Source organism: Zosterops lateralis, assembly GCF_965231275.1.
Source record: "Zosterops lateralis genome assembly, chromosome: W".
Classification (NCBI taxonomy): Eukaryota; Metazoa; Chordata; class Aves; order Passeriformes; family Zosteropidae; genus Zosterops; species Zosterops lateralis.
Genome location: NC_139801.1, coordinates 9,692,117 through 9,764,205, shown reverse-complemented (window position 1 = coordinate 9,764,205; position 72,089 = coordinate 9,692,117). Strand labels below are relative to the sequence as shown.

Sequence of the window (72,089 nt, the reverse complement as noted above, 5' to 3'; positions counted from 1 at the left end):
TTATTGCTGAGCATGATGTCATATGGTCTGGGATATCCCTTTGGTCAACTGGGGTCAGCTGTCCCAGATGTGTCCCCTCCTAATTTCTTGTGCACCCTCAGCCTACTCTCTGGTGGGATGAGGTGAGAAGCAGAAAAGGTCCTGACTGTGTAAGCAGTAGCAAAAACATTCATCTTACCAGCACTGTCTCCAGCACATATCCAAAATGTTATAAATGTATATTATAAAATTGGCTTTTCGCAAATATTAAAATGAATACTATATGTATGATTGTACTGTATTATGTTTTATTAATAGAGATAAGAAAAGTGATGAATGTATTTTCTAATTGTGACATAGTGTTAATAGTAAAAGACTAGGTTTTTTCACTTTGTAATATCTAAACGGACTGTCCTGGTTTAGGATAAATTAGGGGAGAACCTCTAAAAGGAGTCCCCTAAAAAAAAAACCTCCACCACCCCTCCCCCCCAGCCTGGGGTTTGGGAAGGAAATTCCTTGAAGGAAAAGTGGAAAAAAACGGTTTATTGACAAATGAATAAACAGTCCCCAACACAAGGGAAAAGGAAAAACAATGCTCAAGTTACTGTGAGGGGGAGGGTGCAGAGCTTCTTTCGCAGGCCCCGGAGATTCTCAGACTTATCAGGTCAGGTCTGGAGCTGGTCCAAATCTTCGGGGGGGGGGAGGGAAGGGGAAAAGAAAAGGAAAAAAGCAGGCAGAAGCGGTGGCAGGCAGCAGAGAGAGAAACAGCGGCCAAGCGGCAGCAGCAAAGTGGCAGCCCCCGCCAAAGGGGGAGGGGGGGGGCCACTGTTAGGCATAACAATGTAGTCCACGATATGGGATAGGAGGCACCGTCAACCCAGAACACTGACCAAACCAGAAGATACAGAGAGAGAAAATCCTTCTACATTTCTGAAATTTATAATATCAAGACAGCGGTGAAACAAAGGCTACGAGTTCATTGATCTTCTGGTATCAGAAAAGCTACCGGACGTCAACTAGGACTTTTATCTAGTAAAATGCAAATTTAGCAAAATGGGGCAAGTTTCAAAGGAAGGGGGGCCAAAACCCAAAAGGACATCTGGACTCAAAAGAATGTTTGAAAAGATGCATATGTAAAACGTCAATCCTTAAAAGCAAGGATTTTGAAGAAGTGACTGTGCTGCTGGCTGGCCTTATGCCAAGCACCCTCGGCTGAGATACTTTTGCTTTTCTGTCTCCTAAATTGTCTATTTTTATTTTTTTATGAAACTTATAAATTTTTCTAAGAGAGTGGAACTCGTTTTTCACACAAAACATAGCCTCACATTAGCTACTATAAAGAAAATTTACTATCCCAGCCAAAACCAGCACATGTAGCTAAGAATGCTTTGAAAGGAGTGCTTTGAATTTTGAGTGCTCATAAGAGTGATTTGAATTTTGTTGTGGAAAAAACACTAATAGTAGAATGAATTGAATTTAAAACTCCAGACTTGTTAAGAGAGAGGACATTTCAGCAGAGATTGAGTTTATATATGTTCTGAAGTCATTCTGGTGTGAGTACCTTATGTGGCAGGACATCCTCCTCTATCACAGAAAAGCGTATCTACTCTGTCCACCAGCTGGTGCATAGCTCTGGAGATTCTCCAGCCTCACATGAATTGGCAAGATAACCCAGGCTGGACAGATGTCCAGCAGTGAGGTATTTCTGGCGCCAGGGAGGTGAGATCCTCAGTTGACAATAAACATCTCGCCTTGAGAGCAAGATGTAGACAGATAAGCTAGTAATCCTTGACTGAGAGACATTACTTTTATAACTATAAAAACTACACAATTTTTCACGGAGATATGTAGTGATGCACCCCACACACCCCCAGCAGGTGTTTCCAAATAGGGAAAGAGTTTCAGTTTACCTCTAGACATTTTAGGAAGTTTAACTAGAAAGTTCTGCATCCTTCTCATTGTAATTGGCTCAGTGCCAACACAAGAGCATGGATTGGGCTCTATGTGTGTAACTCAAAACCTCTTGGTGATCCTATTCGCAGCAAGCCAAATTGCCCCTCCTAGAACATTCAGTGTTTAGGAAGGAACACTAAGGAAGTAAAGGGCTTTTTGGAGTGTTTTAGCAGGGTGTCAGAAAGTTTTCTCAGACACCTGTGCGCGGCTTATCATTTGTTTTCTGTAACGTTTGTTATTTTGTTATTTTCCTTATTAAACCTTTTGCTTTACAAAACACCTCTGAAGAGTGGTCTCGCTAATTAATTTTTAGCCACTTCTCTGCAAAGGCTGGACCTTCAGAGATTGATACATTAGCACGTAGTTTATAAGACTTTGACCACGTGCCAACCAGTATCGGAGGTAGAAGTCTCCTACACACACACCGAAAATGTGCAGGACTTCTCCACAAAGCTTGGATGCACCTTTGTGGTCACTTTTACAGAAACTGAGAAGAAGGATTCTATGTGTGCCCCATCAGCAATTGGATGGAAAGATATATTGAATCCTTATCTATACTATTTCTTCTCTAGCTGTAATATAGGTACCTCTCTCATGCACTGTACTGTTTATGTACTAGTAGTGTATCTTTTGTTTAACCTGTGTAGTAAGTAATCTGTTGTCTTAGACTGCAATTCAAGATGTAACCAAAAGTGTGCATTCTATTACTGTCTTAAAACCAGGTGGGGCAGTGTTCTTTACCTCTTCCACAACCCATCCTCCCTCCAGGGAGATATCTTCTGTTAATGGGCCATTGAGTCTCAACGACTGATAAAATTACATCATCCCATTGTGAGACGCTCCACCCAGAGGGAGGAGCAAAGCATTCCTACCTGGATATAATCTGAGATTCAGAACACCAGAGGCAGCCTGCTTTCACTAGCTTCCCAGATGAAGACCAGACCCATCTACACCACCACTAGACCTTCATAGGAAAACTGCACCCTTCTACAGGATCATTGCTTCAACAGAATCACATCTGTCACTCCAAGAGGACTGCAGCCATGATTTAATTAGACTACTACCAACACTCTGACCAGCAAGGTATCAGGTTGTATTCTGACTGTCAGTGATTTATTTTTTGAACTACTGCATTTTTATTTTAGTTTTCCTAGTAAAGAACTGTTATTCCTATTCCCATATCTTTGCCTGAGAGCTCCTTAATTTCAAAATTATAATAATTCAGAGGAAGAGGGTTTACATTTTCCATTTCAAGGGAAGTTCCTGCCTTGCTTAGCAGACATCTGTCTTTTCAAAGCAAGACATTTGTTCAAGTCTTATGTCTGTTAAATTTGTGTCTAATAAATTAGTAATACATTTTGTAATAGACCTAATTGGCCATTATTAAGAACTTGCATGCAAGAGCGATCTGGGGTGCAGGCTGCCCCAAACAGAGCTACTGCCAGAAATCTGAGTCAAAAGCAGGACTTGTTGAAGCTCACCTCCATTTTTAACACCTTATCAATTAGTTATAGGGCATAGTAATCTTTCTTCAACCTTTACTGAACAATTTCTACAGCATCTATAAATAAAGATTTTTTTAAAACAGACTTCCTTGCTTATGAAGTCAATTTTGGAGTTACAGTAGCCACTATTACATGTATTCTTCTTTCTAAGCTAATAAAAATTCTCTAGGACTCTTCTTCACTGTCTGCCTCAATGACTAGAGAGTTTTTGAATTGTAAATAGTTTACTGTTGAGAATCATGTGTCCATCTGCTGAAAAATGAAGGTCTTAAATAGATTGGAAGCCTCGATAAAATTAATTATTTACCTATGACTATCAATAATAAATGAACAGATGCATCAGATGTTTTTGCATATCTTGCTAGGCTGAATCAACTATATTTTAAACTCACATGCAATCATAGAATTTTACTGTTTTTTGCACTCAACTGGACACAAATTGAAGCTAACTCCAAGAGCAAGGTATTACTACAATTTGTTAATCACAGGATTCTCTCATTTTAAAAAAATCATCTAGAAGGCAGGCGTCTTGGTTTAAAAGACAGGTGTCTGCTAAGGAAGGCAGGAACCTCCCATGGAATTCCCTCTGAATTATTATAATTTTGAAATTAAGGAGCTTTCAGGCAAAGGTATGAGGACAAGAATAACAGTTTTTTATTAGTATGCATAACAAGGCAAACAAACAACAATGGCAGTGACAACAAACAACTAAAAACCCAGTAACAGCCTTCTCAGCCACAGGCACTTTCCTCTTTGATGTAGTGACGGTCACAGTGGGCAGGGGTGCTGGTGGCTCCCACTCGGCAGAGCAGGTGAGATGATTCCCCTGTGGCTGTGTCCTGGTTTGGGTTGAATTAGGGGAGAACCTCCGAAGGAATCCCCTAATAACAAAACCTCTACCACCCCTCCCCCAACCCTGGGTTTGGGAAGGAATCTCTCGAACAAACTGGAAAAAACCGGTTTATTAACAAATGAATAAACACCCCCCGACACAAGGGAAAAAAGAAAAGAAAAAGCTCAGGTTACTGTGAGGGGGAGGGCGCAGAGCTTCTTTCACAGGCCCCGGAGATCCTCGGACTCCTCCGGTCAGGTCAGGTCCGGTGCCGGTCCAAAATCTTAAAGGGGGGGGGAAGGGAAAAAGAGGGAAAGGGAAAAACAAACAAACAAACAAACAAAGGCACAGAGGCGGCAGAAAGAGACAGAAGGAAAAGGCAAAAAAGAGCAGAAATTGCAAGCAGCAAAAAGCGGAACCAGCCGCCTAGAAGCCAGAAGCCAAGCAGAGAGACCAGAGGGCAGACAGTGCCCGCCCAGCTAACAGGAAAGCAGGGACAGCTGTTAGACATAACAAGGGAGTCCACGATATGGGATAGGAAGCACTGTCAACCCAGGACATTCCACCCCTTATCCCATACGTGGACACACAATAAAAAACTTCCATCTCACTTACTCGGACCTTTGACACTTACACATTTCCATTTGTCTTACTTGCTCAGACCTTTGACACTTATATGTTTCCTTCTGTTTCATGTCAGAGTGATCTAATGTACAGACAACGATAGTAACATTCAGCACATATGAGTTTCACCCCACATTCAGATCTCCCTGACGTACACATCGTGTTGTTCCATCTTTCTGCATTATCCACCATGTATAACCGGGTCCTTGAGCAGAGACAATTCCACAGATGGGTTTGCCTGTACTCGAGGCAGGGTTGATCCATACTGTCTTTCCCAACAAACCTCTAACATGGGCCACTGGAGCTTTATCTCCATCTACTATATTAAGGAGCTGGGACTGAGCAGGACCCGCTCGGTTGGTAGAACCTCGGGTGTTAACTAGCCAGGTGGCCTTTGCTAAATGCTGCTCCCAGTTCTTTAAGGACCCCCCACCCAATGCTTTCAGGGTGGTTTTTAACAACCCATTGTACCTCTCCACTTTACCTGCAGCTGGTGCATGGTAGGGGATATGGTACACCCATTCAATGCCATGTTCCCTTGCCCAGGTTTTAATAAGATTATTTTTAAAATGAGTCCCGTTGTCTGACTCAATTCTCTTGGGAGTACCGTGCCTCCAAAGGACCTGCTTTTCAAGGCCCAGGATAGTATTGCGGACTGTAGCATGAGACACAGGGTAGGTTTCCAACCATCCCGTGGTGGCTTCTACCATGGTCAGCACATGGCGCTTGCCTTGGCGGGTTTGAGGCAGTGTGATGTAATCAATCTGCCAGGCCTCCCCATACTTGTACTTAGACCACCGCCCTCCATACCAGAGGGGCTTCATCCGCTTGGCTTGTTTAATGGCAGCACACATCTCACAGTCATGGACAACCTGAGAAATGCTGTCCATGGTTAGATCCACCCCTTGGCCTCGTGCCCACTTATAGGTGGCATCTCTACCTTGGTGACCTGAGGCATCATGGGCCCATCGTGCTAGGAACAACTCTCCCTTGTGCTCCCAGTCTAGGTCTATCTTCAACTCCCCTATTTTTGCAGCTTGATCTACCTGCTGATTGTTTTGCTGCTCCTCATTAGCTCTACTTCTGGGGACATGGGCATCTACATGGCGAATCTTCACAGATAGTTTCTCTAACCGGGTAGCGATATCTTTCCACTCTTCAGCGGCCCAAATTGGTTTTCCTCTATGCTGCCAGTTTGCCTCTTTCCATTTCTTCAGCCATCCCCACAAAGCGTTGGCTACCATCCAAGAATCAGTATACAGATAGAGCCTTGGCCATTTCTCTCTCTCTGCAATATCTAGGGCCAGTTGGATGGCTTTGAGTTCGGCAAATTGACTGGATCCACCCTCTTCTTCAGTGGCCTCTGCGACCTGTCGTGTGGGGCTCCATACAGCTGCTTTCCACCTCCGACTCATCCCTATGACGCGGCAGGAACCGTCGGTGAATAAAGCATAACGTGCTTCCTCTGCTGGCAGCTGGTTGTATGGTGGAGCTTCCTCAACCTGAGTCACTGGTTCTTGTTCTTCATCTGCGACACTGAAGCTTTCACCTTCGGGCCAGTTTGTAATTACTTCCAAAATTCCAGGGCGATTCATTTTCCCAACTCGGGCGCGTTGTGTAATGAGGGCAATCCACTTGCTCCAGGTAGCACTGGTGGCATGGTGGGTGGAGGGAACCTTTTGCTCTAAACATCCACCCTAGCACTGGTAGTCGGGGTGCCAGGAGGAGTTGTGCTTCTGTACCAATCACCTCTGAAGCAGCTTGGATTCCCTCGTAGGCGGCCAAGATTTCCTTTTTCGTTGGGGTGTAGTTATCTTCAGATCCCCTGTAGCTCCGACTCCAGAATCCCAGTGGTCGGCCTCGGGTCTCACCAGGTACCTTTTGCCAAAGGCTCCAGGACAGACCATGACTCCCAGCTGCAGAGTAGAGCACATTCTTCACATCTGGTCCCGTTCTGACTGGGCCGAGGGCTACAGCATGAGCAATCTCCTGCTTGATCTGGGTGAAAGCTTGCTGCTGCTCAGGGCCCCAATAGAAATCGTTCTTCTTGCGGGTAACCAGATAAAGGGGGCTCACAATCTGACTGTATTCCGGAATGTGCATCCTCCAGAAACCTATGGCACCTAAGAAAGCTTGTGTTTCCTTCTTATCCGTTGGAGGGGACATAGCTGTGATTTTGTTAATAACATCTGTAGGAATCTGACGCCGTCCATCTTGCCACTTCACTCCTAGGAACTGGATCTCCCGAGCAGGTCCCTTAACTTTACTTTTCTTAACAGCAAAGCCGTCTTCCAGGAGAATTTGGATGATTTTCTCTCCTTTCTCGAACACTTTTGTTGCTGTGTTTCCCCACACAATGATATCATCAACATATTGTAGATGTTCTGGGGCCTTACCCTTTTCTAGTGTGGCCTGGATCAGCCCATGGCAGATGGTGGGGCTGTGTTTCCACCCCTGGGGCAGTCTGTTCCAGGTGTACTGCACTCCCCTCCATGTAAAGGCAAACTGAGGCCGGCATTCTGCTGCCAGAGGAATAGAGAAGAATGCGTTTGCAATATCGATAGTGGCGTACCACTTCGCTGCCTTGGACTCCAGCTCGTACTGCAGTTCCAGCATGTCTGGTACGGCCGCGCTCAGAGGTGGAGTCACTTCATTCAAGGCACGATAATCCACAGTTAATCTCCATTCTCCGTCAGATTTCCGCACCGGCCAGATGGGGCTGTTGAAGGGTGAGTGGGTTTTGCTGACCACCCCTTGGCTCTCCAGCTCTCAAATCATCTTGTGGATGGGGATCACAGCATCTCGAGTGGTTCTATATTGCCGCCGATGCACTATTGAAGTGGCAATTGGTACTATTTGTTCTTCTCCCTTCAAAAGTCCTACGGTGATCGGGTTCTCGGACAGTCCAGGCAAGGTGTTCAACTGTCGAATGCTTTTTGCCATCACAGTTGCTAATCCGAAGGCCCACCTGAGCCTTTTCGGGTCTTTAAAATACCCACTCCGGAAGTAATCTATGCCCAAGATGCATGGGGCCTCTGGGCCACTCGCAATAGGGTGTTTCTTCCACTCATTCTTAGTCAGGCTCACATCTGCCTCCACCAATGTATAGTCCTGTGATCCCCCGGTCACACCAGCAATAGAAATCGATTCTGCCCCTACATATCTCGATGGGATCAATGTACACTGCGAGCCAGTGTCAACCAAAGCCTTATAGTCTTGTGGCTTCAATGTGCCAGGCCAACGAACCCACACAGTCCAAAACACACGATTTTCCCTAACCTCTACCTGGCTAGAGGCAGGGTCCCTCTAAGCATGATTATCCTTCTTTCCTGGGGTATATGTCTTAGAGGTTCCTTCAAAGGGATGGAACATGTCATCATCGACATCATACTTGACATCCTGGCTGTGAACAACTGGAGCTGCTCTCTGTTTATTGAGACTTCCTCTTTGAATCCTACCTTCCTTCAAATTATGTACCCGTTGTGCCAGAGCAGCAGTGGGCTTTCCATCCCATCTCCTCATGTTCTCTCCAGATTCACGCAAGAAGAACCACAACTCAGCTCGTGGGGTGTACCTTCTCTCCCCATCAAAGGAGCGCCTGCGTTGGATACCAGGGCCTCTAATTTGCACAGCCGAGATTTGGAGGAAGTTCTCCTTAATCTCTTCCCTGAGTTTCCTATGATTCTCCTCTATTTTGTCCTCTAATTTCTGCAGTCGTGTTTCCACAGCTGCAATTCTGGCATGAGTTGGGCCATGTACAGTGTCAGCATATGCTCGAAGCTTTTTCGCCATATCGAGCACAGTCTCATCTGTCTCCTCTCGCTTCATTATTGCTAGAGCAGAGGCGTATTCAGATGGCCCAAGTCACACAAGTTTCCTCCACATTACAGGTGTACATGCTACCAGGTCTGGATTCCTAGTTGTTATATCATCTGAAAAAATAAGCTCTGCTACTGCCATCTCTCTCAGACGTTGGATCCCCTGTTCTATGGTCCTCCACTGTGTCTGCTGCAAATAAAGGTCATTTGCACACAGGTATCTTTGTGCTACACCGTCCAGAATCCGTTCCCAGAGGCTGTGAGGGCTAGCCTCCCTCATCATGACCTGATCAATAACAGGGTCAAGCGACAGAGATCCCAAATGCCTCGCTTCAGTGCCATCCAGAACTGTAGCCTCCCCTGCAGCATCCCAAAGGCGGACTAACCAACTTATTATAGATTCATCAGGTTGTCGCCTGTAATCCTTTCTCAGGCCTCGAAGGTCCTTTAGGGAAAAGGAATCAATATTGGCTCCAGAATCTACACCCCTCGATGTAGTTTCTGATTTTGGTGAAGGTCCTTCTCCTGGATTATCATCATCATCCTCCACCTTGCGATCGGTCTTAGTTGTACACTTTCCGCCTCTTCTATTAGCAGCAACAGCCCTTGGTTGAGCCCTATTGTCTGATTCAGCTACTGGCCTGGGATATTAGCTGAAGCCTGAGTGATTGGGATAGTAACTAGTTTATCTCCCTGTTCCCTGTCTTCTGTCTGCTGCCCTTCAGTATCTAAGAGAGTACGATAAACATATGCCAGGGCCCAGCTCACTGTAATAATCCTTTTCTCCTTGGTATTACCCTGGCACTTCTCTTTCAAATACTTAGCCACCTCAGCTGGGTTCTGAATTTGTTCAGATGGAAAGTCCCAGACTATAGGATCAGAAAATTCCTTTAAAATTTGCCCCATATCTTCCCATTTCCCACTCCACTCAAGATTTCTCCTACTTGGGTTTGCTGGTAACTCAGAAGTCTCATTAGCCCCTTTGGAAATCTCAGCTTTCATTTTATATAAACTGCAGACAGTATAGAGAACATTTACTAAATTAAATGCCAGAAAGATGGTCTCTTTAACACTCAGGGGAAACTGAATATTTCCTAATAGAGATATAAGCAATTCAAAGGAGAAGAGGGAAAACAGAGGCTGAAAAACCTCTTCCCCTGCTTCTCCCCTAACAAACTGAGTGCCCAACCATAACAACAAATCATCAAACATATTTACAACCTTCTTGTAAACAATCACAAACAATCCAAGCCCGGTCAAAATTCTGGTTAGTGCCCCACGGCAACATAAATTACGTATAAGGAGAAATGCCAAAGCTATCTCCGGGTAAGGAAATAACCCTAGACACCACAGAGGTAATAAAACCTCAAAAAACCCTAGGGACCAGAAATATTGGCAGGATTTCACCCCGAATGCCATTATGAGTCCAGAAAAAAACATCCTGATACACCCACAAAACAATTAGAACCACTAATATTATTATTAAGGTTTTTTCCACTTTCTTTGACTCGGGTTCCCGGGCCAACGCACCAAAAGGTGTCCTGGTTTAGGTTGAATTAGGGGAGAACCTCCAAAGGAATCCCCTAATAACAAAACCTCTACCACCCCTCCCCCAACCCTGGGTTTGGGAAGGAATCTCTCGAACAAACTGGAAAAAACCGGTTTATTAACAAATGAATAAACACACACCCCCCACCACCCCCCCCCCCCGACGCAAGGGAAAAAAGAAAAGAAAAAGCTCAGGTCCGGTGCCGGTCCAAAATCTTAAAGGAGGGGGGGGGGGGGGGGGGGGGAAGGGGAAAAGAGGGAAAGGGAAAAACAAACAAACAAACAAACAAAGGCACAGAGGCGGCAGAAAGAGACAGAAGGAAAAGGCAAAAAAGAGCAGAAATTGCAAGCAGCAAAAAGCGGAACCAGCCGCCTGGAAGCCAGAAGCCAAGCAGAGAGGAGAGGGGGCAGACAGTGCCCGCCCAGCCAACAGGAAAGCAGGGACAGCTGTTAGACATAACAAGGGAGTCCACAATATGGGATAGAGAGCACTGTCAACCCAGGACAGGCTGCAAGGGAACTGCGGGACATCTTGGTAGGCAGGCTGAGCGGGGTTACAGTATAGAGAAAGCTCACAGCAGTGCCGAGGAAGTGGTGAGGGTGGGGCAGCAGCGGCCTGGCTGCAAGCAGGGCAGGGAGAGGTGGGTTCAGGATTCGATGCACCCAAGCACATGGTGAAAAGTCCCTCTTTTAGTGAGGTAGGTGTTAATAAGGTCCCAGTTCAGTGGCTGTTCTCATGAACAGAGGCTCATCCCATGGCAGAAGAAGCAGGACCGGCCTGGACTATGGCGATGGCAGTGAATTCTTTTCCTCAGGCATCAGCTCCAACCGTCCTCCTCTGAAGCCAAGACAGAGAGCTAGTTGCTGCCCCAGCCTCATCTTTTACGAGCTCAAATCTTGCGGTACTTCTGCCCTTCAGAGAGAAACCCTCAGATAAGAGAAGTGCAGCCAGATGCTCTCCTCCCCTGAGCTTGGCCCTTTCTTTTGTCTCCCTTAATTACCCAGTTGTTATTGTCTCCCAGCAACATGTATGGGGGAAAATTCCTTAAGAGGAAAGAAAAAAACAAAAACAAAAAACAAAAGTACAACGTCTAAATCCCTAATAGCAGGGACTTGCAAAGAAAGAAGTACTGTTCCCTAGCTCTCCTCTCTGGCAACAGAGATAGCTGATTGATTTGATGGCAAATTGATTGCTATAAGATTAAGGTTAGAGAGTCTGGAGGGTGCATAAATAGAGGCAGAAGATAATTGCAGACAGATACTGTAAATGGATCCTCTCTTTGGGAAATTAAGGTTTTCTTTCTTATAAAATTCATCTCTTGAACAAGTCAATCTGTCACTAGTGTAATATTCAATGTATTAGATAGGTTTTATAACCTTCTTTGACAAAATAGAAACAAAATAGATCTACAGTACTCCCTTTCTCCTTACTAAAGTTTTTGTTTTATAGAAGGTAATACCAAGTTATAATTAGATAATTGCAGCTGTTACTTCAAATGTAAGCCTCTATTCCAGTGGTGCTTGCATGCCTCCGGATTGATTAAAAATAGAAAAAGCTGTAGTGAAAATCATATTAGGAATTGTTTCATTAGCATAAATGCCAGTATGTATGTAAAAGAATAATACTGAAATGTAAAGCTAGTCTTAAGATATTGTTATGAATGGACCGAGAGCTTTTAGACGAGTCCTGCCTTGCGCTCAGATTTTTGGCAGTAGCTCTGTTTGAGGCAGCCTGCACCCCAAATGGCTGTTGGACACAAGTTAAGAATGGCTGATCTGGTCTATTATAAAATGAATTATTTATTGAATTGACACAAGATTAACAGACAGCAGACTTTAAACAGACTACTTACTCTACAGGATAAAATAAAGAACTACCAGTAGATACAAATACAGTGCATGATAGAGGTACCTATATTACAGCTGGAGAAGAAATAGTGTAGATTAGGAGTCAATGTAGCTTACCACCGAATTGATGGAGTACACAAGGAGCCCTTTCACTCACCTTTCAGAAGAAGTAATCACGGAGTTTGTGTCCAAACTTCAGGAAGCAGCCCTACATGTTAGTATGCAGAAGATTTCTGCTTTTGTGTAGCTTTTATAGTTTGTAAAGTGAGGCGTCTGTCAGTCAGAAATTCTAGCTTATCTTCCTACATCTTGCTCTCAAGGGGAGATGTTTATTGTCAGCTGGGAATCCCACCTCCCGGGCACCAGAGATAACTCACAGAGGTCCCACCTGGGTTATCTTGCCAATTCATGTGAGGGGCAAAATGCCCTGAGCTATACACTGAAGCCAGGGATACCAATAATAAGAGAGGGTTGGACTGAGACAGACGTAGATACCACCACTATGGTTAATTCTACGAAGTCTGTTTATTATGTGCAGTGCAGCAACTTATATACTATTCTACATTGTTTATACATGTAACAACTTTTTCATTGGCACACAGCAGAGGAAAGAATGTAAACACACATTGTTTGGTTTACCCTTAAGGTGGCTAACACCTGCATACTAACAATTCTATTTAATGACCTTCAACACCCTATTATCTTTCCCAAACACCTTAATATCTAATTCTAACTGCGCCATGGCTAACTGAGAATTTTTTGCTGCATCACAGGCCTTGGGCCTCAACTAGGCCTCAGCTAGGCCTCAGGTTAGGCCTCAGTCAAGGTAGTTCAAAATCTATATATAAATCATGTTTTCTTTCCCTAAGAAATTTAGCAACAATGCACCATCTGGTAGGCAGAACAGATAAGCTCTTCTGTGGCAGAGGGGAAGTCCTATTACAGATATGGTTAAATTACTGGACATACATACTCATTTAGGTGTGGGATGTCTGCATAGTGTGGACACAAAGAGTTCGAGTGGGACTGAATTGTGGGCGAGAATTTTAAATGTTTACCAAGAACTGAGGGAGGACAGGGATGGGGGGATGAGACCACACACACATGACAAGGGCCTTGAGGGGAAGCCATATGAGGAGCAGCTGAGGTCACTTGGTCTGTTCAGCCTGAAGGAGACTGAGGGGAGACCTCATCACAGTCTACAACTTCCTCACAAGGGAAAGAGGAGAGACAGACACTGATCACTTCTTTGTGGTGACCAGTGACAGGGCCTGAGAGGATGGCCTGAAGTGGTGTCAGGAGAGGATTAGGTTGGATATTAGAAAAAGGTTTTTTACCCAGAGAGTGATTAGGCACTGGAACAGGCTCCCAAGGGAAGTGGTCACAGCACCAAGCCTGACAGAATTCAAGGATCATTTGGACAATTCTCTCAGGCACATGGTGTGACTTGGCGTAGTGATTTCATGTTCGCCAATTTCTGTTTCTCAAAATAAGTGTAGTGGTCTGAGTGCTCACTAGAATTATTTACTCTTTATCTGCTGTGAGATAGGATTAGGAGAAAAAGCAAAGCAGGCTCAAACTTAAAAGGGATAGATAGGTTTATTACCAAACACTAAAAGAGGAAAATGAGAATCAAAATGAAACCTTCAAAACACTTCCCCTTCCCCACAAACTGTTCACTTTCCCACTAACAACATAAAAAGTCAGAACCTGGAACTCTTGGTCAGTTTACCACCCATAAAATAGTCTTTCATGAGTTCGTTTAGAGAGAGGTCTCTTTTAGTCTGCCATGGAATTTGCCTGCTAACAACATAGAACAGTTCTCTTGTGGGTTTTAATTCTCACAAAAAAACAGTCACCCGGGAACCTGCTTTTGTGGAGTCCCTCCCACTGGCAGCTTTTCCGTCAGCTGCATATGGGTCATGGATGCTCATGGGGTATCATTTTAAAAATAAACAGCGCCAAAAGCAAAGGATTTTCTTCATCTCATGGAACAGAAATCTCATTTCCTTATTTTCTAGGGGAAGAATCTTCATCTTTATCCAATCTTTCTCTCTGTTCAAGCTTTTCAAAGAATCACAGCTTTTCATAGGATCAAAGCTACTTCAATATTCACTTAGTCCATCACAAATACCTTTGCTCCAATCCACAATCTGAACAATCTTATCATCTCCCCAATCCATATTTTTCCACGATTTAAAGGGATATTCTAATATATTACAGTCCATGAGCATGGCTCATAAAAGACTTTCATCCTAAAACCAAGTCATCTTCTCATCTCTCCTCTCACTTAGGATCTTTCTCTCTCTCTTCACTGGCTTCAGTTTCATGCTGTGTCTCTTCACATCTCACTCTGACTCTTTTCCTCTCACTTGGGGAAAGGGGTAATGCCTTCAGGTCTCATTTTGTGCAGTGAAAGATTTAACCTCTTGCCCGGGTCTGTCCGTCTTGGGCTGCGGCTCACAGTATTGTATTTCCAAGCCACGTTGATGGGGGAGGAGAACTCAAGCCAAGAGATTGGAGCAGCCTGGGGAAACAGTGGTCAGGGATCTCAGTGGCCAGGACAGGCTGATGGACACTTCCTCCACCCCTCACTGGCATCAGGGTGGGCGCAGGCCAGCTTGGGCCCAGAGCTGTTATCAGGGGCACGGCAGACACCTCCCTTGGCCCAGGCCACCCGGGAACCTGCTTTTGTGAAGACCCTCCCATTGGCAGCTTTTCTGACACCTGCATATGGGTCATGGACACTACTGGGGTGTCATTTTAAAAATGAACGGTTCCAAACGCAAAGAATTTTCTTCATCTCATGGAACAGAGATCTCTTTTCTTCCCTGGGGCAGAGGGCTTCATATCTCATCTCTCTCTCTGTTCAAACTTCTGGTAGGATCACAGCTACTTCAGTATTCACTTAGTCCATCACAAATACCTTTGCTCCAATCCCCAATCTGAACAATCATCTCCCCAATCCATATTTTCCACGATTTAAAGGGATATTCTAGTATATTACAGTTCATTACCATGGCTCATAAAAGACTTTCAGCCCAAAAACTAAGATATCTTCTCCATCTCCTCTCAATTAGGATTTTTACTCTCTCTCTCATTTCACTGACTTTAGTCTCATGCTGTGTCTCTCCACATCTCAGTCACTGTCTTTTATCTTACTCAGAGAGAGGATTAGTGCTTTTCAAGTTCCACCTGTCAAGGAAAGAGTTAACATCTCACCCAGGTCTGCAGAGGGCATGATGGTTCTTCCCAGAGGTGGCCGAAGGTGGTAGGGTCAAGCCTCACTGGGCTGGGCCAGGGTCTTGGGATTCTGGTTGCTGCAGGGCCACTTGACCGGCTGCAGAGCCTCCTTTGGTCTCAGATGCATGATCTTCCACATGGCTGGGGGAAGGGCCTGACAAGGGGTCTTGATAGTGGTGGGGGGGGAGAGGGCACCTAGGAATTTCACAGCAGCATGCCAGTGGCTGATGGCTTCCCCCCTGTTCCTCTGCCTGGCAACAACTGGGGCTTGCCCTGGCCCCGTGGCTTAGCAGTAGGATGTTTTAAGAGCCACTGGAAACCCGATCAGGGCTGGGACGGGGCATATTGGCGCAGGCAGGGCAAGCAGGCAGGGTTACTAGCTCTCTTACTAGGAAGAAGTACTGTGTGTTTTGTTGTTTTGAGGCATGGATTTAGAAGAATTAAAGACTGTAGTCAAAATAGATAGTGCTGAGATAATGTAGCTAGGACTTCCCTTTTGCTAACAGAAGCCAGACTGAAGGAACTGATAAATCTTAGAAGGAACCGATCAATCAGAGGAGCTGTCAAACTAGGCTTTTGCATTCTGAATAATCAATAGACCCTATGAATACAGTACAATCATAAATCAAACAGTCCTGGGAAAAACAGGATTTAGCTGTCACGAACACTAAAGGTTAAAAAGTCAAAGAGAGGAAGACCCATCTTACTTCATCATTTTGGGACCCCACCCTATAAAAAAGACCACCGACCCATTTTAAAGAACAAACTATGCATGCTTGATGGCTTTTTAGGCTAATTACCATACGAAGCGGGGAATGGGAGGTACCAGAGTTATGAATATGCATTTGTAGTTTGTGTATTCAATACTCCTGTACATAAAAGACCCTGTGATGATCTGTAAATTGCGCGTGTGTTTTTGGGAGCTATCCCGCACGCTGCCCGGCGTCGTAATAAACATACACTTTCTAACTTTAAACTGTTAGAGAGTCTTTGTCCATCATAGTTGGATATTGGTATTAGATCAATGTCCATAGTTTTTTAATAAATCAGTTTGAGGTGTTTCTACTGGCTGTTTGGTCCTGTGGTTTCTGTTAGTAATGGTTTCAACACGATCAAAAGCTGTTGTTGGTATTAGTGTGATTTATTAACAAAACTATGGACATTGATCTAATACCAATATCCAACTATGATGGACAAAGACTCTCTAACAGTTTAAAGTTAGAAAGTGTATGTTTATTACGACGCCGGGCAGCGTGCGGGATAGCTCCCAAAAACACACGCGCAATTTACAGATCATCACAGGGTCTTTTATGTACAGGAGTATTGAATACACAAACTACAAATGCATATTCATAACTCTGGTACCTCCCATTCCCCGCTTCGTATGGTAATTAGCCTAAAAAGCCATCAAGCATGCGTAGTTTGTTCTTTAAAATGGGTCGGTGGTCTTTTTTATAGGGTGGGGTCCCAAAATGATGAAGTAAGATGGGTCTTCCTCTCTTTGACTTTTTAACCTTTAGTGTTCGTGACAGCTAAATCCTGTTTTTCCCAGGACTGTTTGATTTATGATTGTACTGTATTCATAGGGTCTATTGATTATTCAGAATGCAAAAGCCTAGTTTGACAGCTCCTCTGATTGATCGGTTCCTTCTAAGATTTATCAGTTCCTTCAGTCTGGCTTCTGTTAGCAAAAGGGAAGTCCTAGCTACATTATCTCAGCACTATCTATTTTGACTACAGTCTTTAATTCTTCTAAATCAATGCCTCAAGTGTACGTGACCAAGTGGAGCCCTCCAAAAAGGATGCATCTGTACAGACCTATTCCTGCCCGGAGTGTTTGAGCTTATCAGTTGTTTCAGGAGATAATGTGAAGGAGGCGTGCCTGAGGTGTGAGCAAGTGAATGACCTCCTTTCACTAGTGGCTGAGCTTAGGGAAGAAGTTGAATGATTAAGGAGTATCAGGGAAAGTGAAAGGGAAATAGACTGGTGGAGTTCAGCTCTTCCATCTTTAAGGGATGCCCATCTGGACTCAGAGGACTTGTATGACTCCCACTCCCAGGCAATAGAAGAGCACCTGGTAGATGAAGGGGAATGGTAAAGGGTCCCTGCTCGGGGAGGTAATAATAAAAACTTCTCCCAACCTCCATCTCCTAGCCAGGTGCCACTTCAGAATAGGTATGAGGCCCTGGCTCTAGAGAACCAGCTGGATGATTTAGGCGATTTAGAGGGACATTATCTGCCCAGTGAGCCTTCCTGTTTGGATTCATCTGTAAGACGAATCTCCACCTCTAACATCAAGAAGAAGAGAAGAGTAATTGTAGTAGGTGACTCCCTTCTGAAGGGAACAGAGGGCCCCATATGTCACCCGGACCCATCCCACAGGGAAGTCTGCTGCCTCCCTGGGGCCTGGATAAAGGATATTACTAAGAGACTTCCTGGGCTGATTCAGCCCACTGATTATTACCCACTGCTGATACTGCAGGCTGGCAGTGACGAGATTGAAAAGAGGAGTGTCAAGGCAATTAAAAGGGACTTCAGGGCATTGGGTCATGTGATTGATAAAACAGGGACCCAGGTAGTGTTCTGCTCAGTCCCTCTGGTGGCAGAGAAAAATGATGGAAGAAATAGGAGAACTCACATCATTATTAAGTGGCTTAAAGTTTGGTGTCATACACAAAATTTTTGATTCTTTGATCACAGCGCAACTTTCACAGCACCTACTCTGTTGGAACCAGATGGGATACATCTCTCTGTTAAGGGTAGAAGGTTCTTGGCTCATGAACTGGCAGACCTCGTTGAGAGGGCTTTAAACTAGGTTTGAAGGGGGAAGGGGATGCAGTTAGGCTGCCTGGAAGCAGGCCCAAGGGTGCTAAGCCTGAGTTAGAGGTAAAATCAGTAGCCCAGCTGAAGTGCATGTATACCAATGCATGCAGCATGGGTAACAAACAGGAAGAGCTGGAGGTCATGGTGCAACAGCAAAGCTATGATGTAGTCGCCATCACAGAAACATGGTGGGATGACTCACATAGCTGGAGCACTGCACTCGATGGCTACAAGCTCTTCAGAAGAGACAGGAAAGGGAGAAGAGGTGGAGAGGTGGCCCTTTATATTAAGAAGGCTTTTGACTCCATAGGTATTGAAACCAATGAAGATGGAGTTGAATGCCTGTGGGTGAGAATTAAGGGGAGAGCCAACAAGGCTGACATCATACTGGGAGTCTGTTATCACCCACCCGACCAGGAGGAAGAGGTGGACAACTTATTCTATAAGCAGCTGGAGAATGTTTCAGGATCATCAGCCCTTGTTCTTGTAGGTGACTTCAACCTGCCAGACATCTGCTGGGAACTTAATACAGCAGAGAAGAGACAGTGCAGGAAATTTTTAGAGTGCATGGATGATAACTTTTTGTCACAGCTGGTAGGTGAGCCCACCAGGGGAGAGACTATGTTGGATCTGTTGTTCACAAATAGAGATGGGCTGGTGGGAGATGTGGTGGTTGGAGGACGACTGGGGCAGAGCGCTCATGAAATTATAGAGTTCTTGATAATTGGTGAAATCAGGAGGTACATCAATAAGACTTTTACATTGGACTTCCGGAGGGCAAACTTTGGCCTTTTTAAAAGACTTATTCAGAGATTTCCTTGGGAAGTAGCCCTTAAAAACAAAGGAGTCCAGGAAAGGTGGGCATGCTTCAAAACAGAGTTTTTGAGGGCACAGGAACAGACTGTCCCTGTGTGCCGGAAGACCAGTCGACGAGGAAAATGTCCAGCCTGGATAAGCAAGGAGGTTTTGGATGAACTCAGGAACAAAAAGAGGATGTATCATTTTTGGAAGGAGGGCCAGGTCCCTCGGGAAGTGTTTAAGGGGGCTGCTAGAGAATGTAGGAAAAAAAATAGGGTGGCCAAAGCTCAGTTTGAACTCAAAATGGGGACTTCTGTAAAGGACAATAAAAAGTGTTTCTATAAATACATTAATGGTAAAAGGAAAGGTAAGGCTAACCTTTGCTCTCTATTGGATAAGGAAGGGAACTTAGTAACTGCTGATGAGGAGAAGGCAGAAGTGCTTAATGCCTTCTTTGCCTCAGTTTTCAGTGGGAAGACAACTTGCCTACAGGACAACTGTCCTCCTGGGCTGGTAGATGGTGTCAGGGAACAGAATGGTCCCCCCATTATCCAAGAGGAGGCAGTCAGAGAACAGCTGAGATGCTTGGACACTCATAAATCTATGGGCCCAGATGGGATTCATCCCAGGGTTATGAGGGAGCTGGCAGATGAGCTTGCAAAGCCACTCTCCATCATTTACAATCAGTCCTGGCTCACTGGTGAGGTTCCGGAAGATTGGAAACTGGCCAATGTGACACTCATTCACAAAAAGGGTGGGAAAGAGGATCCCAGTAATTATAGACCAGTCAGTCTGACCTCAGTACCTGGCAAGATAATGGAACAGTTTATACTGAGTGTCATCATGCAGCACCTACAGGATGGCCAGGGTCTCAGGCCCAGCCAGCATGGGTTTAGGAGAGGTAGGTCATGTTTGACCAACCTGATCTCCTTTAATGACCAGGTGACCCGCCTGGTGGATGCAGGGAGGGCTGTGGATGTTGTCTGTTTGGACTTTAGCAAGGCTTTTGACACTGTCTCCCATAGCATACTCCTGGAAAAGCTGGCACCCTGGGGCTTGGATAGGAGCACTCTTTGCTGGGTTAGGAACTAGCTGGATGGCCGGGCCCAGAGAGTGGTGGTGAACGGTGCTGCATCCAGCTGGCGGCCAGTCACCAGTGGTGTTCCTCAGGGGTCTGTTCTAGGACCAGCTTTGTTCAATATTTTCATTGATGACATGGATGAGGGTATTGAATCTTTTATTAGTAAATTTGCAGATGACACTAAGCTGGGAGCGTGTGTCAACCGTTTGGAAGACACAACTGACAGAACGAGAGGACACAATCTTAAGCTGCGTCAAGGAAAATATAGGTTGGATATTAGGAAGAAGTTTTTCACAGAAAGAGTGATTAAATACTGGAATAGTCTGCCCGGGGTGGTGGTGGAGTCACCATCCCTGGATGTGTTTAAAAAGAAACTGGATGTGGCACTTGATACCATGACCTAGTTGAGGTGTTGGGCTGGGTTGGACTCAATGATCTTGAAGGTCTCTTCCAACTTACATATTCTGTGATATTCTCCTCCCCCTGCCTGGGAGTCACCAGGCCCAGCGGGCTTCCCGGGAAAGGCCTGGCCTGCACAGGGCTTGGCCAGCCTGGCCTCAGCAGGAGGGAGCAGGGCTGCCTTCTTACCTCTTCTGAAGACATAAGGAAAAGGAACTTTCCCAGGATTGTGGGGGTGCTGGAATGGTATCATAAGTTTCTTAGTTGTAGGTTTGATGTGATTTGGACTTTAACCCTAGCCAGGTAAAGTCCCTGTCTTGGATTGTGCTTATCAAAGGTTGATAAGAGTTGCCAAGACAACTCTAATCCTCTGCCCTGGGTTTCGATCATCCTATTGTATTTTCCCCCATCCCATTGTATTTCTCCCCCACATGTCCACCATCCCCCAGGCCCCAGAACCTTCAGGAGAGGCGTCTGACAGGGATTGGTGGGTCTCACAGGACCACATCCCAAATTCACCTGATTTGTTAATGTTGTGTATTGCATTTTGACCTTACCCACCTGGCCTTGTTTCATTGGTCTGGTAACTTGTATCCACCCCTGAGATTTTGGGGGAACAAAAACCCCCTGTAACCGAGGCTGGGGGTCACTCCCCAGAGGCACAGGCCTGGAACCAGGGGCTGCCCCTGAGTTACCCGAATAAAACCTTTCTCCCTGAGCCTCCGGAGTGTCCCCTCTTTCGAACCACGGCCGAGACAGCTAAGGCAAAAGCACTGCGGAGCCAAAGACCCACGCAAAGGTACTGTTGGGCGTATCACAGCTAGCAGGGTGGCCCAGCTGACGCTGAGCTGACCTGAGAGACAGATACGCGAAGCAACACAGGATTCCTCTGATTTTTAACCCTGTGTGTTCCCAGAGGCATGTCATCTTCCTAATTGGTCAATCAAGCTGTCAACTTCAAAGCTAGTCACTAATTGGTTTTTGCTACAACTTTCTTGAAAAAATCCCTTCCGTGCTAAACCAGCACACTTGGGGATGGTGCTGTGCAAGGCCAGGAGTTGGACTCAATGATCCTGATGGGTCCTTTCCAACTCAGCATTTTCTGTGATTCTGTGACATGACGAGTGTCGGAAGATATTTCAAGCATACCGAGAAAAGATTGTGTTATCAAAAATATAGGGTTTTTTCTCTCCCAAAGGATGATTTTAATCTGCATGTACTTATATTCACTGATGAAAATAACACTCAAAAATGCACAGGTATTTTTCTTTACTTGAATATCTTGGTCTTGGTGTTGTGACTAAAGGAAAGGTGAAAGGTACTGAACTTTGCCTGCCATATTACTCATATAAATCAGTATAGGAACTAGGAGTAAACAAAGAGAAACAAAATGGTCAAGAAACTCCTCTCCCAAGATAGCACCCTCGGCAGATGACCAAGTGTTCTGAGAGACAAAGGAAGAGAGTGGAAAAACCCCACTTGGCTCAACCTTCCCTTGGAACAAAAAACCACCAGGAAGGTAGGAGCTTACAAATCAGTTCTGATAACAGATGGGAAATGCTGGCATTGTCTTCAGAGCTCTGGCCCCACAATGTCAGCCTCTCCTCTTCCTTTTGGTGACCACAGTGGTGCATGTGTGAGGTCACTGCTGCCACTTGCTGCCTCCTCCTGCCACCTGCTGGACTCAGTGTTGGTGGTGCTGTCTTGTGTTGCTGCCCCAATGGGGGGAGAAGAAAATGGACCCATTGAGCACCAAAGAATGATGTCCCAGCCCAAATAAGCTCTGGCTCCACACTGCGGACAGGTGTTGTGAAATTCACTGTGAAAGTTTAGTATTGCAGCTTCTTGGAGACCTAAGCCAAGTAGGGAGCTCAGAGAGAGAAAAAAGAAGTTTTCTGCCTTGTGCCATCCCAGCTTTACTGCGAGAACAAAAGAGAAAATGACAAGAGACTTCTGCCTGAGAGACCTGGACCTTAAAAGGACCCAGCACCCTCAACCTCTGAAGTTCCATTTCTAGCCGCCAGGTCTTAAAGAGATAGTAACAATGTTAGGTGCAGTGGTTCGGCTTTTCCAATGGGTGCAGCTCCGGCCAGCCCTGCCGCCACTACAACCCGGGGGCCACTTTGCCAGAGGCGTGGGCAAACCCGACCACGGTGCGGATAGTGAGCAGAATAGAAAGGCGGGACTCTCAGGATGTGCAACCAAGGGGTGCGTGTTCCCCAAGGCAGCGCTCCGAGAGAGACGCTGACCTCAGAATGCTACGGCTCTTTATTGAGTGGGTTACAGGGGTGGGATTGCGTGGGACCAATCACAACCTTTTGCCAATGTATAATGAGGGAATGCACAACTTTTGAACCAATAATAAGTAACTTGGGGAGGAGGAATACATGATGAGGGGGTGGGGAAGTTATATAACTTAAAGATTGACATTTAACAGAAAAGTGGTAAACAACTATTATGGGATAGGGTTACCAGGACAACCAAGGTTTTGGCGGGAAAGTCTGGGGGAAGGAGAGAAGGAGAGAAGGAGAGGGAAGGAGAGGCCATCTTAAACAATAGTAATAATTACAAAATTATAAAACACAAATTATAAAATCTAACTGGAGCAGTGAAAACCCAACTGGAATTGAATTTAAGCACCACCACATCTCCCCCTTTTTTATTTTTTTGTGATGGATTTTAGTAGTATCTGTTCGGGGGATAGATTTCCTGAAACTGTTCTTGTTCCGTGAGCCACCTCTCGTCATCAGTCTCCGGTGCAAAAGTCTTCTGGGTCAGGGTATTCCTCGTCTTCCCATGGCGGGAGTTGCTGCATCTCAATCTCTTCGACGGGAGGAACACTGGCCCAGACGTTGTTCACGCTGAGTGAAGAGGTGGCTGCAGTGATGGTCTTTTGAGTGGATCGTTGGATGATGCCAAACGCAATTCCAATGATGAATAACAAAAACAAAATTAGGAGTCCCGTTTTTACTGCAGAATTGACCCAGCCTGAGAGTCCCCAGTTTCCAAACAGTTGGTCAAACCAGTCCTTAGTCTCTTGTTTGATTTCATGGACCATGTCCAGGATCTTTTTGATGGAGGATCTTACGTTTTCCGCTCTGGAGGACAAATTAAAACAGCAGAGACCCGCAAACTCCTCACACGTGTGGTGGTCGAGGAGTAAGAGGTAGTCTATAGCTGCCCTATTTTTCAGCGTGGCCTGCCTAGTTATTTCGTCGTCTTTGAGGAGGTCTGACAGGGCAGCTGAAGTCAGGTTGGCCTGCTTAGACACCCAACATTCCAATTGGCCTAATTCACCCAAAGCTTTTGCCACTGCAACCCAAGGGAGAAGAACCGTTATGGTCTTTGCCTTGGACCAGTGGATGACGTCCGACTTGCAGTCAGGGTCGAGATTTGCCAGATCTCGCCTTTTGACTGGTGTGTGCCGTGTGGAATTTTTCAGTATCCAATTCATGATTGTGGTCTTATTTGGTGCCAGCAGGCTGAGCTTGCCCAGGGTGCATGGGCCTCCTAAAAGCCGAGAGGGGATGCCTGTGAACGCTCGGTCACCGCAAATTAAAAAGACACCTTTGGGGAGGGAAAGAGGGACCACACCAAAGGTAGAAGCCATTTTTACATGGGCGACCCGCCTACACCACGGGGTGGCGTAGTAGGCCTCCTTGATTTGCAGCAGATTGGTGTATTGTTTGGCTTCCCATTGGGGGGGAGTAAACACAAACTGAATGCAATTTGGGGCAGGGGACGAACCCAGGAGTTCCAGCTCTTGAGGTTCGCTTTGGGCTCGGGGGAGGTAGGCTGAGACCCATTCTCGCCATAAAATCAAAGGGTTGATGATGGGGTAGGGAAAGATTCTCTGGGGGGCACGGTGCCGGCGACTAGATCTTGGGGGTGGAGGCGGATGGCTGTTAAACTCCGCCTTTAATTTCAGGAGATCGGGGGGGAGCTCCGATTCCTGGAAAGGGATCCCCACTAGGCAGGACGCTATAGGGTCCTGCGCCGAGCTCTGGGACAGGCAAATGTGGTCCTGCCCCATGGCTTTGGCGAGGGTCCTCCAGACGTTAGCCTTAGGCTGCGGAACCTCCCAGGACATGGCTTGACTAAGGACGGTCAGGACGATCGCGAGATGGAAGATGCGCCGTCCTCCTGGGGCTCTCAGTCGGCATCCGACTGGGCTGTTCTGTAACTTAAAATATAACAAAATAAATTAATTAACAAAAAGCCAGTGAGGAATGGGGAAGGAAGGAGCGGACCTCTCTTCCTCCGGACCAACGGGCTTCCTTTTTCTTCGCCAAGCGACATTCTTCACCTGATTATCTGACTCTTTGGAGGCCTTGGGAACATAAGGTTTCACCCACTTGGCCGGCACCCATTTAAGTCCGGTGGGTGTCGATACGCAGGCGTACCCGCGTCCCCAAGTGATTAAATCGTGTGGACCTTCCATTCTCATGGTCTCCGGGTCCTTGACGAGAACTGGCGGTTTGGACTCTAATTTTAAATTTGGGTTCCCTCCAAAGTGTCTAATTATTGGGGGATTCATAAATTCGAATGAACAATTTAGGAAATTAATTGTGTGCAAGGCCCTGGCTAATCGAATTTGGGGTGACTCCAATTTTAGAATTTGTCCCTGTTGATTGAGGACTCTTTTGATGTTTTGGTGTGTCCTCTCCAAAATTGCTTGACCTGTCGGGGAGTAGGGGATGCCGGTCTTGTGTTCTACTCCCCATTGCTGGAGGAAGTTGCGGAACTCCTTGGAAATATAGCTTGGCCCGTTATCCGATTTGATGGTCTTAGGGATGCCTAGGAAAGAGAAGGCTTGGAGGAGGTGTTTAATGACATCCCCTGCTTTCTCCCCTGTGTGGGCGGAGGCATAGACTGCTCCAGAAAAGGTGTCCACAGACACATGGACGTACTTCAGCCTCCCAAACTGGGAGACATGAGTAACGTCCATCTGCCAAACCTCGTTGCTGCTCAGCCCTCGGGGGTTCACCCCGGCATGCAGGGTTGGGACTGCATGTCGCTGGCAGCTGGGACAGGTCGCCACAATGGCCTTGGCCTGATCTCGGGTCAGTTTGAATCCTCGGACCAGACCTGGCACATTCTGATGGAAGAGTTGGTGGCTGAGCTTTGCCTGCTGGAAAACGTCGGGCAGCGGGGCCTTCGCGACAGGGGCAGCAAGAGCATCAGCCCTCCTGTTTCCCTCCGCTATGAACCCCGGCAAATCCGTGTGCGACCTGGTGTGCATCACGTAAAACGGTTGCTCTCGGTGGGAGATTAGCCTTATCAGCTTCGAGAGCAACTTAAACAGAGCAATGTTGGTCACTTCTTGGAGAACTGAGTTCTCCGCTCTGGACACCACACCCGCAACGTAGCTCAAATCGGTTACCAAATTAAATGGTTCAGAGAACCTTTCGAAGGCCCTGACGACTGCGGCCAACTCAGCAATCTGAGGGGATCCTTCCACCTCAGCAACGTCAGACTCCCATTGCTGAGTCTGAGGATCTTTCCAAGTCACCACTGACTTGTGGGACCCTCCGGACGCGTCTGTGAAAACTGTCAAAGCTTCGAGCGGTCTTTTGCTCTGAACACTCCTTAAATTTAATTTAAATTGAGCATCCGAATTAAAAATTTTGTGGGCAGGCCGATGGATTGAAATTTGACCAGTGTAACTGTCCAGGGCAAACTGAAGTGCTTCGTTCTCTTGAAGGAAGTGCTCTAACATTGCCTTTGAAATTTGGCCCGTACTCAACCGAATTGGTACGTGGATCACCTCAAAGTCGCAACCAGCCAGTTCTCTAATGCGGACTCTGGCCTTCCGGATCAGTTCAGCCATCAACTCCTGTGGGCGTGTCATCCTCTTGGACCTGTGGTGGCTGAGAAAGACCCATTCTATAATAAGAAGAGGATCTCTCCCGCCTCGGTCCTTCCGGGGTATGCTGGTCACCCCGTTGTCCCATTGGAATATCATTCCATGGAGGTGCGGCAGATTCCCTAGAATGACAAAGCGGAAAGGCAAATCAGCATGGCATCGATTTGCCTGTCTGGTGGACATCAACTCTTGAACCTTTTCCAGTGCTTTCTGTGCCTCCGGGGTGAGTGACCTAGGGGAACTCAGCCCCTCTCCCCCTTTCAATAAATTGAAAAGAGGTGCTAGGTCCTCGGTGGTAAGACCCAGCCAAGGCCTCACCCAGTTCAAAGCCCCACACAGCTGGTGCACATCCGCTAAGGTCTCAATTTTGGTTTGGATAGCCAATTTTTGCGGAACAATGGTCCGCTTATTAATTTCGAGGCCAAGATATTTCCATGGTGGCATCTTTTGAATTTTTGCTTCCTGCAACTCGAACCCTGCAGCAACCAGTGCAGCCACTGTCAGGTCAAGCGCATGCGTCAACAGGTCGTCGCTGGGGGCGCACACGAGCACATCATCCATATAATGAAAGATGATGGCCTGGTGTGCAGCTGCACGCACGGGGGTCAGCAAGGAAGACACGTACCACTGGCAAATGGCGGGAGAGTTTTTCATCCCTTGGGGAAGCACCCGCCAGTGATACCTCTTCCTCGGGGCCTCTCGGTTGATGTTAGGAACCGAGAACGCAAACCGCGGAGCATCGTCGGGGTGAAGAGGAATTTGAAAAAAGCAGTCTTTGATATCGATTACTGCCAGATTATAATTTTGGGGCAACATGGCTGGGGAAGGCATCCCTGGTTGGAGAGAGCCCATGTCCTCGATGACTTCATTAATTTGTCTGAGGTCCTGGAGAAGCCTCCATCGGGTCTTGTCAGATTTCTGTATCACGAACACCGGGGTGTTCCAAGGAGAGGTGGTCTCCTCTATGTGACCCTTTAGGAGTTGCTCTTCCACGAGCTCATTCAGCACCTTTAATTTTTCTTTAGAAAGCGGCCACTGCTCCACCCAAACTGGAGAATCTGTTTTCCAATTCAGTTTTTGGGTGGGGCGCCGTTCAGTGACCGCAGCCCAAAAATTTTGTGGAGGGTCAGGGAATTCAATTGTTGCCCCCCACTGGGCCAGGACATCTCTCCCCCACAGGGGTGCTTTGTAGTTTAAAACAAAGGGCTGGATGTTGGCCAATTGCCCACTGGACCCCTTAATTTGCACCATGTTTTTCGATTTTTTTGCCAATTGAAGTCCTCCAACACCCTCAACTTGCTCAACCACTGTTTGCAACGGCCAACGTGACGGCCATAGGTGTTCAGGGATCACCGTTACGTCCGCCCCCGAGTCAAGGAGACCCTTGATGATGGTGGTCTCCTCGCCCACCCTTAGTTTGCACACCTCCTCAGGTCTGTCACGTGTAATGTTTATGACTGTGCTTATCTGGGGGTGGCAGGTCTTGCAGTCGCCCTCGGGACACACCCTTTCGGGGAGTGATGGTATTGCATGGGCGACTATCTGTCCCTTTGACAGATAAATGGGTGGACTCGTGCAGCGAAGCCAGAGTTCAAACCACTCGGGATCCGCAGGAGTGGTTTGGGGAACAATCTCGATCTCCGGCGGGGTATGTTTACAATCCCCCACGACTACATATGTTGTGCCAATTTTGTGCCAGGTACCTCGATTTTTAGATACCGCCACGTGGTGCCACTCATCATCACGGATCCACAGGGCATCAGATAATTCAAGATGAAAGGGCACTCCTTCGCTTGTTGTCGTCAAGGACTTTCCTGCGAAAGGAACAGGCACATTCGGGTCAGGATCATCAGGTGAAAGACTCCTCAAAGGGGAGTTTCTTGTCTCGTCCAGTGAATTTCCCCCTGGACCTTGCAGAGAATTCCTCCGCTGTCCCTGGGAAGAAAAAGTCAAGTCCGTTAAAATACAATGTCCGGTGCAACTCAAATCAACATTCCCCATTCCCCCTCCCCCGGCTTGGGCCGCCCGATTGGGGTCATCGCACTGGGCGGCTCCGCACTCCCTTATTCGTTTTTTTGTTGGGAGCTTCCTCCCCTTCCACCTCCTCCTCCCCCCTCTTTTTGTTGTTTGAACTCTTGGAATTCCTTTCTCAGGGGGCATGCTAGCCACCAGTGGCCTAGCTTCCCGCATAAAGCGCAGGGTCTGTCTGCTGCGCCCTTTGACGGGTATCTCCCTTGTCTGGGTGTTTTATGTGTGACAGCCGCATTGTCCTGATGGAAGGTTGAGGTCGCTGCGGTTGCTGCACTGACGGCTTTCTTCCGGTGTTCTTGTTTTTCAGGACGCCCCGGCGTCATCAGAGGGACTATCTCTGTGACGACCTCTACGTAGTCTTGCAACGTTGGCTTGGGGTTCCTTGGCAAGGTCAGCATCGCCTGTTTACATATCTGGTTGGCATGCTTGAATGCCAAGGATGTGACCAGCCGTTTCCTCGCCAACTCGTCGTCTTCCTGCTGCTCTATGGCTACCGTTAGCCTTTCCACAAACAGCAGGAAGTTTTCCTGAGGTCCCTGAAAAATATCTAAATAGGATTCCATGGGGCCGGAAGGCCGCATGGTGGAAAACGCTTTGACAGCAACCTTAGCAATCTGCGTTAACAACGGCTTGGGAAGTCCTGCGGCTTGCTTTTGAGGCGTTTCCCAATCACCCTCGCCCATGACATGTGACAGCATTATTATGTTTCCCTCATTGTCCACAGCCGTGTCAGGGTCATTCGACCAACCTGGAAGGGCGTCCTGCAAGTGCCTTTTCCAGGTTGCAAACCAGAGCTGATACTCAGTTCTGGAATGCAAGCACCGGAAAAGGTACTTGATGTCATGTGGGACTACATCACTCCCGGTAATCTGGCCATCTAACAAGCCAAGGAAGTACGGACTCATGCGGCCGTACTCCTTGAGGGCCTTCATGAGTTCCCTGACCACGTTCTGGGACAATTGCTGCCATTTTGCTTCCTCATGCCCTCCCCTACCCCTCCTGTAGGTAACTGGAGCGAGAGAAGGGACATGGGGGTCATCACTTCCTGGATCCCACCCCTCCCCCTCCAAGCCCCAAGCGTGGGAACCGGAAGAAGGGGCGTGGGAACCGGGAGGCAGTGGGCGGGACTTGGGCGTCACCGAGGGGAGTGGCTTGCGACGGGAGGGGGGCGTGTCAGGGTCTGGGAAAGGCACGCCTTCGGAGGAGTGGTTTTGGGTGGAGACCTGGGAGGTGCGGCAGGTGGGGGGGTCATAGGAAGGGGTTTCAGGAGAGGGACAGCCTCGGGGAAGAGTGGAAGGGGACAGAAAAGAGTTGGTGGGAGAAAACTTGGGGGACTGGGAAGGGGAAGGGAACGGGAGCGGGGCCATGGCGGCGGCGGCGAGCGGCGCCTCCGGCAGCGGGATGGCGGGCAGGGTGGACAAAGAGGACGACCGCGCCATGCGGCCGCCGCCATTCCGCGCCTCTCCCGCGTGGCCGCCGCGTGCGCCTTCCGCATGGGCGCCGCGTGCTCCTGCCACGTGGTCGCCATGCGCGCTTGCCACGCGGTCGCCATGCGGCTTTTCCGCATGAGCGCCGCGTGCGCTTGCCACACGGTCACCATGCAGCTCCGCGCGGGCATTTTGTGTGCATTCTCCTCTGCTAACGCTGAACCGAACTCGGGGTTTGTTTAGGGAGGTTCGGGGAAGGGAAAATTCCTCGGGAGCGTGGCCAGGGCTCCGTCGGATGTCCCGGGCAGACTGCTCTGTCTGCCCCGGGCAGGGGACTGGCGTCCTGAGGGGGCCAGGGCTGGCAGGCTGGGGTTTGCCCGCTGCTCCCCTGAGAATGCCGCGGCGGGGTGACGGGGAGCGGGACACAGAATGGGAACAACGGGGGGAAACCGAGCTTTCGTTAGGAGACTGCTCTTTCTGCACTCCTTTCATATTTTTTACGGCGGTCCGAATCTTTTGGGACCAGAACAGATATTTCGCCACTTTTTCGTCTCCGGAGGCGGCCAATTTGGTAAGTTTTAAAACGACAGGCCCCCAAAATCGGAGCTCCATCACAACCTCCGGCGTAGTCTTGGGGAAATGCAGAAAGAGCATGCGCACAAACCGCTTCAGCTCTCCTTCGGAAAACTTAACATTATTAAAACTGAGAACGCCAACAAAACAACGAAACACGCCTTTCTGCTCTGCCGAGAGCTTGGCACCCATTTTTAACTTCCAAACCGTACCGCAACACAAAAATAAACTAAAAATCGAATCCCAGCACGAAAACTCCGGTCAGGCAGTACCCCCCCACTGCCTCCGCCCCGGAGGTGCCTCGTAAAACAAAAAAAAAACCCGCTTCAAACCGCGTCTGTCGCCCGTGCGCAGACCGAAAACGGGGTGGCTCCGGCTTGCCGTCGGGGAATCGAAGCCCGGTCTCCCGCGCCCGGGCCGGCCAAGGAATGAGCACGGCGCCGCTCCGGTCCCGCCGCTCCCGCGGTCCCGGTCCCGCCTGACCGGGAATCGAACCCGGGTCGCGGCGGTGAGAGCGCCGAATCCAACCACTAAACCACGGACTCGGCCGTGTCGCTCCCGTCTCGCGGCCCCGGTCCCTCCCGCGGCGCGCCCCGTGTCGCGTCCCCCGATCACCGAGCGCGGCTTCCCGATAGCTGGGCTCAGGCGCACCAGCTCGGAGCCGCGGAAACACAAAACACAAAGCAACAAAACAAAATAAAACCAGGAACCTTTAAACAAAAACCCGAGAGAGGAAAACAACCCCCCCCCCGAGTGCCGCGCGGCTTGATCCCCCCAGGACAGTCACTCCTGGGCTGGATCTCCCTTTTGGGTAGGGTGAGGGCTAGGGGCTCACACTTACCCTTCCCTTGGTTCCTGCGTGGGTACGGCGGTTTGGTCTGGGGATCGATCCGCACTGAAGAGGACTCTACTGGGTGCTGCAGAGCTACCCTCTTCTTCCTCCCGGGAGCGCACCTGAAGGCTGCTTCCACCAGGAGGCGCGACGACAATGAAAAATCCGTAAAGGTCCCGATCGACCGGATTCAACCGCGACGCTCTCGAACTGAGGGCGCAGCGTCAGAGCCGTCATCGTCGGGTCGTCAAGCTGTTCGCCCACGCGTGACAGCCCCACGTTGGGCACCAGACTGCAGTGGTTCGGCTTTACCAATGGGTGCAGCTCCGGCCAGCCCTGCCGCCACTACAACCCGGGGGCCACTTTGCCAGAGGCGTGGGCAAACCCGACCACGGTGCGGATAGTGAGCAGAATAGAAAGGCGGGACTCTCAGGATGTGCAACCAAGGGGTGCGTGTTCCCCAAGGCAGCGCTCCGAGAGAGACGCTGACCTCGGAATGCCACGGCTCTTTATTGAGTGGGTTACAGGGGTGGGATTGCGTGGGACCAATCACAACCTTTTGCCAATGTATAATGAGGGAATGCACAACTTTTGAACCAATAATAAGTAACTTGGGGAGGAGGAATACATGATGAGGGGGTGGGGAAGTTATATAACTTAAAGATTGACATTTAACAGAAAAGTGGTAAACAACTATTATGGGATAGGGTTACCAGGACAAGCAAGGTTTTGGCGGGAAAGTCTGGGGGAAGGAGAGAAGGAGAGAAGGAGAGGGAAGGAGAGGCCATCTTAAACAATAGTAATAATTACAAAATTATAAAACACAAATTATAAAATCTAACTGGAGCAGTGAAAACCCAACTGGAATTGAATTTAAGCACCACCACAGTTAGGCACAGATAGATATGGAATGCAATAACATTTTGGGTTACCCAGGACACTACCCCAGCCAAAAGAACCATATAATCTTATAAAGATGTTGAAATTAGCTTGTAAAAAGCTCCTGCACAATGCAACTCTTTTCCTTGATAAATAAACCAATCCTATGCTATGTCACTCACCCTGCTTTTTTCCTTATTCCCACATCCAAATCTGAGATCTGCTGTTATCCCCAAAATTTTCTTCAGCAAAAGCATAGTATTTATTAAAGAATATGATATATTATTCAAACTCACCCCTCAAAGCAGTAGATCTTGCTGTCAGTGCTTATGACAAGAAGGTGAACTGTGAGCCATGTCTTGATTTTTTTTTCATCCTAGTGTTATTAATGCAGTATTAATGTTAGTTTTAGCCGATTCTTAATGCAGTGTATTAAGATCTAATGCACATTACCAGAAAGCCTTTGGATGCTTATGGCCTATGATGGTTGGGTAGAGCAGCAGTGTAAAAAAACCTCTTATTAATCTTACCACATTCATTAGCTCCCCTGCTGAAGAATGCACTATTGGAATTTGTCTTGAAAAGCAATCCATTAATGTAACCTTTACTTTCTCCCATACAGGGGAGGAAATTCAATATTTTGAATTTTCTGTAATTTACTGGAAATATTTACAAGAAACTAGATGAGGTTAGTGTTTTTTAAATCCACCTCCTGTTACATGTGGTTGTAGGTTAGAGACAGAAATCATGACTCGAGTCCTCTTGATCATAAGACAAACAGCCTGTGTTATTGTTCAGAACCTTCTTATATAGGGAGTTCAAAACTCCCAGATCTAGACACTAATTGGTCTGGGTCTTAACACTGCCCAGTTCCTTGAAAAATTATATGTTAGCAATTAGGATCAAATGGGATTGGCTGAGGTCCCTGCTTGGGTTTGAATCTAACCTATCCCCACCTTATCCAGGGACATGTTTATTGAACTAGGAAAGCCAAAATGGGTTTCTTAATATAGCCAGATTTATCTGTCCAGCTACACACTATCGATACTATGACAACCTCTGCTGTGTAAACCTTTTTATTTAATTTTGGTTTTTAAACCATATTTCTAGTTAGTGGGATGAAGACTTTGACCAAGATTAAAGTTTATTCAGTGGTTTTTTAATAAGACTGGATATCTGCACTCTGGTGTAGCAGAATTTCTCAGAGAACGAGGGCATGATCTATATTTGGAGTGAGGTTTGAACTACTCCAGCCTAGGCCTCACTCTGAGGCCTGTGAAGCCTGTGGTGCAGTTAGAAATTAGATGTTAAGGTGTTAATGAGGGATAGTGGGTTTTCTAGAGGTTAATAAGTATAGTTATTAGTGTGAACACTTTAGCCACCTTAAGGAACAAGTAAAACAATGTTTGCATTTTTCCCTGTGCTGTATGCCAATGAGAATGTAACTGCAACTGTAAACTATATAGAAGTGTATATAACCTGCCATTTTAGACTAAATAAATGGAGAAACGTAGCATTAACCATAGTGGCTGGATCTGCATTTGGTCCCGTCCAGCTTCCCATTATTCTAAGGGTTTCCCTCGCTTTACTCTGGTGCATTGACTGAACTGGTCCAGACTGAAAAGTCTTATAGTTATATAGGAACAGAGGAAGAATTATAATTACTGAATTTATAAAAAAGCATCTGTGCTTGTAAACCAATCTTGTTAATAGTAAAATGCATAAATAAGGAATTGGAAATTATTACTGATAGATGCAATTTATTTTGGTACACATGGGTCTTACTGCATCATCACAGCAATTTGGCACAGACTTGCACAGATCTCTTAAACCTGAGATAAAGAGATTATCTCGGTTAAAGCATAGAGCTAATAACACCAAGGTTGGTAGTTTGATCCCAGTATGAGCCATTCACTTAAGAATTGGACTCGATGATCCCTGTGGATCCCTTCCAACTCAGAATAATCTGTGTGATAAAGGTTATTATTATGTTTTCAGATCACGATTTTTGAGACACAAAGGACCTCAAGGGCAAGAATCTCTGGTCCATTAAGTCTGCTTTGTGGGATTGCGATCAGATGAAACAGCCCTAAAATCAGCAGCCCAACTCAAACTGTCCAGAAGATTCCACATAGGACAAGGGCAAAAGAGCATAATGTTATCCTCTGGGACAAAGCTGGTGCCCAAGAACCATGCAGACTAGCAGTGAGGGCCTCTTTTTCTCTTTCTAAAATTCCAGGGTCTTTTTAAATAAGTACATGATCTGAAGGTCTTGACACCACTAAATTTTTACCTACAACAGTCCACAGGCTTGTGTTGGATGCTGTGCAGTGGAATGAGAACAGCTGGTCTTTTGAATCTGACTTATTGAGCCTTTTAGAAAGGAAACTATAATGCCAGAGAACTGTGAAGTTGTTTTAGGTCAATTGGATTTTGTATCGGGTTTGTGTGGCAAGATTTTGGTAGCAGGGGGGCTATAGAAATGGCTTCTGTGAGAAGCTGCCAGAAGCTTCCCCTATGTCCAACAGAGCCAATGCCAGTCAGCTCCAAGATGAACCCACTGCTGGCCAAGCTGACCCAATCAGTGATGGTAGTAATGGCTTTGTGATAATCTATTTAAGAAGGAAAAAAATTTGCACAGATAGTAATTGTGGCCAGAGAGGAGTGACAATATGTGAGAATATGTTTTGTTTCATTTTTACTTTGTACTGAGAGATCTTGGCTTTTCTTAACATCCTTATCTGCAAGCAGTTACAGTGAATCATCTCTTATGGAAAATCATTCCATAGTCAAAAGTAGTACTTCAGAATGGCATACATGAGCATGGACGAAGAGATCAATGGGATTCCAAGTGTCTACAGAAGGCAGTGTGTGTCCTTTGCTGTGCTATTATAATGATAATCTACATCCAAAACCCTCTGATTAAAAAAAAAAAAAAAAAAAAAAAAGCTAACCTGAATCATAAAAAACAAATTCAAAGTATGTGTTCATAGTCTGTTAAATGGGATGCAAAACCAAGTACAATTCTTGCTCATACATTTTTGCAGTTTTTCTACAATCGTCTGTTACAGTATGACAATGCCTAGAATTACAGGTAAAGTTGTACATTCATAATAGAACACAATGGCACTGCAAATATCAAAGAAAAAAAAACATGCAACAGGAAGTATGAGGGTTCTAAATTTCAATTACATTTTCTTTGTGATGAATGTGATATTTTCAATTTAGGAGAATTACACAGCTTCATAATGCAGTATTGTATGTAGGTGCAGCTATTCTTCTGTATGTAAGCACATGTTATAAAAAAAGATGCTGTTTTAAATTGCAAATTTGGAACAGTTGTTGGAACTTCTCAAAAGTGTCAGAATTTGTTACCAGGGTCCCTATGTTTTTCCTCTTATGCCTGTGCATTGCAATCTCTAATTCCATTGTTTCACACAAATTTTCTTTCCTCATTCAATGAACAGGATAGGAAATGCTCAGGAACTGAGCAGCTACTTCATATTTTAATCCTTATCATGCAGTTTGCAGCTTCTGCCTTGTTTACTGCACACTATTTAGAAGTCTCCAAAGAACACATACTTATTCATTCCCTTATGGCCATTTTTAAGGTGCCTGGCTGAAGTACTTTTATTTGTGTCCTAGGGTGACTATGATGGTTGTATGCCCAATCATCTGTTCTGTGTGTGCTGTATGTTGTGTTCTTGCCTTTAAGACTGGTTCTGAGAGTAAAGGAGGGAAAGAAGAAGAGGGCAGTTTGTTTTGAGAAAATAGCGTTCACTCCTACACATTTTTTTTCCGGACTCTATGTATTCATCAGAGGCACGGACAGCTGCCAGACAACAAACTGGTATTTTTGCCTTTAGTTAGTTTAGCTAGCTGAGGCAAAGAAGCTTCCTGGATATTTTTTTCCTTTTCCCTTTTTCTTGGGACTGTTTAAATCTGTTCTGGACTGAAAAAAACTGAGAGGAGCACTGGGGAGCTGGCATCTGTGGCCCACCAGAGCCTGGACCTCCGGAGGGAGTGGGACTGGTGGGAGACTGAGTGAGCTGAGCTACACCCACAGCAAGGACTTCCTCAGTTTTGCCATCTCTCTTCGGAGCAGAGAGAGGCTTTATTGTTTCATATTATTAATTCTTTATGTTTGTGGGCATTTTGTTTGTTTAAATAAATAGTTTTTTCCACTTTTGTCTAAGGAAGTTCTTTTCCCGGACCAGCTGGGGGAAGGGGCCATTAGGGTTTGCTTTCCAGAGGAACCCCATTCAAAGGTTTCCTCCCCAATTTGCCCTAAACCAGGACACTACTCTGTGAAGAGAGCTGACTGGCACTTAATATGAGGCTCAGAACTACACCCCTAGGCAGCACAAAATCTGAAGAACATGAAAGCATCAACTTAAGGCCTCACTACAGCTGAAGGAAACCACAGGACAAAGACCCATTCCTTTAAGGAGGTGAGGCCTCAAGTGAGCCAAAACAAGGGGAGGGGGGAGGGGGGGGGGGGCGGTCAGGAGGAGTTTAATGTGATGAATGTATTGTACTGTAAGCCTTTGCAAGATAGAAAATATTAAAATACATTTATGTATCCGAGAGAACTGTATAAAGCAATTAAGTTGTTTTCCACATCTGCTGACTGACCTCTCCAAGTGGTAAGATAACCAGTGACACAAACCAGAGCACTGGAGGAGAATTAGCGAAGTTGTTAACTACTCATTATCAGGGAAGTGTGAAAAAACAGGATGAACCCGCAAGAAGGAATAAAATATATTGACCTAATCTGCAGGATATCATGTAGATAAGTCAGAGTGGAAAACCAAAACAAAGGAAAGTTTCTACAACATCAAAAGCTACCAAGAATGTTTGAATAATGCATGAAACTTATGAATATGTATGTACCTCAGTAAAGAAACAGTATATAGATAACACTGTCTTAACAGTATATAGATAACACTGTCTTAATGTACCAGTGTGTTTATTGGCTGATAGCCAGGAACACCCCCACTCTGGACATTGTCCTTTTTTATTCCCTTATTAAACTTTTGAAAAATATTCTGAGTGAACTTTCGTTTTTCACACTTCTAACGCTGTGGGCCACTAGGTTAGGCTGGCATACATAGGTACTGCAGTCTAGCAAGCACTGGGTCAGGGCTCCCTCCACCCCCCCCAAGTTTTCCACAGAACCAAGATGGCAGCCGCACATAACTCAGCTGAGCCACTGCAGGGAGGAATACCTGCCTACATGCAACAAGGAGTGCAGGGGTTTGGTGCTGCTTTCCATCTAGCTCCGGCACTGAGCTCTCATTTAAGGGTATGGCTTGGTACCTTTCTGATCTTGTGGGTCTTGGTCTCAGGCAGAAGCGTGGCAATGGAGAGGAAGAAAGAAGGACTTCACGTGGGTTTCAACTGGGTTTTATTTCACCCAGAGGTTAGCCCACACAAAAGTGAGTTTTTCCCTCTGGCTCTCTGGGTCTCACCTTAAGTACAAGGGGTAGGGAAAGGTGGGGAAAGGGTTAGGGGACAGCCTAGAACCAATCCCAGGGAGGGGGGGGGAGTGACCCAGAACACAAGGAACAGACAGTAGAACAATTCCATGCATAAAAAAGGGAGTGGGGAATCAAGAACCTGCCGAATCACTCTACAGTCTTCCAAGAAATTTCCAGGCTTCTGTGTGGGGCTGCAGAGTGATGGACAGGAGCCATAATTCGGGAAAAACCAAAAAAGGGTTTAACATGGGGGTATGGGACAAACCATTATAAAACAAATGACAGAAGCATGCAGAAATTTGGTAAGGCCAAAATACACTACAACAAAGGAGACCAAAACTACACCGTGCAGCCCACAAGCCCGCATCAAAAAGTGACAGAAGCTGTCCAAACCACAAAAGCTGAGCTGAACTGGGCCAAACTGACTGGAGAGGGTGAAGGAAAAAGGATGAGAAAAAAAACCCAACAAAACCCCACTCATCTCGGCTGAGCCTCAAACTGGAATCCCCAAGGTGGCAAAGCCAGTCAGTCCCTAGCTCTCAGTACCACCTCTATAGCCAAGTTGGGAGAACAACGTGTTATAAATGACAATATAGTATTGGCTTTTGCATTTATGTATTAGCTTTTGCATATTATTATTATTCACAAAGATTTTGATATGGTACAATTTATATTTCATTTTTGTTGCTAAATTTCTTAGGGAAAGAAAACATGATTTATATATAGATATTGAACTACCTTGACTGAGGCCTAACTTGAGGCCCAAGGCCTGTGACGCAGGAGAAAATTCTCAGTGAGCTGTGGCACAGTTAGAATTAGATATTAAGGTGTTTGGAAAAGATAATAGGGTGTTGAAGGTAATTGAATACAATTGTTAGTATGCAGGTGTTAGCCACCTTAAGAGTAAACCAAACAAGGTGTGTTTACGTTTTTTCCTCTGCTGTGTGCCAATGGAAATGTGTCTGCATTTGTAAACTACCTCGAAAAGTATATAACCTGCCATTTTAGGTGAAATAGAGAGACTTTGTAGAATTAACCATACTGGTCGTATCTATGCCTGTCTCAGTCCAACCCTCTCTTATTATTGGTATCCCTAGCTTCACATTTTAACTGCTTTTTGGTATAGTATAATCTGTCAGATTATGTATGCACCGTATAGCTTATATAAATAGTAGTGTGATAAATATATCTTAGACCATAGCCTAATGTTAAAATAGAGACAATGTGATGTTAAAATGCTTTTATTCATGTAACTAACTCAGAGAATGGTGTAAGATAATTAGGTGGTCCCTCACATTTGTGGATTACTTTATCTGAAGGATAAGATAACAGGGACAAAAACCAGAACACCAAGAGAAGAGTTTATTGACTCTTCATTATCAGGGAGTATGACAACAACAGGATGGAATAATGAGAAGAAATAAAATATATTGATTTAATCTACAGGATGGCATGAAGACAAGTCAGAGGTTAAAATCAAGCAAAAGAATTCCTGGAACATCTAAACTCACAGGAATGTTTGAATAATGTATAAACTTTCATGAATATGCATGTACCCCCTGTAATGTAACAGTATATAGATGTTACCCCTGCCTTTAGAGGGGCAAAATGTTGCGACGTGGGTGTGGACCCTCACAGAGGTCGGCAGGCAGCAGCTTGGTGAAACATGGAAGGCTCCTTTATTATCTGACTCCAATAGCTTATATACATTTTGTACAGAGGGCCAAGATTGGCCCAAAGAGATTACAACCTCCTGACTCCATTGGTCAATATGACCATCAGTCAAGTTCTCTCTCAGAGAACAAGAATGCAAAACATACTGATAAGTTCTAAGAATACACATTGTTTACATGCAGCAGCCTGAGAATCAGGCTGCAAAGACTCAAACACTTGAAATCAAGAAATGCAAGGATGACATCTCACCCTTTTTACCTTTAAAAAAGAAAAAAGGAAAAAAGAAAATGAACATATTCAATTTCTGTTCCCATGGGAGGACCATCGGTTCCTCCACTGTTGACCTTCATTCGGTCACAGTTTCTTGCTTTTCACATTGCAGGGTTAGTGAAATTCTGTGGCACCTGTAAGGTGCTCCATGGCATGCAAAGCCTTTGCCAATTAAATTTGCAGGGTTTCACCCTGCTTTCCCCGTTTTTGTTTTGAAGAACCAGGCCTCTATGGCACAACAAAAGGTTCTTCAGCAAATGGAACAAACAACATTGCTGACTCCCTTTAAATTGAACAACCCATCTGTGTGCCATGTCGACCACAGAAATTAAATCCATGACTAAATGAAAAAGTTTCTGGGAAAACTGTGGAAATGCCATGACAGCAGCCCCAATACAACCAAATGGGCTGCCCATCCTCAGGGGCTTCCAAAACTTGCCCTCAAAATCATCCTTCCAAGCAACACTGGCCTACTTCATCCTCCCAAATCGTCTGTAAAGACAGTGGGCCCTTGCACTAAATTTCTGAATATTTTTGGGCTGCAAAAGGAAAAAAAATCCAAAGGATTCTTGTCACTCGCAACAGCTCATGGCTCCAGAGCATTTGGCAGAAAAACACTGCTTGCAAAGCTCCATTCAAATTCCTCCCACAATACTGAGAGTATGAATTTTACAAAAATCTGCACCCATCAAATTCGCAAGCATTGTTGCCTGCATTTATCAATCGAGCAATGAGCTCATACAAAAATGATTGATTGCCATTTTTGTGGCTGAAATCGAGCAATAATTAGCTCAAACAAAAAAAAAAATTGATTGTCTGTTTGTTTTTTCAAACAATATTTTGCCGCCTTGTGGCAGATGAAGCAAAAATGACCCATTCCAGAACATGCAAGGGAATTGGACATCCATCATCCAGTGATACCTGCAGGATACAAATGAATCACAGAAAACAATCATTCAGATTCACAATAGAGGATTGGCTTTTTGGAGGTATTATAAACACCTCCAGTCCCCAGAGTTCTGTTCCGATGTAGAACACAGGAACTTCCCAGGACTGGTTGAAATTTCCAGATGATCCTGGTCCAAAAGCTCCCAAACCAACTCACGAAGGGTGACAAATGGATCTTGAAAGACAGTCCATTCCAGCTGTCAAGCAGCAAAGGAGAAAATCGCAATGTCTGTTCCAAGTCGTTCCAGGACAGTCTCTGATCAGAGCAACAGTCCAGTGAAATCGAGGCAGCTCAGTGACTTCAGAGCAACTGCCTTCTCACCACCGACTCTTTGTCCTGTGAACAGAAACTCAAACACAAATTAAACAATCTTGGTCCCTTTAGGGACACTGACAGGGAGAGGTGGGTGTGGGACTAAACTTTCCCATCCGACCTCCATCTGCTGTGGGGACTGGGAAGACTCTTCTGTCCGAGCACGCTTCCTCTTGGCACCCCACTGCTCATTTGACAGAGGTTGGCCTTTCACATGGATTGCCTTGCAAACATCTGCCATGTGATTCGGCCGTCCACACCTTCCACAAAGAAACAAAGGAGTGATTTCTCTTTTTTGCACTCTCTTTCTTTGTTTCTTGCTGGCCTGAGCATTAGTCTTGCTGGCCTGAGCATTAGGTGAGGCATCATGGGCCTCTAAATCCTGTCCCATGTGCTCCACAGGGACAGGGGTGAGAGCTTGTCTCACTGCACCTGCAGAACTAGGGAATCCATCCCTGCCCTGCAGGGGGTGCCGTGCTGACCCACGGCCGCCCACTGCATCAACCTCGGTTGGGACATCATCCGAGACTGAGGAGGATCCCGCATCCCGCTTGTGGCCAGCTGCACCACGCTGTCCCTTTAAAATTGACAAATTGGCAGCAGCTGCCTTCAGCTCGGCAGCAGCTGCCCTCTGTGCGTGGCCCCGACCCCGCACGGGGGGAAGTCGCAGCGCTGCAGAAGGCCTATCTTGCTTGCCAAGTGCTGCCCCCACAGGCGCGGGGGGAGTGCCATGATCAGCACAGGGAGGAGTGGGGAGCCGGGAGGGTGTCCCAGCCCTGCATTCCCAAGCAGAGCCGTGGCTGCCGGATGGCTTCACTGCTGCTCGGGGCGGGGCCGCCCTGCCCCTTCTCACGGGTGGGACTGGCCCCTGAGGGGGCCTTACTTCTCGCTCCGGGGCCGTGCGGGGTGGCCCCGGGCCGGCCCCGTCACTCCTTGGGGCCGCCCTGCCCCGCAGGGGCGAGGCAGGCTGCATTGCCCACCCTAGGCCGGCCCTGTCGTATCTCGGAGCCACCCTGCCCAGCGCCCCAGGACGGCGCAATCCCGCGCAGCACCGCCCCACGGAACATCTTACCGAAATTCCACAGTGCGGGCAATCCACGAAAATCACCCTACCCCCCTGATCCAAGAGCACTCTCGGCGCTTCCAAGGCCAGGAAAGCACGGGGGGGGAGGGAAGTGGGGGAGGCGATCTTTCGCCTACGCCGCCGCTTTTTTGGCTGCGGTACGGGACTGGGAGAGGGGGGAGGGGCCGATCCCGAGGGGCTTTCGCAAGCCCCAAGTTTTTTTCACACTCCACCGCTGATGAGACGTGGGAGGGGAAGGGGTCTGCTCTGCAGACCCCGTGCCCTCCTCAGCTGGTGCGTTGAGGATGGGCAGGCTTCTCGCCATGCTGCTGAGTTTCCGAAGAAGGAGGGTCGGCTGTCCTGCCCGCCTCCGTGGAGCCGGGACAGGAGGAATGACTCCACCGTCTTCCCTGGCACTCAGCCCGATGGGGCTGGAGCTGTCCTCAGAGCTGGAAAGCTGCAATTTAGGCAGAACCATCTCCAGCCTTCTCCAGGTGGCTATGAGTTCCAAAAGCTTCACACTGCGATCTGCAAAGAAAACCTGGAGCAGATAGTCACCCAAAGACTTCCACTCTGCTGTAGAAAGAACTTCTTGAAGACTGCAAAAAAATCCATGAGTTCTAGCATAATAAAATAATTTCTGGAGAGCATCTCCAGGAAAGGAGACTTCTTCTCTCCGCAGGACCTCAAGGCAAAGGTCCAACATGAGGATTTCCTCATCTGAGAAGGGTTTAGAGACCATTATCTCTTGCCACGATACTTCAGGCAGAGCAGCTGTAGTCTCTCACTAGGCACAGAGGTCCACCCAACATGCAGTCTCTCTCGCAGTCGGAGGTCACCAGATGTGACCTTTCTCCCACGTCTGGAGTCCATTCAGACACTCGGGGTCACCATTTGTTACAGAGGACCCTTTTCTCCCACGTTCGGGGTCACCACTTGTTTCCCCTGGCCTTAGAGGGGCAACACGTTGCGACGTGGGAGTGGACCTTCACAGAGGACGGCAGGCAGCAGCAGGGGGAAACATGGAAGGCTCCTTTATTATCTGACTCCAATAGCTTATATACATTTTGTACAGAGGGCCAAGATTGGCCCAAAGAGATTACAACCTCCTGACTCCATTGGTCAATATGACCATCAGTCAAGTTCTCTCTCAGAGAACAAGAATGCAAAACATACTGATAAGTTCTAAGAATACACATTGTTTACATGCAGCAGCCTGAGAATCAGGCTGCAAAGACTCAAACACTTGAAATCAAGAAATGCAGGGACGACATATAGAGAACATTGTTTAAGCTAATGCTGTGTTTTTTGGCCAATCCCTAAAAACACCCCAGCACTGGATATTTGTCCTTTTTAATTCCTTATTAAACTTTTGAAAATCTCAAAGAGTGAGCTCTGTTTTTCACAGACACAAAGGGAGAAAATCCTCTGGGAACCTCTAGTGGTCCCCGCTCCCTGCCTCCTCGTGTTGGGGCAAACCTTTAAAGACTGAACAAACAACCAACCTTTCATAAACAATGCGATCCCACAGAAAGGTCATATTCCAGTCCCAAAAACCTCTCTACTTTCAGAAAAACCAAATAGTGAGGTCTAGGTAAACCAATTACCAAAAATGGCTTTTATATTACCTTCTGCTCCTGTATGGGGTCCTGGGACTCCCAGAGCCTCTCAGATTGCCATGGGAAGCCTCTAAAAGGTGCCGGCAGATGACAAGGCTCCAGCAGGAAGTAATTTGATTTAGAGAAGTTCCATAAGGTCCAGAAGGTCCCTTCTTATGGTGCCAAAACTGTTACTCAGAAATAGAAAAAACCTTACCAAACAACATTAGAATTATAAAACCAAACCTTTACTAGAAAGCCATCAGGTACACAATATGGTGAAAACAGCACATGGCACAGTAATTCTACAAGTTTTATAAGGTTAGTTGATTAGTATACCTATCATATTTTGTCCAATTAGAAGGCTAGTTGGTTAGGCATTTTTTCCCTGGATACTGCCCCTTTGGAATTGGTCCAGGGGCTTCTTTGCCCCACTTTGTTATGTCTTTCCAGATTCCAGGTAAAGGGTGCTTAAAGCTTGTATACCTTAATGTCAGGATCTTGTCCATCCCCATGATGATCCACCCGAGTGCGGGCAGTCTATCTGGAGAAGTCTCCAGAGGCACCTGCAAGACCGTCCTGACTTTGGAGGGTCCCGCAGCTGGACAGAAATTCTCCCTGCATGGCTCAACAAACTGATTCAAAGGAATTTACTCCACAGTAAGGTACTGTAAAGTAAAGCACGCCTTTATTAGCCTGGCTGGGAGAAACATGCAGGGGTTTGCACCTCCATATGCATGTCCACCATTATCATCTTACAGAGGTTATTTACACATTTACAAGTTCGGCATCTGCCCTTTTTGTTCATTTATCTAAAAGTTACAGTCTTAAGGGGTTGAGGTCTTACATAACTAGTGGTTTTCTTATCTTAGGGTGGTTACAAACGTGGCACACTATTCTTATCTAATACATTAACCACACACCTATTTTGCTAATACACACTTAATTTTACAATTCCACACTTTGTTGCTATCTTAGTTATACTTTGTCTATAATTGTGTATTGATTATGTTCCTATTCTCTTATTACATTTTTCTACCCTTTTGTTCTTCTATTTGTCATTAAAATGGCGGTTAGCATGCATCTTCCTTCTTATTGCTTAGCCTATAAGGATTAAGCCCTTGTCCTGAAGAAAAGTGGTAAGCCAAACCCATTAGCTCACATTCCTTTCCCTTATCATCTTAGTCAACTTGAGCTTGTTTTTTTTCAAGAGCAGTTAGTGTTAGGTATAGCATCTACTATTTGCTTATCATTGTAGCCACTTCCAGGGCTAGGCTTCTTGTTTTGCAAAAGCAGTTGCAGTTGAGCATAGCAGCCAACACCCAACTTTTATTAATCTATACTTTATATTAAGTCGCTTGTGTTAAAGGAGCCCTGTGTTTCATATGTTAAAGGAGTCCTGTGTTTCAGCTGGACCAGTAAGGCAAAAGCAATACCCTTTGATACCCTTTGAAAATAGAAATATTACCCCTAGTGGAAAGGAAGGAATGTGAATCCAAATTTACTACCCCTATTTTGCCAGTTAAGAAGGCAAACAGAAAGGATTAGAGGCTGGTACAGGACCTTAGAGCCATAATTAAGATAGAAGATGATATATACCTGGTAGTAGTAAGTCCTTATACCTTGCTAACAACCTTGAGTGAAAAATTAAAATGATTTACAGTATTAGATTTGAAAGATGCCTTTTTCTGTATCCCCTTGAGTACTGAAAGTCAAGAACTTTTTGCTTTTGAATGGGAAAATCCAAACACAGGGAGAGGAACCTAACTGACTTGGATGGCTCTACCGCAGTGGTTTAAAAATAGCCCTACCATATTCAGAAATCAATTGGCAAAAGAACTGGAGGAATGGAAAAATCAGAACCCTATTAGAGTCTTGTTACAGTATGTCAATGACATTCTGATAGCCCCTGAAACTAAACAGCAGTGTTGGGATCAGACTGTGGCATTGTTCAGTTTTCTGGGACTAAGGGGACATAGAGTATCCAAAGACAAAGCACAAATTGTCCAGACCACAGTAACCTATGTGGGATTTGAAATCTTCCAATGAAAAAGGAGGCTGGGACAGGAATGAAAAGAAGCTATTTGTCAACTCCCATAGCCGCAAATGGTAAGAGAGTTGCATGCCTTTCTTGGGATGGTCGGATGGTGACTCCTGTGGATGAGCAATTATGGGCTGCCGGTAAAGCCACATTATGAGCTCTTGAAGACAGCTCAGAAGGACTTTATAGTCTGGAGTGATGATTCATGGGCTGCCTTTTTACAACTCAAACAAGCCCTCATGCAGGCTCCTGCTTCAGGGCTCCCAGACCCTGTGCACCTATTTGAGCTATTTAGCTATGAAAGTGATGACTAAAGATATTTACCTTTTTTATATTTTTCACATATTTGTAGCTTTGTAGATTGTTGAATGCATGGCTGTAGCTCCTAGTACTTTTCCTACTGTTGTGGTTTGACACTGGCCAAATACCAGGCACTCATGAAAAGTCATTGGCTCATCCCCTCTTGCTCTCAGCTGGGCAGAGGAGAGGGGAAAAGAAAAGAAAAAATTAATGAAGGGCTCGTGAGTTGAGGACTGGGACAAAACACTCTAAGGGCAAAACAGGTTCAAATTTAAAGGTATAAAGTAAATTTATTACTGGCAGAATCAGAAGGAGGATAATGAGAAGTAAAATAAGCCTTTAAACCACCTTTTTCCTCGCATCCCCTCCCTCCTTCTCACCAACAGTGCAAGGAGACAGGGCGTGGGAGTTCTGGTCAGTTTGTCACTCGAGATCTTCTGTTCTCTCAGGGAGAGGAGTCTTTCTTCTTCTGTCATGAGGAAATGTGGTTTGGGGAGTCTTGCTGGGGGCATGGGGAGTTCCATTCTTAAACCATGGCAGCCTTTATTTGGTGCACAAAGGGTTGAGATAACAAAAGATCTGCCCACAGCAGGTTGGAAAACAATTTGATCTAAGCACTTACTGTATGAGGTATGGAGTCACTGGTCACAATGTTGCTTGCAATGAACAGTCCCTCCCTTCTTAAGAAGTGGCAAACTAACTAAAATTCCCATATTTTGTCTCCCTGTGCTGTCAGTGGGAAGGAAAGAAGGAAAGGGGACTGGGGTGTAGGAAAAAAGGTGTTCTAAAGGTTTATTTTAGTTCTCGTTATTCTGCAAATCCCTGTGGGTAGACAAAACACTGAGGAGTTTGTTAACGTTACTGTGTTACTGTGTTACTGGTTGATATGTCCAACCCAGCGCTTCCTGGGGTGGCTGCACGTAATTCTGCGACGGAGGAGGCAGGGCCGGCTGGAAGCTGGAAGCTGTAGGTCGGTTCTGGCAGCTGTGGCTGGGAAGGCTGTGGAGCTTGTGTTTTCACGCGTCGCCATCCCGCGCTGCGAGACGAGTTTTCCTGCAAAGGTGACCATTTTTGTGAAATTTAGAACGACAGGAATTAGCAAAGTGAGAACCCTTCTGGCAGCGAGGGCATAAACTCGGTGGTTTTGCTTTTTGGGCCTTTTGGCAGTCTTTTTTTATGTGGCCAGGCTCCTCGCAGCCAAAACAAACAGACTACTTCCCAGGCAGTATTTTCAAAGCGGCAAAGGCTTGGGCTATGCCTTGTCCCACAGCTTGGGAGGTTACTGCTGTGGTATGCTGCAATGTCCCCAGGCGATTGCAAGGCTCAATCATCTGAAGCAGAGTGGGCTCTGGTTCTGGAGGGAGGGTTTTCAAAAGGCATTTGCAATCCTCATTAGCATTTTCAACAGCAAGTTTTAGCAGTACAACTTCCCCGGCTTGATCATTATCAGTTTGTCTTTTCAGAGTTTGTTTCAATCTGTCCACAAACTGCATATAGGGTTCTTGTGGAGCTTGCTTAATATTTATGATGGATTGTTGCGGGGTTTTTGCATCAGGCACTTTGAGAAATGCATACCCAGCTGCCTCAGTGATCCCTTCCAGGGCTTCCCTTGGCAAAGCAGCCTGGACATTTGGGTCAGTATGCACACCCTCGCCAGCTCATTGGTCAATAGTTAAGGCAGCCAGGGCTTGGGTTACATGCCCTGCATATGTTAAAATTAAGTTTTCCAGTCTTTTTTTCCACTGTGCCATGAATATTGCATATTGTGTTGGGGTGAGCAAAAGGTTTGCCAAGAATTTAACATCACGAGGAGTCATCAGGAGGGTAGTGAATATTGCTCTTAGTAAATTGCTGAAGTAAGGGGACCCCAGACCATAGTCTGTAGCAGTTCTGGCTGTTCCTTAATTTCTGAGTGGCCTAAGGGCTCCCATTGCGGATTCCCCCCCCTCAGGCCGAGTTGCATGGGGGCTACAAAGATTTATGCTGCAGTTTCAAAGTGTCTGTTCTTAAGGGCTTTCTTTTTTATCTGTAACCAATTGTTATGCGTTTTTGGAGGGAATGGGTCGAAAGACTCTCCGTCACTACTAGAGCCACTGTCTGCATATTAAATTAATGTTTAGTGTCTCCGGGGTTGCTGGCGGGATAGCGGCAAGGCTACAGGTGGCGTCTGTGCTCTGTCCCTGGCTTTCGTCAGGGAGGGGTTGCGAATGGGAGAGGGAGAGTGGGACCTGGGCCGATCGGGTCTTAACACGGCTGCAGGGACCGTCTCCGCGGTTGCTTCACAGGTTACCTCGCTTCCCCTCGCTTTTTTAATCACTTCCATGACCGCCCTCCAAGCAGGGAGCAGGCAAACTCTGGCTCGTGGCCAGGCAGCATAGCCAGGTCATAGAGTTTTACACCAACCTTGTCCCAGTAGCAGAGAGTAAAAATAGAAGAACGGGTGGTGTCAGGAAATATATGTGACACCCATCGTAGGAGTGACTTAAGGTCCCTCTTAGAGATGGGGGATCCATGCTTGCTCAGAAGGTGTAGCATGGTTTCATAGACGTCTCTCTCGGTGGACATTCCCTGTGCCATATTTTAGTTCCCCTGGCTCACCTGTCACGTCGCAGTGTACAGGGATTGTGGGCCCAAACGCAGTTCTTTCACCGTCACGATCAGTTCCAGGGGCGTCGCCGATTGCCGTCAGATAGCCGGTTCTTCTCCTCTCACATAGAGCATCAGTTATCGGTGATTGAAGGAGAGACAGGAAGACTGACCATGATCAGAATCCGATTTTACTCAGGTTTTCCAAGAACTTATATACCATTTCAGTAAGGTTAATAATTTCTACTACAATAATTAGGTTAAAAGATCATACAAACAACTCATACATTTTTCAACATCTTCATCGTAGGGGGTTGATTCATTCTTTTTCTGTAAGCAGGGTTCTAATCCCATCTTCTCATAAGCTCAAAGTTCTGTTTGTCCTCACCAGGGCATCCTAGTCACCAGACTAGATATGCTAATTAAGTCTGTCTCACTCTCATGAATCCCCACATGTATAATGACTTTGTTTCCCAGTACTGTGATCTTTGAGCTTAAAATTAATTTCTTCAGGATCAGGAGTAAAAAAGCTGGCCTATTGTCACCGAAACTCGTGAAGAAGGAAAAACTTTCCAGCACTAATTTTTTGGTGTTAGAGAATTAGGCATTACTTTATTTTGGCCAGGATGTGCAATAGAAAATATTTCATCCACACATGCTTCTTTACCTGATGCAACGGGTCGGATTTGCCTGGCTAGCTCATACACCCTGGTCTCGCGCCTGGAGTGGCTGCTTCTGCACTCGCCGTTTCTCAGGGTCGGATAGTGATGCTGAGCAGAGCTTCCTGCTCTCTACGGCTCTCAGATGTGGTGCATCTTGAATCGGAGCAAAGGACAGAGAGAGGGTTTCCCACGTGCTTCTCAAGGATTTATTACCCCAAGGGGTGCTGCAGCCAAAACCCGAAAAAACGCTCCCTTACATTCTCTTTCAATCAGGAGAGGTACAAGAGGAGGTTACATTTTTCCAACCAATCAGGGACACACTGGGCAGGGGGGTGAGGAAGGAACCATGGTCAAACAGCCAATCAGGAAGGCTAGGGGAGTGGAAAGGGTCAAGTGCACAATCGAATAAATGGGGATTTCCCAGGCGGGGTTTAGGATTGACAGAGAAACCTCTGGAAATAAGGGCAGTGGCTAGGGAGGATTGACATCATGTAAATGAGGTAGTAGGTGTGTCTAGGGGTGAATGACAGCTTGGCAAGGGAGGGGAAAACTTGAGGTAGAACCAAACCATCAGGGGGGTAAAAGGAACAAACCATTGGGATAATAACAATAACTTATCAAAAACCCACCACCACATTTACCAAACTCTTCACACATTTATACATAAAAAGCCCAAAGAAATTTTCATTTGATTCGATAGTACAGAATTCTTAGTATTCAATCACTTATTGGTTATTGATCCTTTTGCCTTCAATGCTAATTTGGTCCTCATTCTTTGGTTCTCTTATCAATCTTTCCCCACACCAGGTTTCTCCAACCGTACCAGTACGTAATGTTTGTTAATGTCCATTAATCTCTGTATCTTAGGGCTATTCCCAACCTGTAGATGTTAAACTCTCAGAGTCTGGGAATCTTTTTGTTGATTGAGGCTTGTCAAGCCTCATCCAGCAAAGCTCAAGCCCTTGTAAACAGTCTTTTGAAGAAAAGCTTCAATTTCTCTCCCCCCCCCCCCCCCCCCGATCCTTTGGCAGAGGCGAGCAAACCTTTGACTAAAGTTACTTAAAATTTTAAGAGTTATATAATTTCCAGAACTATGGATCTTCAGCACAAGGTAGCAAGAGTTGTTCTTCCCTGTCACAGTTGTTGTCTGCCACAACCATGATAAGTGAATTAAAGGAGAGAACCAAAAGGTTCAAAGTTCAACAACTTAGGAGTTGTTGAAGTAACATCCCTAATAACGACTCTGGCCAGAGATCAGGGACAAATGGTCATTTATTCACCAAGGATGTCCAAAGAAAAAACTTTCCAGGGTTTACATGCATTGCAACATAAAGGCTTCCCATAGCACCTCCTCTCGTTGTCGAGTCCAAATTCTTCATCTAATTGCTCTACTACTAAAACATCTAATTCATTTCTAGTTAAAGGATAACTTAAAGCTTTGCTGCTTTAACAACACTATATTAATTTTAATTTCTTAGCTAAACAATTCTCTATTAATTGAGTTCTGCAGGTGGGTTACATTTATTAAAACTTCTGGAGCGTGTGAGTTTTGAGTTACTCCCTAGTTTTCCCATAACGTCTATCTTATTTTATCAGAACAAAGTTATCCATTAACTAGAACTAAGAGCAGCTAAAGCAACGAGATTATGAAACTAAAGTAGTAAAGTCACAGAAACACAAATTTCTTCACAAAATTCAAGATCATTAAGTTTCTTAGCTAAATGTCTCTTAAATGTTTCTTAGCTAATATGTCTCTTTCAAGCCTCCCTTTTAACATCCTTCTTGCAACTTCTTTCGCAATCTTTCATACATATTTGAGCACAAGGGGTAATGTTATTACACGGGATGTTAAATTTTTAAATTTATACCAAAATATAAAATAAGCTACTGTAAGCATTAGAATCATAAATAATAAAATTAGGATAAAATGTATTAATGCATTCAATACTTGTGTCGTTGATGGAGATTTTCCTACAAAAATATCCCACCAATAATTCTTCCTTTCTTTCTTAACTTGTTAAAAAAATTTGATGGATTGAAACTTCCGGGGGTCCAAGTCCACACGATCAAAACCCCTTTGAGTTTCCTCAGGACTTTGCCCCAATGGCAACTTGATAGAGAGAGGCAGCCTTGATCCAGTTGTCCAAAAAGGAATTTTAATAATGCAAAAATAGCAAACAATAACGCGTACACTATATTGGAGCAAACTGGAACAATGCAATAACAAGGGGAAAAGGCACAAGGCCAGGGTCAGACAGGGGTATTTATACATCCCAGTGAGGGGAGGAGTTAAGGCAGGGTCTGAAGGAAGGGTCTAATAGGGGAGAACGATTAGGAATATTAAAATTTCTGCACCAAAAATCAACCTATGGTAACACAAAAAACTAGGAACTTTCTAGAAACAATTTACTTACTCAGAATGGGTTTCCCAGGGCATTAGTCCAGGGTTTTCCTCTTTCCCTGGGAAAACACTCTCTACATCTCCCCCTTTTGTCTTTCTAAAGAGAAAACTGTTTGGGGTTTTTTTGTTTGTTTGTTTGTTTGGGGGTTTTTTTTTGTTTGTTTGTTGTTTTTTTTTTTTTTTTTTACAGTTTTAAACATCAGTTTAAATATACAAGAGGAAACAATTATTTTGAGTGTAACCACTAAGAAAATCAACAGTCTGGTTTTAGCTATGGAGAATACATATGAGAATAGGTTCCAGCCCTTAAAAAGTTAATTGAACCAGTCTTTGTTGTCCATTTCGATTTTTTCAAATCCTTCTTGTAGTACTTGAATCTCCCAGGAACATTTTCTTGGGATCTTTAGACCAGAAGATGCAGCATATTTGGTGACTGTGGCTTGGCATTAATTTGGCTTGGGTTGTTGCTTCGTTTATCTTTGCTGCTTTTTCTCTGTAATATAGAACTCACATTACAGGTTAAATTGTTTCAAGACTCACATGAGATGTTATATAGGTAAATGGAATACACACTAGAGATTTTGACATATGTAAGGGGTAAAAGGTATAGGTAAGAAAGTAAATTTATTGTAACAATTAATAAAATAAACTGAAGTTTTTTCTTTCATTTCTTTGCTCTCAACTCAAAACTCTTTATTGTTATTAAACCACTTTTCTTCTTCACTCTTTGTCTCACTATCTCTTCTCTTTTCCTTTTCTCTATTCCTTCCTATATTATCACTCCTCATCTTACCATTAAATACCTTACATGCACCGTTTCTTCACTTGCTTTTTCATTTTTATTAAAATTTTTGTTTCTTTTCTCACTAAAAAAAATTGTAGTTTGTGGGAATGTGGGAATACAGCTTGGAAGCAGGACTCAAAGTACTGCTGAACTCATTGCAGAAGTAGATGTGCTAGAGGGCTACAGGCCCTGGCAAGTTGAGGCAAGATCCTGAAGAAGGAAGACAGCAAGGTGTGTGTATGTATGTACGCTTGTGTGCAAGACAATACAGGCCTGTACAAGTCTGTACTAGCCCATAGTTAAGTAATGTTACTAAGAGATAGATATTGTTGTTATGCTTGAAAGGTATATAAATCAGCAGTGTGTTTAATAAAATCAGTGCTCTCTGTGAGGTTAGCAATGTCAGCCTAGCTGAGCATCTGTCGGTGAGCTCTGCAGGACTAAGTGCCTCTGAAACAAAGGGAGAAGCCAGCCGGAGACGTCTAAATCCCTCTGGAAAGGAGATGAGTTGTAGGGGACAATAGGGCGGGGCTATCTGCTCAGGAAAGAGACGATTTTGAACTTATGACAAAGCTTTTAGAACAACATGGCAAATCTTTACCTTGACATGATTTTAAAACTCTATTGAAATGGGAAGCAATTATGCTACCAGGAGTTACCGAGTCCACAGTCTTTACAACAGATTTGTGGGACCAAGTGGGGGTGAAACTGTGGGATTGTGCAACAAAAGGGAACAAAATGGTGGAAGAAATGGTCCCCTCCTGGTGGGTGATTTTTGAGGTCCTGAAAGCCCAAGAAAATGCCCCTGCCAAAGATAAAGGAGATGCCTCTTGCCCTCCCTCTATGGCAGACCCTGAGAGTACTTTACAACATGAGGAAACTGCATCTCTCCCGGTACAGCCCACAGATCCCCCTTGTTGCCCTGATCTTTTTCAGCCTTCTGATGTGTGCATTTTTGTAGTGGAGTTTCTCACAGATTTTCATGTAAACAAAAGTAATATTTTTGTAAATTGTTCTTCTTGTTTATTGTTCCTCTCTTGAGGAGGGACAATTAATGGACTTCCAGTTTGACCAGTGTGGTTGGAGAGGTGTCAACCTTATTGTCCAATCCGTGGTCATTGTCCAAAATCTATATAAATCGAAGTAGGAAAATAAAATTCCCTCTTTTTGCCCTGACAACTCATTTTGTGTCCTATAGCAACACTCCCTCTTACAATCAAAAGAGAGAGGGGCCCTTCATGATCCATAGGGGCATTTGCTGCTGGCTACGGTCCAGATGACAGTGATGATGAAGAAGGGGATCCCTTTGACCCAGGACCTGTCAACCCTGATAAAGAACCAAACCTTTATCCCCTGACCCCCGAGATAATTGGATTGGCTTGAAACAACAAACATTAAGGTCAGGTGAGTTGGACATTGCAGAGAGAATTGTGGCACCTGTAATCTATTTGGGCACAAGAAAGCAGACTGTCCAATGGGAGCCAATGCCCTTTTCAGTAATCAAAGAGCTTCGGAGGACAGTGACAGAGTACGGCATCAGCTCTCCATTTTTTGCAAACCTGCTGACTTCCGTGTTTGCTGCTTATATTCTTACATCGCATGATTTAAGATTGCTTGCTCAGTTGTTGTCAACAATACAGCTTGGAAGCAGGACTCAAAGTACTGCTGAACTCATTGCAGAAGTAGATGTGCTAGAGGGCTACAGGTCCTGGCAAGTTGAGGCAAGATCCTGAAGAAGGAAGAGAGCAAGGTGTATGTATGTTTGTGTGCAAGACAATACAGGCCTGTACAAGTCTGTACTAGCCCATAGTTAAGCAATGTTACTAAGAGACATAGATGTTGTTGTTATGCTTGATAGGTATATAAACCATCAGTGTGTTTAATAAAATCGGCCTCATGATGCAAACCATGGGGACTCTGTCTCTTCAATCACCATACAGTAGTTTAATATATAAGGCATAAAAGAAAGACACATCATTGTTAAAAACACAAAAGTAAAACCTATTATTTATAAAAAACCTTTTAATCTAATGAAAAATCAAACTAGACTTATTCTTCCTTCGTATATTTTAATACTCCCTACCACTCCCCCTCCTTTATTTATTAATTAATTATTTGTGGGGGTGAGAGAATTGTAATGTCATAAATCTCTTAGAAATCACTCTTTATTATAAGAACCGTGGATATTGCCCTTGCAGAGAGGGCAATAAACAGGGTATAAAGAGTGTATTATGGGAAATTTATTCTTTAAATCAATTAAAATAGTGGGAGTTAGGATTATTTGAGTCATATTAATGCTTTATAGCCTCAACTGAGAATTATTTACATGTATAGACATATTAACATAATTGAAATGTAATGAAAATGAAAAGAGATGTTAATAATTTACAAAAATTAAATTAACATTACAAGCTAAAATAATGATATTGATACTGAATAAAACTTTAGCTATCATTAATTATGAGTATTTTTGAATAGACAAATAATAATAATAAGGCACTTAATAACTTATACGACTTAAATTAACAATATTAAATGAAATTAATAATAATATCTTGAGAAAATTTTAGCTATAATAAAATTAACAAATGCACAACTTTAATGTCTTTTAGACAATTTAAAGTAATAAAATTTATATAAAATCTGAGACAGCATTAAATAACATGACTGTAAAATATAAGATTATAATTTTAACTGATTTGTTATGATGAAAAGAAATAAAATTGCATTTAATTATGTAGCATGGAGATCTTTTTCTTTTCCTCCTGTTGTTTTGACTTTGACTCTTGTTGCGATTACAGCTGTGGGACTGGGTTCCCTTTCTGCAGGTGCTTATGCAGAATCTTTTTGATGGACCTGGTGGAGGCTGCAGTTGCTGACCTGATGGTTGAAGACAGGGTCCTGATAAGAGAGGGTTAGACTAGACAAACGCAGATACGACCAGTATGGTTAATTCTACGAAGTCCATTTATTACGTGCAGTGCAGCTACTTTTATACTATTCTACATTGTTTCTACATGTAACAACTTTTTCATTGGCACACAAGAAAAGAAAGAATGTAAACATACATTGTTTAGTTAACCTTAAAGGTGGCTTACACCTGCATGCTAACAATTCTATTCAGTGACCTTCAACACCCTATTATCTTTCCCAAACACCTTAGTACCTAATTCTAGCTGTGCCACAACTAGCTAAGAAATTTTTGCTGTGTCATAGGCCTTGGGCCCCAACTAGGCCCCAGCTAGGCCTCAACCAGGCCTCAGCTAGGCCTCAGTTAGGGTAGTTCAAGAAGGTCTAAATACACATCATGCCCTCCTTTCCTGAGGAAATCCGTAACAAATCCCTCTTTTTCTTTTTGAACTACCCAAACTGAGTCAATGGCATGACTAATTGCTTTTTGTACACACTTTAACACACAAGGTACAACAACTAGCATGATTATAATGACAATAAAAACAAGAATTTCAAAACGGATCAAATCTTTGATCCAACCAGCAAATCCAAGTCAACTGATCCAGTTGTCAAACAGAATATTAGTAACAACAATTTCTCCCATGTTATTTTTCAGCTGTTTAAGCTGTCCATAAATTGAACGAGAGTGATCTGACAAATTCATGCAGCACATGCCTTTAAATTCCTCGCACCCATGCCCTTGAGCAAGGAGCAGGAAGTCGATGGCAGCTCTGTTCTGAAGCATTGCCTGGCAGGTAGCAGCAACATCTGCAGCAAGTTCACTCAACACGTCACGTTATGTTAATTTGTTTTGATGTCCAACAAGCTAGAGTTCATAACTGGGTGAGAGCTTGCGATGTTCCAACACCTGGGGCAAAAATTGATGCTACTATTACAGTTGGGGGTCCCCACAACGATACTGATGATTTACAATTGGAATCCAATCTAAGGGCATTGCGTTTTGATCGTCGTGGTGTTTGTGAAAACTTTGTAATTTGATGAATGGAAGGAGCAAACAGGGTTAATTTTCCAAAATAACATGGACCTCCTGCAGCTCCTTGGGGTACTGCAGACCATGCTCAATCTCCACAAATGAAAAAAACTCCAGGTGGCAATTTTCTTGCAACATTTTGTGATGGCGTTACAAGTTGTGTCCAATTGTTACAGTACTCTGTATTGTTATAATACAATGGGGATTTAGGAAACAACCAAGTGTTGCCAACTTTGGATTGTTGTACATGACCAAATGTCAAGCAATAATTGCTTGGTACAGAACCAAGGAGATCAAATTCTTGTGGCTCAGTACTTACTACTTTGAGATTTTGCGCAATTGAAACAGCTTGTGCTCCTAAAACATTTTTCGGGATTTTATGGATTTTACACCAAGTTTCAGACTGTGTGCGAGTGGACTTAACAGGTTGGTGGCACCATGCGTTCCAAGCTTCCGGTAAATTAGGATATATTTTAGCTTGAGTCCAGCTTTTGAACTCTGTCATCGAAAGCAGTGGAACTCCAATTAAACAGGTGCGAAAAGGACTGGACGGTGTTGCTAAAGACAAACAGAATGAATCTTGTCCAGTTCGATTGGCCCATGTGACCCACATGTTTTCCCGTTTGTCAATGTCAAGCACTCCAGCCACACTTCTTGTTAAAACAATTTGAAAAACAAACAGTTCAATTCACAACATTTTGCTGGTACTTTTGGCCCTTACTTTCAATATTCTATCAAAAACACTTATAATTTCTAACTTTTGTAACTATAACTATACAAACTGCTAATTTCACACACTTAAAGTTAATTTCAGTTAAGTTCAGGATCGTCAGATCGTCAGGTGTTCCAGGCAGATTGTTGTCGTCCGGGTTGTCTTCGCTGCCTGATGGTATTCTTTCAGGAGGACACGCACGGGTAAATTGACTCGGCACCCAGACAGGACCAGTGTCTGTGGACACACACATGTATCCTCGACCATTAAACAACACTTGACTCAGTCCTTGCCACTCACCCGTACGCATGTTTTTATGATAAACATAAAGTCCTGGAATTGCCTGCGGCCTTCCCTCTTTTACTGCGTGATGATGTATCACAACCGCAGGTTCTTCTCGACCTTCTGCCAAACATAAGTAATTTAAAGTAAACAATACTTTTGATAGTCTACTAACTACATCAATGCCATTGGTCTGTTTTTGTTTTGCAAGATAGTCTTTCAGGGTGCGGTTTGCTCTTTCTACAATAGCTTGACCTGTGGGAGAGTGAGGAATCCCTGTAGTATGTTTCACTCCCCATTTTTGCATAAATTTTGCAACTTGCTGACCAACATAGGCTGGAGCGTTGTCGGTTTTGATTTCCACAGGCACACTCATGACTGCAAAACAAACAGATAGATGTCTTTCTACATGCAAAGCTTTTTCTCCTGGCTGTGCTGTTGCCCAAATGAATTTAGAATAAGTATCAATTGTGACATGAACATATTTCAATCTGCCAAACTCTGGAAAATGAGTCACATCCATTTGCCACAGTTCTAAAGCTTTCAGTCCCTTTGGGTTTGTACCTAGCCCCAGTCCAGGCCCGTGATGAATGCATTGAGGGCAGGCACGCACAATTCCTTGTGCCTCATTCAAAGGAATCTGAAATTGTCTGTGCAAGGCTCGTGCATTTTGATGAAATGTTTCATGACTGTTGCGAGCCTTTTCAAACTTGTTTTGAGGGGGAACATGGACAACACAGCTGACTGCAGCATCAGCTCATGCGTTGCCTTTTCCCAAACCTCTGTTGCACTGATGGCTTCGGATGTGCATAACACAGAAGACATGATGGCGTTGGTTTAACAAACTTCTCAGTTGTAAAAACAGTTCTCCAAGACACTGATTTTGGGTTTGCCTGAGGAGTGCATCTTCAATTCTCTGCACAACTCCAACTACATACAAAGAATCTGACACAACATTGAGTGGTTCTTTGTTCCAAGTCTGCAAAGCCCAACACACGGCTTTCAACTCAAAAGTTTGAAGTGTATCTTCTGCTTTTCCTTTAATTACATGTTGCAGCCTGTCCTGGGTTGACGGTGCCTCCTATCCCATATCGTGGACTACATTGTTATGTCTAACAGCTGTCCCTGTTTTCCTGTTGGCTGGGCGAGCACTCGCTCTGCTCTCTTTGCTCTCGCTGCTCCCTCTGCTTAGCTGCTGGCTTTTTGGCTGCTCTGGCTTCTGGCTTGGTTTTTTTTCCTTTTTGCTGCTTTGCTTGCTCTTTTTCTCTTTCTGCCGCCTCTGTTTGTTTTTTTCTCTCCCTCTTTTCCCTTCCCCCCCCCCTTTTAAGATTTTGGACCAGCACCGGACCTGACCTGACCTGAGAAGTCCGAGGATCTCCGGAGCCTGCGAGAGAAGCTCTGCGCCCTCTCCCTCACAGTAACCTGAGCTTTTTTTTTCTTTTTTTTTTTTTTTCCCTTGTGTCGAGGGGTGTTCTTTCATTTGTCAATAAACTGTTTTTTTCCACTTTGTTTGAGAAATTCCTTTCCAAACCTAGGGCTGGGGGAGGGGTGGTAGAGGTTTTGTTATTAGGGAATTCCTTTGGAGGTTCTCCCCTAATTCATCCTAAACCAGGACACAGCCATTCCCCTTGTTGCTGCCAGACACATGCAGCCTTTTGATGCATTTCAATAGGATAGGTGAGCTACACAGCAGATGAAGCGTATGGTCCATGCCCAGTTAACATGTCGGCCTGGACTGCATAAAGTGGATCACCTACTTGTCGATGTTTGCTGGCTTCTTCTTCAGCAAGGCGCTTCCATTCTCGCTCAAAAATGAGAAGCTGCGATGGTGTGAGAATCAATGATGCAATGCCAGAACAGTCAGCTGGGCAAAGAAGGTCAGCAGTGTAAATGTACTGAATGATGTTTTTTGCTGCTTGTGATCTGAGTCCATATGTTGTGACAGTCTCTTTGGCTCTTTGTAAAATTTTCCACTCACAAGGTTCCCATCTGGCCTGTCCATTTGCAATTAAAACAGGACAGGACAAGGCATTTGCAGCCTCCCAATCTCCATCTTTGAGTGCTGCCTTTGCGAGAGCAGCTCGGTGTTCATCAATTGGATTTGATGTCAAAGCTGGCATTGAGATTGTAGAAACAGATGCTGATGGAGATGGAAGGTCTTTCTGGCCTTTAATTTGAACGTTTGCAGCTGTTTGTTGTTCTTGTTGGTTTTGGTGAAGTGACAATTGAGTGAATTTAGAAATGGTTTGGTGCAATTCAGATGAATGCTGTTCAGGTTGGACGGGAGTGGCACGCTGTTTGTCATGAACTGCAAAAGCAGCATCTTGATTGTTTGCAGTTTCTGAGTCCGAATTAGAATCAGGAGGGAGAGGACATTTTGCTGGATCGGGGCTGCGCAAACACGCTGGTGTCTCTGCAGGCACGGCCATTGCTGCTGTCGTTGCCACAGACGCTGTGGTTGCCAGGCGCTGTGGAGCCTGCGTCTCTCCTGGGGGGGGGGGGGGGGGGGGTGAGGGGCTGGCATCGCTGCGCGCCGCCGCGCGCTGAGGGATGACGTGTTCCTTTTGTTCTGGGTCAGTCTGCGCCCACGCGCGCTGATGCTGGATCTGCTCTGCCTGCGCCACCACATCACCCTGGTCCCCGCTTTGCGCTCCGCCTCGCGTTCCACCCCTGTGCTGCATCACTTGGGACTGCCCATCTCCGCCCTCAGCCCTGCCTGAGTCCCCGCCTGTCTCCACGCCCACAGACTTGGGCGGCCAAGCTATTTCCGGTTTGTTCTCAGTTTGTCTCGGCAGCCGAGGAGACAAGTCCTCCGCCTGGGTCACTTGATCTAAAACGTCTTGCGGGGTGGGGCTGATGGGTGCACTCAAGCTGCGAATTGGGTGATTGCCAATGCCGAAAAATCTCGCAACTCGGGCGGGTTTTTGGGATGGAAGAGACGGATTTTCTGGATTTGCCTGTTCTGCCCCTTCTAAAGCCTCAATCGCTGACAAAGCTGCCTTTTTCTCAGCTGTTACAACTTGCAAGGTATGAGTTACTTTTGCCACACAACTCCGAGGTTGCGGGTGATTTTTCCGTCTTTCCCTCCGGAAATGGTCGCTTCCCAGAGCGAATTTCCAACCTCTTTCCATTCCGCGGCACTAAACAGCAAAGACGGCTTATTTAACTTCCCTTTTTTTCGAGCCCATAGGGTCAACTGCTCTATTTCACTTTCTTTTAATTTCTCTCCTCTCTTAGAGAGGATACTGCAAAGAAGCCGCACAGCTGCACTAAAATCGGCATCCATCTTTTGTCTTTGTGCTGTTTCTGAGCTGTTTCCCCACTGCGGCTTACCTCCTCGCCACGAAATGGCACTGACACTTTTCAAGTCCGGTCCCGTGGCTCCAACCCTCTCGCTCCTTTCGCTCAGTCCGTTCGGTCCGTCCCGTCAGTCCGATCTCAGCTCGGTCCGCTTCCGAACCAGTTCTGTTTCTGTTTCCAAGCAAGGAGGCTTAATGAGCCCTTAACGCATCCAAGCTAGGACTCGTGCGGGTTCTTTCCTGCATGCAGGGTAGAATCCGCCCAAGAACTCTCACCACAATTAAAGAGAGCTCTCGTAACACGTCTAGACGAATTTTCTGCATTCAAGCAAACAAAACGCATTAAAGCGAGACGCATCTAAGCAAAGAAAATGCATCAAAGCGAAGGGTCCCTGCCTTCGGGTGCCATTGAAGACAGGGTCCTGATAAGAGAGGGTTAGACTAGACAAACGCAGATACGACCAGTATGGTTAATTCTACGAAGTCCATTTATTACGTGCAGTGCAGCTACTTTTATACTATTCTACATTGTTTCTACATGTAACAACTTTTTCATTGGCACACAAGAAAAGAAAGAATGTAAACATACATTGTTTAGTTAACCTTAAAGGTGGCTTACACCTGCATGCTAACAATTCTATTCAGTGACCTTCAACACCCTATTATCTTTCCCAAACACCTTAATACCTAATTCTAACTGCGCCCCAACTAGCTAAGAAATTTTTGCTGTGTTATAGGCCTTGGGCCCCAACTAGGCCCCAGCTAGGCCTCAACCAGGCCTCAGCTAGGCCTCAGTTAGGGTAGTTCAAGAAGGTCTAAATACACATCATGCCCTCCTTTCCTGAGGAAATCCATAACAGGTGGTCTCCAATGCTGTGCATGGCAAGGGACAGTGATTCTTGTGTCCTCGCGCGTCCCAGTCTTGTGCTCTGCCTGAAGTTTCCCAACTGACAAAAGCAATGAGCCTGCACTTGATAAGACTGGTTAATATTCTGCCTGTTTTTCTCACAGTCGCATTGCTTTTGGAAAGTCTTTTTCTTTGGCTTATTACAGTTTTTTGCCCAATGCCCCCTTTGGCCACAATTATAACAATGCCCAGGTTTTTTGTTTTGCTGTTTTTGGGAATTCTTTTGAAAATTGCTTAGAGCATTGGCTAGTACTTGTGCTTGGATGGTGGCAGTATGCTCTGAATGGCCAGTTTATTACATGCTTCCACCATTTGAGGAATGGTGGGCTCTGGCTCTGATGGTAGGGCACAAAGGACCTTTTTTACATTCTGGATTTGCATTAACCACTGCCAATTGCTTTAACAGTCTTTCTCGCACTAGATCTTCAGTGACTTGTTTATCAATTGTCATTTTTAATCTGTCTTAAAAGGTCGTATAGGGTTCAGTGGGACCTTGCCTGATGTCTGCAAAGTCCAATTGTGGTTTGTTTGCTTCAAGAATTTGTATCAGGGCTTTTCTGACTGTGTCTTTGATATCATTAAGAACCGGTCTTGGTAGGTTCATAGCTTGTTGGTCTGGATGTATAAAAGCCCCTTCTCCTGCCAGCTGATCCATAGTCAGTGCAGCCCTAGCCTGACCTCTGGCATAATCTTGCAGCAGCTTAGTCAGCAGTTGCTTCCATCCTAACTCCCATAGTGAATATTCAGTGGGAGTTAACAGTGATGTCATAAGGTATCACATGTCATGTGGAGTTAGAGTGTGAGCAGAGAAGGTGGCAGAAATTAGATTAGAAAACTATGGAGAGCCTCTTCCATGCTCTCTGGCTGCTTTACTTAATTCTTTAATTTCATTGAAAGCCAGAGTCACCCAAATAGGATTGACCCTTCTGTTGTACCGGACCAGCATTATATGCAATTTACTTGCTATTTCCAAGTCACCCCTTTTTACTGCATTTCTTTTTATCTTTTCCCAGTTGGTTTTCCTAGACTCTGGCCAACAGAGATCTTCCTCGGATGACGAGGAGGAGGATGAGTTAGAGTAGGAGGAGTAGTCTCTAGCTAGGAACTTCCTTTTGTATTTCTGGTTCCTTTTGGCTCTGGGTTCTAGACCTCCTGGTTCTAGATTGGGCCATGGTGACCTGGGCGTTGCCATCTTGGAGGTGGGCACTTCTACTACTGATGTACTTCTGTTAGGGACTGGAAGTGACAACTATCCCTGGTTGTGGGTGTGCCGTGGAAGAGTGTAGGCAGAGTTGTGGGCAGGGCTGAAGGCGGAGACTCCTGACGGACAGGGACATCGACCAGAGTTTTTTGTGGATTTTTCAAAATGGCCGACATTTTCAAAATGGTGGTCAGGATGCACAGAACAGGACCGCGTGGTATTAGTGAGGTTGGAGGGCTAAGGGGAACACAAGGGAACTGGCAGGATGGAGCGAGGGGGGTCCAAAATGGCTTGCGTATTGCCATTGCAGATCACGGGTGGAGGTTCTGGTGCCGACGGACACGGGGCGGCGGGGTCACCGGATAAGCCACATTTCTCCCCAGGCCAGCCAGGGGCTCAGGCGTCTGCCATCTCAGCCCCATGTCTGTCTGCTGGAATGGGCGGGGGAAAATCTTTTGGGAGGGGAGAGTTGCCATACCTGGGTTTCTTTGAGTCACTGAGGTTTTTCTCCTCTCCAAATAAATTTCTTTCCTTCTCTTCTAATTGTATCATGCTGTATACTTTTTGAAATATTGGTGTTAGCTTCTGGGTGGAGCAATTTGGATTAGCAGCTGAATGATACAGTCTTTTTCCAACCAAGTCCCAAAATTTAGTTGACTGCAGCTTGGGCTCTGTAATTTCTGGAGCATTTTTATACACCCACAGATTCAATCCTCGGAGCTCCTTTTTCTCAAATTTCTTTCCCCAGATAGTCAATTTTAACTTAAAATCCTTGTAAGTGCCTCTCTCAGCTACAGACATCCATGCTCCCACTTTTAAGCAAATTTTTGAGGGGGAGGGGATAGAAAATGGGGTGGATGTCGCCCTTCTCATATCTTCCTCTGAAGGTCATAGTTAGGGCAGCCTCCTTCTGGCTCCCTAGCTGTCGAAGAGTCCCTCCTTTGACCCAATGCCAGCAATCCAATGAGAAGGGCAGTGCCCTACGCTCAGCTCCCGAAGGATGGGGCCGAGTCCTGAAAAGTCCCTTGGATACCAGGGGTCCCTGATTCAGGTGCCAGGTGAAACTTCCGGGGGTCTGAGCCCACACAATCAAACCCCTTTGAGTTTCCTCAGGACTTTGCCCCAATGGCAACTTGATAGAGAGAGGCAGCCTTGATCCAATTGTCCAAAAAGGAATTTTAATAATGCAAAAATAAACAATAACGTGTACACTATATTGGAGCAAACTGGAACAATGCAGTAACAAGGGGAAAAAGGCACAAGGCCAGGGTCAGACAGGGGTATTTATACATCCCAGTGAGGGGAGGAGTTAAGGCAGGGTCTGAGGGAAGGGTCCAATAGGGGAGAACGATTAGGAATATTAAAATTTCTGCACCAAAAATCAACCTATGGTAACACAAAGAACTAGGAACTTTCTAGAAACAATTTGCATACTCAGAACAGGCTTCCCAGGGCATTAATCCAGGGTTTTCCTCTTTCCCTGGGAAACCACTCTCTACAATGGATCTTTTCTACATCATGTTGAACTGTGACTACAGTCTTTCAGCCATTTTCCCAAATTTGCTTTAATAGCTGTGCAAGTCATCATGGTGTAATAGTTTCCTAAATAATGCATAATCCATTCCAATGGGGGTAGGCTGCAAATCTTGAAACATGTAGTCAGATTGCAGCAATGTATATGAAATAACTGGAGCTGTGCAATTAAAATTGTATCCCACTATGCTAACAACTTACAAACAGAAATATTAGAATGATTACTAGTACTTGCAACATGTTTATCTATATATAAAAACTCACAAATTATCCTCAGACAAGCACATCCTTTACCTATATAGACAGTCTCAGTTTCCTGGTTTTCCTATGGATGTATTTCAAAGTGACAAATACTCTGTTCAGTGTCTGCACAAATACCTTGGGCCTTAATAATGTTGCTTTCACAAATAAATCCTTGTTGTTCTTGTACACTGCATGCTTTTATATCAACTGTTTGCCATTTGCTTCCACTCCTTTGAGTCCATACTTTGTCCTAATGGTTTAAGTATTGTCCCATTATGATTCGCCCCTATTGCTATGATTAGGAATATTTTACTTACTTGGGCCTTTTGGATGGTAAGTACAAAGACTAGCCATGCTCTTGGCAGGGTTATATGTAAAATTAACCAATTTCCACCATGACTGAAATTCTCTTTTAGATTTGGTAGCATTCTGCCAAATTATCGCATGGATCTCTGCTGGTAAAACTCCACCTTCACCTTCCCTAATTATTGCTGCTATCATTGTCTGTACCCAAGTCTGGGCTTAAATGCAACTCAGTGCAAAAGATACATTGGCTTGGGCTGTCCCTAATGCATCTTCAATTAGTTGATGATCCTTTTGATTGGTTTCTTCCCATGGGAATAACACATCCGACACTAGTTTTTGGCTATTCCCTAATGCTGAAAGGGAAGACCTTAAGGGATGTTGCAACTGATTCAGACTGTGGGTTACTGTTTCCAGTTTATTCATTAATATTTTGGAATCTACGCTGTTTAAAATTCCTAGTCCTGAGCCTAAATCTCGAACTATGTCCCTTCTAATTTGACCCTGGGAAATAAAAGTTCACTGGCATAACCATGCAATCCACCCTGCATATGAGGCCTTAAGAAAAGGAGACTAGGATGGTCAAATTGCAGAGATATCATTTTGCATCAATAGTTCTACTCATTTAAGAGACCAAGTCAGGTTAAACATTATTTGTTGTTGACCTGTATATTTAACTACAGATGGTCCAGTACTGTAAATGTAAGGAATCCATTCAGTGGGCTTTTGAGGCTTGGTAAGCTTTTGCACTGTAGGAGCTTATGTGGTTGTGGTGCTTTATAGACAATTGAGAGAGACAGGGAAGACTGACTAGTGATCAGAATCCATTTTTACTGTAAGCTACTTATGCTTATATACCATTCTAGGAAGGCTAATAATTTTTTACTACAATGCTTAGGTTAAACATCACATAAACTTATACATTTTGCAACATTTCTTGCTTGCAGAAGTTGATTCAATCTTGTTTCCTGTCACCAATCTTGATCCAATCTTCTTGTGATCTTCAAAGCTCTGTTTGTTCTTACCAAGGCATCTCAGTTATCAAGTTGACTATGCTAATTAATTTCACAGTACTCTGTCCTGTGTACCTCAATATCTCCTACAGTGCTTGTCTTGATTTTTATTATGAATCTCCTAGTTATATTTCCTTCTTTTAATTACCACATGCATATTATGGAAACTGGTTTGTCCAAGGTAAAGCAATGACAACACAAATCAGAATTGCAAACTTGCTCACTAGTTATATTCCCATATAACATGGGAGGAACCCAGGGTTCCAGAAAGTCCCTTATGGTAATTTTAATTTGTGGTGTCCAGTTTCTTTGTGGGGGCTCATTAAACACTTTACATCTCTTGTGGTTTGAAAGCAAAATGAATGAGAGGCTCCAAGTCAGAGATATAATTTAATAAGAAGAAAGGTAAAAAGGTAAAAGTAAAATAAAATAAATACAATAACACAAAGGATCACTGACAGAGTCAGAATACAACCTGAGCAGGATGGTGGAAGCAGTCCAGGTGAGGTGCTCTTCCTGAAGCAGTGATCCTTTAGAAAGGTCTGGTAGCTCTGCTCCTCTGGGAATCCAGTGGATAAGTGCCCCTGCACTGTCCCACATACCAGCTTATATCCAGGTGAGAATGCTTGGCTCCTCCCCCTGGGCAGAGCATCTCACAATAGCATGAGAAGTGTGAAATGGGTCCTTGATGGCCCATTAACAGAGATAACCCCTGGAGGGAGTTACCTGTGACTCATGGGCCATTAGCAGGAGGCATCCCAAAAGTCATTAGCAGAAGACACCCCAAAGGTGTTAATGGGCCATTAGCAGGAAACACTCCCAACGGCCATTAGCAGAAGAGGCAGGGGGCTTGGGAAAACACTAGCCCACCTGGTTTCAACAGTTCATGAGGATGGTGATAGAATAAATACTTTGTGTACATCCTACACTGCAAACCAGGACATAATCCACCCCTTATTCTATTACCATCTACATCATATCCAAATCAATACATTCTTACAAAGATATGCATACACATAGAGAATAAAATGTTACACACTGTTCTCACTTAAAATTAAGTCTCCCTGTGGTACACAATGGGTTTCCCCATCTTTCTGCATTACCCACCAGGTGTGACTGTTGCCATTTGATTCAATAAACTGTATTTAGATAGTAGTAAACCTTAATAGTTGACATTTAATTGACATTAGTAGTAGTCATGCTAAGGCTTGGTAGGCCGCATATAACCTGTAGATGAACTGTTCTAGCAGATTTTGTAATGTAAGCAGTGTAGCTAAGAGATAATCACTTATCTATGGAGTGTATCCATTTATCTAAGGAATGTACCTTTTGGCAGATACTTAAATGTCAGAGAGATTATTGTACCAGGTAATGAAAATGAAGTAAGAATTTGTGATGATGAAGAAATCATGTAAAGAAACATATAAAAACCCTGTGATTTTTCTGTGAAAGGGAGCTGTGTCTTCGGACACTAGTCCACAGGCTCCCGGGCCCTCAATAAAGCACCGCATAAACGACTTCGGTTGTTTGTGTCTTCTTCGGATCGGGCAACAGTTTTCTGGCGACCGCGGCAGGACTCCGAAGGTGGCTGGGGCGGTTCGCGTTCTGATCCACTCCATGCCGGCACCGAGTGATTCTCGGGGAGTCATCGGTTCGTGCCCGACCCCTGCACCTGGCGGACGACTGCAAAAGGTAAGCCCGAGGTGCTTTATTTTCTGGTTCTGGTTTGGGTGCCTGCCCATAAGACGAGGCGGCGATCCTCGCAGGGTTGGGCTAAGACATCTGGTTGGTCTGGTAAGCCTAGGCGCCGGCTGTCAGATGCGGCGAAAGCTGCGCAGGTCCGGCACTTGCCCCTCGCTGCGTCGAGAAGCGGCAAGTTGGATTGGTCTGGTATTTATCTGGTATTTATTTTTGTTGTGTGAGTGTGTGTGGTATAATTGATTCTGTTAAACTGTCAATATTGATTGTGGTTATCCTTGTTTTGTACATTGCTGCATATTGATTGTTGCGTTGTTGTACAGCTGTTAGTGAAACTGGTTCAAAATGCCATTCAAGGCACTTAAGTCTATGGTTCAGTTCAATAAGGGTATACCCAGAAATACTCCGCTAGGATGTTTATTGAGGAGGTGGAAAAGTGAAGGGTTTCTCCAGGAGATGAGTAAGGATAAGATGATTGATTATTGTAATCATTGGTGGCCAGAATATGAGCGAGAAGGGCCGTCATGGCCAGAAAATGGTACTATGGATCATGATACCCTGAATTCATTAATGCAGTATTTAAAGGAAAATGAAAAATGGGATGAGGTACAGTATTTAGACTTGTTTTATTTACTGCGCCGTAAAAAGGAGTGGCAGACTGAATGTGGAATAATGGTATTGGAAATTCCAGAGTGCGGAGGTTGTAAAGAGAAATCTAAATGTGTTCAGTGCTTAGCCTTGACCTCTCAACCAGAAGAGGATTTGTCTTTAATGGTGTCACCTGGTGCGCCTCCCGCTTCACCCCCTCCTGCTGTTTCACCCCCTCCTGCTGTTTCACCCCCTCCTGCTGTCTCACCCCTTCCTTCTTTGTATCCACCGTTACCAGAAAGCAGTACAGAGGAGGAGGAGGAGGACAAGGAGATGGCAAACATAACAGTGGCATCAGGGAATGCTAAAAAGGTTGTTATACGTCCTCCAACCCCCTCCCCTGTTTCTCCCCAAAATTGGCGAAATACTCCACTCGCGGCACGAATCAGACAGGGACATAAGAATCATGGGGAACCCCAGCTCATTGCCCCTTTAAGGGAAGCTATGGGACCCCAGGGAGAGAAAGTGTTTGTGAAAGTGCCTTTCTCCCCAGGAGATTTGGTGATTTGGAAGCAGTCAGCAGGCAGTTACCGTGAGAATCCTGAAAGAGTGGCGCGGGTGGTCAAAATGATCATTAAAACCCAAAATCCAGATTGGAATGACATGCAGGTTTTGTTAGATACCCTAATGGATTCCACTGAAAAGGAGATGGTGTTGCGAGCCATGAAAGAACGTGCTCGAGAAATGATTAGACTGCGTTTAGCTGGAGGGACTGTGAATGACTTGGTACCAAGTGATGATCCGGGATGGGATCCGAACAGAAGTGAAGAAATGGAATCTATCAAGGAATATCAGGAGTTGTTAGTAGAAGGAATCAGGACGGGAATGCCTAAAACACTAAATTGGTCAAAATTGTATTCAGTTAGACAAGATAAGAATGAATCACCTTCAGCATTTTTAGAGCGACTTAAGGAAACTGCTAGACGCTTCACTGATTTGGAAACCGATAGTGAAGCAAGAAAATTGCAGCTTGCTCTAATCTTTTTGAGTCAGACACAGGAAGATATACGTAAGAAACTGCAGAAATTGGAGGGACAAGATACTCGAGATCTAGATAAAATGTTAGAGGTGGCTTGGAAAGTTTATATTAATAGGGAAAAAGAAACTGCCGAGAAACAGCAGGCGAATATATTAGCTATAATGCAGCAAGCCGGTGATAGAGGAAGAGGCAGAGGTGGCTTTGGGCGTGGTCGTGGCTTTGGACGTGGTAGGGCAGGATTCCAGAATGTTGGATTTAGAAGAAGAGGAGTGGCCCCTCCCGGTCCCCAGCAAGGAGGGATTGCTCCCAATCAGTGCGCGTTCTGTCGTCAGATAGGACACTGGAAAAATGAGTGTCCAGTGAAAGCTAGACTAGGAAGAGTACCAGGAGGAATGCCAGTGAATAACCCAGCAGGTTACCCCATGAATCCAGAAGGTGTCGCCCAAGCATTAGTTTTAAGTAACTATCAGAATCAGAGCTGACTAGAACAGGACTTGAAGGTTAGAATTGATATTGATGGGAAAGAACAAGAATTTACTGTAAATACGGGGGCAACGTATTCGGTTTTAAATAAAAGATTGGGACCTAATAGTAATACTACCATACAGGTAGTAGAAGCTACAGGACAATTAGAAGAAAGACCCTTTTTACAACCATTAAATTTGAAATTTGGAGAGAAGGAACTAGACCATCAGTTCTTGTATATGCCTAATTGCCCCAAGCCATTACTGGGCAGAGATTTGTTGTCATTATTGAATGTCAAAATTATATTCGAACATGGAAGGGTAAAATTAGAAGTTCTGGGAGAAGAAATTGCTAAATTGTTTGTAATAAAGGAAATTGATCCCTCTCCTATTCCCATCAAAGTGGATCAAGCTGTAGTGCCTTGGGTTTGAGAGACGGGAAACCCTGGTAAATCAAAGGCTGCCCAGCCAGTGGTAGTAGAATTAAAAGAAGGGGCTCAGCCAGTCAGAATAAAACAATACCCAATTAAATTAGAGGCTAAGAAGGGTGTTGCTCCTTTGATAACTCAGTTTCTAGCGCAAAGGATTTTGCAGGAATGTGAATCAGAATTTAACACTCCTATTTTTCCAGTTAAAAAACCAAATGGTAAGTATCGGTTAGTGCAGGATTTAAGAGCAATTAATAATATTGTTAAAGACATTCACCCAGTGGTTGCCAATCCGTACACTTTATTAACATCTGTGTCAGAAAAATTTAAATGGTTTTCTGTTATTGATTTAAAAGATGCTTTCTTCTGCATCCCTTTGGCATTGGAAAGTAGGAAATACTTTGCATTCGAATGGGAAAGTCCTGATACTGGAAGAAAAAGGCAGCTCACCTGGTCTCGGTTGCCGCAAGGTTTCAAAAACAGTCCTACAATATTTGGAAATCAATTGGCAACAAATTAGAAGAATGGAAGACTGCTGAGGTAAGAGAGTCACCTTTCTCTTATGTCATTCTCCAGTACGTGGATGATATCTTTCTAGCAACAGAGGAAAAAGGAATGTGTCTGAAACTGACTATTGCTTTGCTGAATATGCTAGATCAGGCTGGCTACCGAGTGTCAAAAGAAAAAGCACAGTTAATAAAAGAAAGTGTAATATATTTGGGATGTGAAATCACCCAAGGCCAGAGACGGTTGGGAGTCAATCGAGTGGAAGCTATTTGTGCTATTCCCCTTCCCAGGAACCATCAGGAATTAAGGTCTTTTCTGGGAATGGTGGAATGGTGCAGGTTGTGGATTCTGAATTTTGGACTTCTAGCTAAACCGTTATATGAAGCTTTGAAAGAACCGCAGCTGAACTGGGATCGACAAAGGAAAAAGGCCTTTGAAAACTTGAAACAGGCCTTGAAAGAAGCTCCGGCCTTAGGCCTTCCAGATTTAAATAAAGACTTTCAACTATATGTGAATGAGAGACAGAAATTAGCACTGAGAGTGCTAGCTCAGAGACTTGGTTCTTGGAAACGCCCCGTAGGGTATTTTTCAAAGCAACTAGATGCAGTAAGTGCTGGTTGGCCGTCATGCCTGCGGGCAGTTACGGCCACAGTGATCCTCATCCAGGAGGCCAGGAAATTGACTTTAGGGAGGAAAATAGAGGTATTTGTGCCTCATATGGTACTGGCAGTTCTGGAACAAAAGGGGAGTCACTAGCTTTTGTCCAGCAGAATGCTACAATACCAAGCAATTCTGAGAGAACAGGATGATGTAGATCTGAAAATAACTAATCATGTTAACCCAGCAGAATTTCTCCGCAGTGAGCAGGAAGAAGGAGAACTAGCACATGACTGCATGGAGGTGATTGAACAGGTGTATGCCAGCCGAATTGATTTGAAAGATGTCCCAATGGAAAACCCGGATTGGGAACTGTTTACCAACGGGTCCAGCTTTGTGGAAAATGGTACCAGGTATGCGGGATATGCAGTGGTGACAGTTACAACCGTAGTAGAGGCAAAGGCCTTGACCCCTGGAACTTCAGCTCAGCGAGCTGAAATCATTTGACTCACCAGGGCCCTAATGCTAAGCTCAGGAAGGAAAGTGAATATATGGACTGATTCTAAATATGCCTTTGGGGTTGTGCACATTCATGGCGCCTTGTGGAAAAAACGAGGATTGCTAAACTCTCAAGGAACTACTATCAAATATAGAACTGAAATTCTAGCCTTGCTAGATGCAGTACACCAACCTGAAAAAGTTGCAGTAATGCATGTGAGAGGGCATCAGAAGGAAAAAGGAAAAATATATCAAGGAAACAGGTTGGCTGATATCACAGCACGAGAAGTGGCCAGAGAAATATGGACCCAAATGGCTTTGATATCCACTAAGGTGAGTCCTGTAACTCCACATTTGATCCAAGAACCGAAGTATTCTCCAGATGATGAAAAACTAGCATCACTACTGCAAGCGCAAAAGAATGCAACTGGATGGTATGTAACAGCCATGGGACAAGTTGTAGTTCCCACCCGAATCATGAAAGCTATCTTAGAAACTGAACATAATAAATGCCATTGGGGAGCAAAAGCACTGGTAAAATTTCTAAAAAGAGAAGTAATTTCTAACCAGATGTTAACGTTGGCAAAACAGGTGAATGCCATGTGTTCAACTTGTTTGAAGAATAACCCAATAGTTAAGAAACAGATCCAGTTAA

General features: G+C 45.0%; 1 long non-coding RNA gene across 1 annotated transcript; it reads right to left on the bottom strand.

Moving 5' to 3' along the window:
* Window positions 1-45,776: 45,776 nt before the first annotated feature.
* Window positions 45,777-49,212, bottom strand: LOC310922026. The gene is made up of 3 exons (XR_014592275.1): window positions 49,000-49,212; window positions 48,345-48,500; window positions 45,777-46,799 (listed from the first exon to the last, which is right to left on the bottom strand). It is a non-coding gene; the product is annotated as an uncharacterized lncRNA (long non-coding RNA).
* Between the last annotated feature and the right edge of the window lie 22,877 nt (window positions 49,213-72,089).